We start from the raw sequence: 72089 nt of genomic DNA, 5'->3' as shown, positions 1-72089 counted from the left end.
ATGTCTGGTGGAACCATGGGCCCAGGGTCACCTCCTTGATTTGTGGGGCTACTGGTGCGCAACTCATGGGCTGTGCGTAAATGCCATGGGGTGTGGCCACTCAGAGTTTCGGGAGTCTAAACCCTCAGCCAATTCTTTCAGAACATGAGTCATGGAGTCAAATAAGTTTATTCTCAAGCCTTAATATTTAATGTTCGCCCAACAGGGTTTTGGACTTATTTGGGACTATTAATAGTTAACCCTTTCTTCCTTCCTGTGTATACCTTTTAGAATGGGAATCTCCATCCTATGCCTGTTTCACTGTTGTGTTTTGGAAGCACATAACTTGTTTGATTTCATAAGCTCACAACTTGAGACAAAATTGCCTCAGGATGAATCATTTCTTCAGTCTTATCTGTATCTGATTTAGATGACATTTAGATGAGACTCTGGACTTCTTTAGACTTTTGAGCTGATATTGGCTATTGTGATGGAATGAATACATTTTTCATGTGAGAAGGACACAAATTTTGGAAAGCTAGGAGTGGAATGGTATGGTCTGAACATTGGTTTCACCCCCAAAACTCATATATTGAAACTTAATTTCCAATACAGTGGTATTAAGGGGTGTGTCCTTTAAGAGGTGATTAAATCATGAGGGGTCCTCTCTTGTGACTGGAATTAGTGTCCTTATATACGAGACCTAGGGGAACTTATTCACTCCTTCTGCCATGTTGGGACACATAGAAGGTGCCTCTGTGACAAACTAGGCCCTCACCAGGCCCTGAATCTGCCAGCACCTTGATCTTGGACTTCCAAGACTCCAGAACTATTAACAAAAAACGCTGCTGTTTGTAAATTATCCAGTCTCAAATATATTGTCGTAGCAACCCAAATGGACTTAGACACATGTATTTAGCTAATACAAAAATAACAGTGTGTGGGGAAAACAGCTTAATAAGTAATAAATTGAAAGAGAAAATATTTGGTTAATTCTTTTCCTAAGTATATTGGGTATGAAAAACAAATGCACTGGCTCCCATTGTTCAGGTCCAATTTCCTCTCCATGGGTTTTGTAAACTCTCTGTAAAACATTGACAATTGATGGAAGTTAAGAAAGCAAAAAACACATTTTTTTATTTAGAAACAAAAATCTCATACTATTTGAACAATATTATTCATGAGATTTCCTAATTGCATCCTTAGATCGCATCCTGCATGCCATGACCATTGAGTACTGAAGCTATGTCATGGTTTGTTGTTATTTTTCTCAGTCTTGGATTCCACTTTTGCAATGAACCCCTAGCTTAGGTAACATCAATCTGATATCACTGGGTTTTGTGGTAAAACTATACTATATAATGTTTCCTTTTAAATGCTGACATCTTTTCACAAAGAAACCAAAAGTTCAATTTCATCCTTAAGACCTTAGGCAAAAACCTGGACCAATGACATAAGATAAATGTTCAGAATCTCAAAGGAAAATGTTTGCTTTGATTTTTAGCAGTTTAATTAGGCTGCATTGACAGGGAGGCAATGGGTATAGTACAAAGGGTTTGGAGTCTGAAGATCCATTTCTGAGTCTGGAATCTGTAGGCCTGGACACATTTTATGACCTTGTAAAACTGGAGTTTCGTCAACTGGAAAATGAAAGTTATGAAGTTGTGACGGGAAGATTTAAGAAAGATAATAAAAACAAAAACATGCTATACAAACGTTTAAATTATTAATTAAAATATTAAAAAATGCCCAATTCCCCAGTGCAAAAAGAGCTAATTTGGTGAAACACTGTCCTTTATGTACCACAGAAAATCCTGAGCTGAGGGGCTTCCCTGTTGGATGGGACCAGGATGTGGAGCTTCATTCAGAGGAGGGAAAGTTCACAACGTAGTTGACAGTGTCTGCGCACTATGAAGTATTTAGAAACCATCTATCACCAAAGAGGGATTGTAATTTTAGAACTTTTCAGAAACTTAATTTCTTAGTACAAATTTGCAAGAAAATAAGTTTAAACAACAAAAGAATGTAAAATACTTGATCCAGCACAGCAAAGGCAACCCTGTGACTTGCTGACTCAGAAGTACTCATGCAACTTTATGAGACATGCGTGAGTTCCATAGATTTATTAAATACTAATACTTTGAATAAATAGGCACATAAACATCCCTGCAGAACTGTGGAATATGACATATTTTAAAACACAGCTTTCGCTTGCGACTGTAAAACATGCATAAATTAGGTTGGAAACCAGGGCCGTGTGGGGTGGCTCATGTCTGTAATCCCACACTTTGGGAGGCTGAGGCAGGCAGATCACGAGGTCAGGAGATAGAGACCATCCTGGCTAACACAGTGAAACCCCGTCTCTACGAAAAATACAAAAAAAAATTAGTGGAGCATGGTGGCGGGCACCTGTAGTCCCAGCTACTAGGGAGGCTGCGGCAGAAGAATGGTGTGAACCCAGGAGGCAGAGCTTGCAGTGAGCTGAGATTGCGCCACTGTACTCCAGCCTGGGTGACAGAGTGAACCTCCATCTCAAAAAAAAAAAAAAGAAAAAAAAATTAGATTGGAAACCTTGAGGCGGTGGTGAGTGTTTTGAAACATTAGAGATCACACATTTACAAATCCACCATCTATAAATGTGATTTTGAGCGTATATGAAGTTTAAATATATAATTATACTTATTTCCTTGCACATGCAACACCCAGTTCAACAAATACTTATTTTCTAGGACCTGGAGAGTTAAGATGAAAACTACCTTGATCATGACATGTAAGAGTTTCATGTCCCAGTGGGATGTGAACATCTGAATAGATAGTTCTAATTACTGTGATGGGAAATTGGGATCCTGTCCGATCAGCTCAGCCTACAGAGAAGAGGAGCACCTTTCCTGAATGGCCTAGAGAGAACAGTCTGTAGAAGTGAAGGCGTAACAATATGCATCTCTGGTGAAAGGATTCCGGAGTTTGAGATATAAAAAGAGGTTTGGCCTGGCAAGGGGGTACAGAGAGAAGTTTTGAGCTGCACAACTGCAGTTTATTAGAAATAGAAGGATAAAAGATAATCATACACAGGTAGAAACCAAAACACAAATGTTTATGTCTAAACATACACTGTTTAGAAACGTGTGCATGAAAGCTGATATGTGCTTTATTCATAATAGCTGAAAACTGGAAATAACCCAAATGTCCATTATCAGGTGAATGAATAAACACCCTGTGTTATGTCTGTGTAGTGGACTACTATTCAGCCTGAAAAGGAATTATGTGTTGAAATGTTCAATGACTTCAATGAGACTAAAAATACTTTTGTTGAGTTAAATGAGCTAAACACAAAAGATAGCATACTACATGGCTCCACATACATGAGGTTGTAGACAAACAAATCTATAGGTTCAGAAAGTAGACCTGTGGTTGTCTCTGAACAGGCAAGCGAGGGGTGTGAAGTAGGGGAAAGGGAAGGACCCTACAGGGCTCAAGGAAACCTTTGGTGTTGATGGTTATATTCATTATCTTCACTGCAGTGATAGCTTCTTGGGTGTACCCTTATAGCAAAATTCATCAAACTGCAAGACTTAAATATGTATGGTTTATTGTATATAAATTTTACTTCAAGGCTGAAAAAAGTTTTAAGCAATAGAGATTATTAAAATCATTTAAGCAGTAAAGTGGTATGGGAAGTTTTAGATTTCAGAAGTTAATGACGTTTTTCTGATTTCTGGCTTGGGCAATGAAGACTGGGCAAATGGTAATGGTTATAAACCTATTCTCTTCTTGTCTATAGTTTATCCAGAAATGAAGCTAATTCAATGCAGGGCTACCTGTTTTCATTAGAGGTTAATTTTCCAATTTAGCTATAAATAGGGCAACTGCAGACTAGTGTTAGGATAGGCTTAATGTTTCACCAAAATGAGATCTATTGGTTTATGTCTCTATATGTTGCCTTGTTCTTGTCTGCCACTGTGAACATCATAACCTTCAGTGGCTCTAACAACTTACAACACTGTGTCAGGACTGTGGAGGAATGAGGGACTCCATCTAAGGCACCATCCAAGTCATTAGAGGTCATTGTCCAGTTAGCTCATAAATATTCCTTCCTGTCTTAAAAGGAGTGAAAAATAGTGACATTCATTGACTATTTACTGATGGCATTATATCCCTTCATCTTCACCACCCTATGAAGCATGTACTTTTATTATCCCTATTTTATACACGAGGAAACAGACTTAAAGATTTTTAGTCACTGGTTCTAGTTCATGTCTAGATGATGTTGACCCGATTTGAGCCTGGCAATGTGATTCTCAAGCACATATGATTTCCCTGACTTTTCCTGCCCAGTATTTCTATATCCCAACAATTTTCTTCAAGAAATGGTCATTTGTGGGTATTGTAGTAAAAGAACTTAATGCCTTTATATATTTAGCTTCTATAAACAAAGCAAGCGGCACCCAGGAAGGAAAAGTGCCCAAATCATAAGTGAGTTAGAGTAGAACTGGGCCTAGGATTTCAAAATCCTACCGTGTTTTATCCAAGTCATTTCTCTGTGCTTTGAAGCAAGAAGAGTGATGATGTCATGACCTGGTGTCTGCACAGAATCCTAGAATGTTCAGAATCCCTTAAGTGATGCTGCCAAGTATGTCTGCTTATTCACTTCATTTACAAACAAAAAGCTGTCAGGTCAGATACTATATGCAGGGCTTAAAATGAAAAAGGGAAAGAAAATAAGAGCGCTCAGGTATTTTTGATGATGCTCTTCGGTTTTCACAGGGAACAAATAGAATCTTACAGTACTTTAAAAATCAGGTACATAGATTTGTACAGATATCATCTGTTTGAATGTCTTTCTGTACATTTTTATGCACACATGCAGTTCAAAATCAAAACCAATTTACATTCTCCCTATGTTTTTCATTATAAAGTATATGCTCGCTTACACAGTGTTCAATTGTAACAATGGGTGAAGTGCTTTGCCTTTGAGTATCTGCAAAGATGGAAGTCTGAATACCTGGGTATTATTTGCTATTCTTTCTTGAATGGTGTCTTTGTTACTGGCCAGCATGGGACCTATTTGTCTTTTTTTTTTTTTAACTAAGCTGGAAGGAGGTTTGGACTTTTCTTGGATTCTAAATGGCATTCTCACGTCTAATAATATCACAATGATTTAGAGTAAGAATAATTCTAGTCTCACATAAATTTTAAAAAATTGTTTTCTGATAATCCTCCATGTTGAGAAAACCATTTTGTTTATGAACTTTTACACATAAAATTGAAGATTTTACATAAAACAAAATTTATAGATTTATATATGTTATATATTTATATTTAATATAAATTATAAATTTTATATATAATATAAATTTTGTTATACATACAACAAAATTTTAAACTTTTAAAATGTGATGTTTCCTATGGAATGGAGATTATTTTAATGTTTTCTTTCTGATTTTCTGAGTTTTTCTCCTTCGTATTATGTGGTACACACGCATCTTTTTAGGCTGGGAGAGCTGTCTCCATGCCGGCTGTGAGGGGCCAGGGCTGCCATGCGCTCTCTTCTTCCCTGGGACCTGCTGCTGCCTTTAGTGAAGCTTCCCACTCTCAGCTTGTTCTCTCCTCATTCTTGCAGAAATGGTGGTATAAGAAAATCCTCTGTTTTTTTTTGTTTGTTTTTTTTTTCCTGGAGAAGGAGAAAAGAACATATTCTTAGTAGTTGCTTGTGGAAAACGTTGCAGTAGCTGATTTTAAAAATACTGACTTGTGTGAAAGGAATCCTCACGCTAACATGAGAAGATTTCATAAGGTTAAACACCTCTTCTGAAATGCCATGGATGTGGTGGAAACATGGGACTGACTTTTTTCCAATTATCTCATCAGATCCTTATTTTACTATTATTAATACCCCAAAGGGGCCAGGCACAGTAGCTCACGCCTGTAATCCCAGCACTTTGGGAGGCCGAGGCGGGTGGATCACCAGAGGTCGGGAGTATGAGACCAGCCTGGCCAACATGATGAAACCCCGTGTCTACTAAAAATACAACAAATTAGCCAGGTGTAGTGGTGCGCACCTGTAATCCCAGCTACTCTGCAGGCTGAGGCAGGAGAATCGCTTGGACCAGGGAGGCACAGGTTGCAGTGAACCGAGATCGCCCCACTGCACTCCAGCCTGGGCAACAAGAGTGAAATTCTGTTTAAAAAGAAAATACTATCAAGGTTTCATAAATTATTATTATTATTGTTACTATTTAGCTTTGAAAGTAGATGCCATGCTTGTTCACTCTTACAGGCAGCCCTGAGTCTGAAGGTTCTGGCTGATGAGATTTGCACAACTAATCTTGTGTTTTAGCCCAAAGTGCTGATTGTTTCTGTGTAAATTGGTGGTGGACATATTGAACTAACTTCTCCATAGCATGAATTTGCAAATTTGTTCTTCGGGGAATGATTGGATACAATTCAGTGTGATTTTCTCTCCTCTCTCTTTTTTCTAATTTTTGCTCAGAATAAAATGGCAAATGAATAATGCATTATTTTTTGGAACCACCGCCATGATTCATTTGACTCACCCAATAACCGTATAAGAAGCATTGGAATAGTACTGATTTCCTTATTCCCAGGGGTTTCCGTGAAGCCAAAGGATGCCGAATTAATTTCCTAAAGTCACAAATAAAACTAGGGAAGAGCCAAGGACTCCCAGCTCACACATTTCTAACATTTATTTCTCTACATTTTTTCACCTATAGATATTGGGCTAGAATCTGATCTGGATTGGCTGAAAAACGTAATTTCCGTGCAACTCTATGATTGCAGCAGCGGCATCTTGAGATGTTTCTGGTCAGAGGAAGACACCAGGGGGCTAATATTTGTTGAACCCTCTAAATGCTGGCAGTTATTTTATATAATTCTTACAATAGCATGTGAGATTACTGTTATGAGGTTCCTTTCATAGGTGAGAAAACCATGAGCGGTTGACTTGCCAGAGATCATGTAGCCTTTGAATAGCAAGGATGGGATCAAACCCACACCATGCACTGTGTCATTTGCCTATGACATTTGGGAGGCAATACCAGCAACTTTGTTGAGCATGTTGGGATTGTAGGTGGGCTTAGACCAAGTTATCTGCCACACCCTTTTATGCCATGTCAGGTCTCCAGTGCTGCAGACTCAGCTTTGCATAATCTAATCTAAGCACTAGTGGAATTCAGGAAATTCATAAAGTGTTGGAGAGGTGCTCCTGCCGATCATCATTCCATTTATGGGCCTTTCCAAACTGGACCTATTAAAATTCCGAAGAAATTTTATTGCCAGATCGTTTCACTCAAAATATCTGAATATCAAAGCCACAAGACACATTTTCTTTCTAGAATGTATGCCTCATTATGGTCTGTCTGTGTCTTCTACATAGTAAGTGCTCAGTAAATGTTGATGACTTAATGAACTTAATTTCCCTAAATTAGAAAGGAGGAAAATTAATGTAGTACACAGTTAATCTATGGTAACCGTAATTGCTAAAGTCAGGAACCTTGTCTATCACTACACAAAAAGCCATTGTCAGACCTGAGCACGCACTTCTGATTTTCAGTTCCCTGGCTATGACCACTAATCCACAGTTCTTCCTTTTCTATTATTTCACAAAATAACTCATGTAATAAATGGCCAATGTGCAACATGAATTAAGTAATGTCAGCTGTAAGCCTCGCACGGTTCTCTTTGGAGAAAGGCAGGTTCATATGCGAGATCATTCTGGGTCAGATCTCACTAACACTCTGGCCATTCATGCCTGTGTCACTGCCCCACAACCTGTACAGTTTCATTGCTGCATTGAGGGCATAATGAACAGGCTTCTGTTTCACAGGTAAGTTCCCAGGAGAAAATCACATATTGTTCATAATGCTATGTTTGTTCCAATAAAATTTATAAAAATATTTCTTTCTCCCATCCCATAGCTTTCTTGGATGCCTGTGAGTTACAGTAAGAATGTTTTATATGTCGGGTCAGCATGTAAATCCATCTGCAATCACTTCTTGGATGAAAACCAAGATTTAAGTGCTATTAAAATAAATATTTAAGTTTATTCATGAATTATGTAGTTTAATCTCTTTAGGATACAAAAACCATTAAAATTATATTTTAATGCATGGCTAAAGATATATGAAACAAGTTTATAACAGCTATAGATCAATAATTCTTTCTGATTACGCAAAATTATCTTTCAAACTTTTATAAGTTAGTAGCAAATTTATTTATATATACACTGGTTAAATTTATACTTATTTTTAATTGAGAAGTTAAAAATTTATACTTATTTTTAATTGAGAAAAACAACAATATTTAGCACTTCGAATAACTAATAATTTTGTTCTAATTTATTATATTATCTTAGCAGACTCACATTTTATTAATTCACTTAGAAACCAATTTATTTATGGCCCACTATATACAAAACTGAATACTGGGCACGTAGGCACAAAGTTGATGCTGATCAACTCTGAAGGCAAAATATATCTCTCATTATTTACTTAATATCTTTATTTCATAATTTGAAATCTAAGAATATAAAAAAATTCCTGTTATTTTTTAAAATTATATGTATCTTTGTTGTGAGTGAATATTTATGGATGTCAGAATCGTTTCATATAACCTCTTGATATGTATATATTAGTTATAAACAATGACAACAAAAACACAAGAGAGAAACAAAATAAAGTTCTTATGACCTTTCTTATAATTTGGGGTAGAATTTTCACTTTGTTACTCTGAAATCTTAGAGAATATTCAAGTATCCAGATTTATAATACAATATTTTTAGGCAGGAACACAGCAAACTCTCAGATATATGAGACTATCTGATTACAGAATTCTTCTCTTTTTGAGTTTGTATACCTAAGGCTAAAGCCAAGGTATACTCTGCATTGTTAAAAATATGTTTCTCTAGCTGGATGTGCTCGTGCATGCCTGTACTCCCAACTGCTCAGGAGATGGAAGCAAGGGGATCACTTGAGCTCAGCCAGAGCAACATAGCAAGACTCAGTCTCAAAAATAAATATACACATTTCTCTATGGAGAGTAACACACTTAGGTATGTATTTTAGAAAGACTGATTGTTTCAGAACATAGAATGAAGCTGACTCGGATGGAAAGCAAAGATAATGATGAAAAGATTCATGTGGTAATCTAGGCCAGAAAGGACATTGGCTTGGACAAAAGAAGTGACCATTTGGTTGGCAATGAGAAGACAAATTTTAAAAGTATTTGGGACTCATACTATGCACAAAAATTAACTCAAAGTGGATCATAGGCCCCAGTGTAAGAGCTAAAACATATACAGCTCCAAAAAAAAAAAAATGTAGTGAATCTTCATAACCTTGGGTTAGGCAAAGTCATCTTTGATAGGATAATAAAAACACAGGAAACAAAAGAAAAAATAAATACAGGCCAGGCGCGGTGGCTCACGCCTGTAATCCCAGCACTTTGGGAGGCCGAGGCGGGTGGGTCACGAGGTCAGGAGATCGAGACCACGATGAAACCCCGTCTCTACTAAAAATACAAAAAAATTAGCCAGGTGTGGTGGCGGGCGCCTGCAGTCCCAGCTGCTCTAGAGGCTGAGGCAGGAGAATGGCGTGAACCCGGGAGGCGGAGCTTGCAGTGAGCCGAAATCGTGCCACTGCACTCCAGCCTGGGCGACAGAGCGAGACACTGTCTCAAAAAAAAAAAAAAAAAAGAAAAGAAAAGAAAAGAAAAAATAAATATGTTAGATCATCATTTGTTAAAAATTTGTGTTTCAAAGGCTACCATCAAGAAAGTAAAAAGAAAACCCACAGAACGAGAGACAATATTTTCTAAACATATATATGAGACTTGGAGGTAGAATATATAAAGAACTCTTACCAATTAAGAATAAAAATTCAAAGGACACAATTTAAAAATGGTCAAAGGATCTGAATAGACATTTCTCCAAAAAAAAATACAACAACCAACATGTACCTGAAAACGTGCAGGACATAGTTAACCATCAGAAAAATACAAACCAAAACTGCAATGAGATACTATTTCATACTTACTAGGATGGCCATAATACAATCAGACAACCACAAGTGTTTGTGAAGATACGGGGAAATTGGAACACTCATAGAATGCTAGCAAATGTGTAAAATGGTGCAATTACTTTGGAAAACAGTCTGGCAAACTCTCAAAAGGTTAAAAATAGAGTGATAATGGTAATATGACCCAGCATTTCCACTTTTAGGTATGTACCCAAGATGAATGTAAACATATGTCCACACCCAAACTTGTGCAGGAATGTTTACAATGGCATTTTTCATAATAGCCAAAATGTGAAAACAGTTCAAATTTCTACCAGCTGATGAATGGACAAATATCCGAACAATAGAATTCCTTTTTTTTCTTTTTTGATATGGAGTTTCGCTCTTGTCTCCCAGGCTAGAGTGCAATGGCGCCATCTCAGCTCACTGCAACCTCTGCCTCCCAGGTTCAAGTGATTCTTCTGCCTCAGCCTCCTGAGTAGCTGGGATTACAGGTGTCTGCCACCATGATTAGCTAATTTTTGGGTTTTTTTGTTTATTTTTGAGACAAAGCCTCCCACTGTCACCCAGGCTGGAGTGCTGTGGCACGATCTCGGCTCACTGCAAGCTCTGCCTCCTGGGTTCACGCCGTTCTCCTGCCTCAGCTTCCCAAGTAGCTGGGACTACAGGTGCCCACCACCATGCCTGGCTCATTTTTTGTATTTTTAGTAGAGACGGGGTTTCACCATGTTAGCCAGGATGGTCTCGATCTCCTGACCTTGTGATCTGCCCATCTCAGCCTCCCAAAGCGCTGGGATTACAGGTGCGAGCCACCGTACCTGGCCAATTTTTGTATTTTTAGTAGAGATGGGGTTTCACCATGTTGGCCAGACTGGTCTCGAACTCCTGACCTCAAGTGATCCTCCTAACTCGGCCTCCTAAAATGCTGGGATTACAGGCTTGAGCCATCACGTCCAGCCCATACAATAGAATATTATTCAATAATAAAAAGCATTGAAGTACTGATACTCGCTAAAATGTGAATGAACTTTAAAACTATTATGCTAAGTGAAAGAAATCAGTTACAAAAGACCACATATTGTATTATTCCATTTATATAAAATTTTTGGAAAAGAAACACTTAGAGACAGAAAGTAGAATAGTGGTTGCCTGGTGCTGGAGACTTTGGGGAGAAATGGAAAGGGATTGCTATCATGTACAGTGGTTTTTTTTTTTTTTTTTTTGGAGTGATGAAAGTGTTCTAAAGTTGATTGTGGTGATAGTTGCTCAACTTAGTGAATATATTTTAAGAAATGACTTACATAGTTTAACTGGGTGAATCATATAGTGTGTGAATTATATCTCAATAAAGCTATTATGTTACAAAAAATTTAGGAAGTAAATGGATGAATCTTGATTATCATTTAGAAGTGAAATAAGAATATCAGGTGGGAAGAAAACAAGGCTTTTTGATTAGTCTGTGGGGTAATGGGTGATAAGGAATACAGAAAAACAAGAAGGTTCACAGAAGGTGATGAGCTCAGTTTGGGACATAGCAAATTTGAAGAGTTGGAAATGAATCCATATTGCTATAACTCAAGAGCAATGCCTAGGTTGGAGATGATACATTCTGGAAGCAGGACAATAAAAGTGGTCATTGAAGTCATTGATGTGGGTGAGAAAAGGCCCTGGGCAGAAGTCTGTGGAGCCCCAGTGCTGAGGGGCCTTCTTGGGAGAAGAACCAGCTAAGGAGACACAAGATTTCTTGAAATAGAACATTTGTATAAGCTAACACATGTCACATTCATCTATAAGAAGCAGGACTTCAAGGAAGTTTTGTGCCATTAATATGCTTGGATAAACCAAAGTCTAATAATGGAAACAGAAGACTTGGAATAGCAAACAATACCTTTTTATCCTTTCTTCAAGTGAGTCAATTTTTTAGAATGTTGTTTTGAAATAAAGAGTTTTACGCCGGGTGTGGTGGCTCGTGCCTGTAATCCCAGCACTTTGGGAGGCCAAGGTGGGTGGATCACCTGAGGTCAGGAGTTTGAGACCAGCCTGGCCAACATGGTGAAACCCTGTCTCTATGGAAAATACAAAAAATTAGCTGGGCGTGGTGGCAGGGACTTGTAATCCCAGCTACTCGAGAGGCTGGGGCAGGAGAATTGCTTGAATCTGGATGGGAGGTGGAGGTTACAGTGAGCCAAGATCGTGCCATTGCACTCCAGCCTGGGCAACAAGAGCCAGACTCCATCTCAAAAAAAAAAAAGAAAGAAAAAGAAAAAGAGAGAGAGTTTTAACAAGTAAAATTAACATAATTTCATCATCTAGTTTTCTTAATGTTTAAAATTGACTCTTAACCAAACTTGTCATCACATACAAGTATATACATATTATATATGCCACTAAATTACATATTCTGTCACTTTGCCATAAGCTGTTTGAAAGACATTTTAGTTTTCTCCCCACAGCCTTAGCATGCTGTAGACTTAAAAAGTAATCTATGAATATAATTTTAATGTTATTAAAGCTGTGATTTTCTACAAACATGTTAATTTTCAAAGGGAGCTCAGTTATTGTAACATCTACTGGATAATTTAGATTGTTTCTATTATTACAGCTTCTTGTTCAGAGTAACTTCACTAATGTTTATAATATGCTGTTTGGAATGCCCTGTTTTTCAAGATGAACTCACTGGAACTATTGACTTGGCAGCCAGCTGCTTTTTAAAAGCAGTGCACCAATCAGATAAGAATAATCAACTCAAATATTTACTTAAAACCTTTCCAAAATAATTACTTACAAGTCTCAAACCAGAATAACAAAATTTGAAGCGTAATTACAGAAACACTTTTCTCTCACATGCTTGTTGAAGACAAAGAACAGAAAACACTAATATACTGATGTTGATTACTGAAAGGGTATCGTTTAGAATGTTTTAGAATCTATGTCTTAGGCATTGGTGTGTATTTCTATTAACTTGTTTTCCAGAAGTCTTATTTTTGTTTCCAGATATTTTCTGATTTCCTCAGAGCTCCAAATGGTATCAACAAGTGCTTTTCTACAATGAGAATGAGGCATGCCGGTGTGATGGTCCCTAATCAATATTTGCCAGCATATCATTACGTCAAAAATATTATCAAGAGTTTACCTATAAGAGTATCTACGAACGGGGCTTGTTAGTTAGACATCGTAATTCAAATATCCCTGTCCCCCTTTTCTAAAGAATGCTTGGCTGGGCGTGGTGGCTAACGCCTGTAATCCTAGCACTTTGGGAGGCTGAGGTGGGTGGATCACCTGAGTTCAGGAGTTCCAGACCAGCCTGGCCAGCATGGGAACACCCCGTCTATACTAAGAGTACAAAAATTAGCCCAGCGTGGTGGCAGGCGCCTGTAATCCCAGCTACTCCGGAGGTTGAGGTAGGAGAATTGCTTGAACCTGGGAGGCGGAGCTTGCAGTGAGCCAAGATCGCACCACTGCACTATCCTCTTTTTCAACATTAAAGAAGGTCTTGGAAAGTATCAAAGACATGCAATGGAGAGGAGTTATGAAGAGTGACTGTTAACATGAAAACATTGGCAAGAGATGGAACAATAGCTATTTCTTTTTGAGACGGGGTCTTGCTGTGTTGCCCAGGCTACAGTGCAGTGGCCTGATCAAGACTCACTGCAGCCATGACTTCCCCGGCTCAAGCCATCCTCCCACCTCAGCCTCCAGAGTAGCTGGACCTACAGGCATGTGCCACCATGCCCAGGTAATCTTTTTTGTTTTTAGTCATGAAAAGGTCTCGCTATGTTGCCCGAGCTGGTCTTTAATTCCTGTCCTCAAGCGATCCTGCCTCCTTAGCCTCTCAAAGTGTTGGGTTTACAGAAACAAGCCACCATGCCTGGCCTCCCATTTTCTAACTAAAGTAATAGCATGTTTTCATGGCACCTGAACCCCTTATTTCCAGGGGAAACATCATCAAGATCTGGTAAGAGGGAGTTCATTGAGAGAAGTAAAAGAATGCAAATAGTCCTTGTCTTCCTATTTACGGCAGAGTGCCCATGAGGGTGCCCAGAAGAGGTAGATGCGGGGCTACCGTATACCTGGAGTATTCAGGGCTCCAGAAAGCTATTGGATGAAAGCAGATTTCAGGGAAAGGAATGAAGAGCAGTGGTTTTGATTTGACCATTGGCTTCAGGAGGCAGGGATTAAAGGGATATTTGACGCTTTCTTGTTGTGTAGTCATAATCAGCAGACAAGAAGCAGACAGATTACAGGTCAGAGGCTCCTGTGCATCTGGCAGGGGAACCTCAGTCAGGAGGCTACATCGGCCATAGCAGTTGCAGTCCAGCTTCGAACAAATGCTGTCCTGCTTTAGCAATGATTTGGGAAGAAGTTCCGTTTAGTAAAATGAATCTGCACTTTAAATTCTACTGGATGTGGAAGGTAAAAAAGAGGGAAGATTCGACCTAGCACGGTGGCTCATGCCTGTAATCCCAGCACTTTGGGAGGCCAAGGGGCAGATCACGTGAGGTCAGGAGTTCGAGACCAGCCTGGCCACATGGTGAAAACCTTGTCTCTACTAAAAATACAAAAATTAGCCGGGCGTGGTGGCATGTGCCTGTAATCCCAGCCACTTGGGAGGCTGAGGTAAGAAATCACTTGAACCCGGGGGCTGGAGGTTGCAGTAAGCCAAGCTTGTGCCATTGCACTCTAGCCTGGGCAAAAATAGCAAAACTCCGTCTCAAAAAACGAGGGAAGATTCTAGGAATTTTTCTTAAACATCACAAATCTTTTCCCATGAGGCAGATTTCTCCATCAGCAGCTGTAACATACACCACCTGCATTTCCTGGGTTGGTATACCTCTATTTTCATATTTAAGATGATCATTTAATTTAGTATTTAAAAGTTTTGCATGCAGCATCAAGGAAATTTTTGATCTGAAAATTAACTGTTACAATTTACATAATGGATTATTTTCGTTTTCAAATATCCTGGAAAGAAAAAAGGGAAATAAATATATTTGTTAAGTATATTTAAATTCTATATTATATGAATGGATTTGAACAATTATGTTTACCTAGAGTTTTGTAATATACTCAATTCTGTTCATAGTCACTTTTAACATCTTTTTATGATTTAAATGATTCAATTTTGTTGAGAAGCCAGGGCAATAATAGATCATCTAGATCTTTCCCTGTTCAGTGTTCCGTTCACCACGTCAGGCTAAGGGTGGAAGGTGCAAGCTGCTTTTGACCTTTCAGAGCACGTGGAACTAAACAGAAAATGGCTTTGTCAGAATGCTCCTAGCACACAGGTATCCTACTTTTCAGCGTATTGGAGATGATCTTTTTTTCCTGGCAGTTGGGGTGCCTGCCCCAGTTACATTTGGCCAGGTAAACTGCTCTCTTCATAAGACACCAGGAGAGTGACTTATTAGAAGGCAATGATTTGCAGTTGCCTAAGATCTCTCAGTGAAACTGATTCTTCTGCTTCTATTCTGCTGTTACTGTTTTGCTTTGAGAATTAGTATTTTGACTACTATGTCATCCCTGTCATTTTCTCTGTCTTCAAGGTGAGCCTTCACAGACTAAGGTAAAAAGTTCTCAGCCTGTTTTCATGACTATGTTGGCTATTTGTTCTAAATTTAAATAATTTTTATGACTGACTCTGAGAAAATAGGTAGCCAAATAAATTCTAGTCAAATGATCCTAGAATCTACGGAAACTGATTTCATGCACATAATGGCAAGAGATCACGCCACTGCACTCCAGTCTGAGTGACAGAGTGAAACTCTGTCTCAAAGATTATTGAATTTGAATTTGACTTCTCTGAACTCCATAGCAGTTTAGAAACATTCTCCAACAATATAAATTCTTGGACATTTGTATAGCTAAAATATGAGAGAAACAGGGAAGTTATTCTCACCACAATTTTAGTCATTTTTTCAAATTCAGAAAACAACAAAATTTTCTAAACTAATTAACATGCTCCTGACTCAGGACAGAAAGCTGCTTAGAGATGTGATGACATTTCCGTGGATTCAGAAATCAAGTGCGTACTATGCGCTGGGCTGTGAAAACACCACAGGGTATCTGTCCTTAGGAAGTTTACAGAAGTACAAAAGAATCGGAGTGATTTATTGTTGAAGGTTTTTTTTGTTTGTTTAATTATTTATTTTTGTTTTTTAGACAGAATCTCGCTGTGTCACCCAGGGTGGAGTGCAGTGGTGCTATCTCGGCTCACTGCAACCTCTGCCTCCCAAATTCAAGCAATTCTCCTGCCTCAGCCTCCCTAGTAGCTGGAATTACAGGCATGCCACCACACCCAGCTAATTTTTGTACTTTTAGTAGAGATGAGTTTTTGCCATGTTGGCCAGGCTGGTCTCAAACTCCTCACCTCAGGTGATCCACCTGCTTCGGTCTCCCAAAGTGCTGGGATTACAGGCATGAGCCACTATGCCCGGCCTATTGTTGAGGTTTTATAATTGAAATACCTTTCAGAGCCAGAGCAGAAAAGAGTCTAACTGGACATAAAATTGGAATCAGGATACATTTCATAAGGGAGGCCATGGATGAACTCTGAAGAGAGGAATGGGATTTGCTGATTGGACAGTAAAGTCAGTAGTATGACTTGAGTACAGATTGTGCATAGGGAGGTCTGGGTTAACAAAGGAATTAATGACGAGTTTAAGAAAAAGAGGCAGGGTCTGCACATCATTAAAATAGCCTTGGGATTTATCTGTAACCATCAGGAAACTGATGGAGGGTGTTAAATAGGAGAGAGTAGCATGAGCATTGTGGCTGTGGTCTATTGCGTAGATTTGTGGATGTTTGAGAGACTTATGACAGGGAGACTAGTTACCAGATCTGGACCAAAGTGGAAGGATCTAAACTAAAACAGTATCATTGAGAGTGAGTGAAACAGGGAGGGAGGGAAATTATTAGGGTGGTCCTATGGCACACTCTTAGACCAGGATTGTCCACAGCAGGTACAGGAATGGAGCAGTCAAGCAAGAGTCCTGTTCTCTTGGGTTACAGTCCTAGCAATTAACCACACACTATAGAGATCAACCTAGTTGCCATGGTTAAGCTAAGAACTGAACACTATAGCTACACAATAAAATATATTTATGGTTTTTGTTTGTCTTTTAAAAATACAATCCGCTGTCTATGGAATTAATGCTACTTTTCTGTGAAGGTCATTAATTATCATCATTATTATTTTAGATGATGATTGGATGCACCAGGACTTTACCTTAAAGTTTCCTAAAGAGACCTTGCCAGGGCGTTGACTATAGATTTATCATGCCATTGAAGTTGCATATATTATTCTCACTGAGAAAGAGTATATCCAACATTACTTGTAAAAGCCTATGATTATTTATTTTTTAAAAAGCATAATTTCAAATTAAGGCTATAATTCAAAGTCATGTTTCTCCTTGAGGAGAAAAATGTATTTGCCTTAAGTGATATTCTCATATATAAGGAGATTTATATAGGAGTCAGTGAATGGCTTTTGGCAATGCCCTGCTGTGGTGGGCTGCCCTTGAGATGGCTCCAAATAATCTTCGCTTCCTAGTACTCATGCCCTTGTGTAATTCCTCTTCTTAAATGTGTAATGGACCTAGTGAATATGGCAGGAGTGTTAGGATGTCACTTTGGAGATTAGGTTACGAACACATTGTGATATCTGTCTTACTTTCCCTCTCTTGCTTTCTCACTGGCTTATGAGAAAAGCCAGTTTCCATGTTTTGAGTCTCCTTGTGGAGAGTAGAGTGACAAGGACCCCATGTGACAAGGACCAGAGCCCTCCAGCCAACAGTCAGTGAAGACTCGAGGCCATCAACAGTCGTCACATGAGGAAGCTAGAAGTAGAGCATCCCCCAGTCCAGCCTTAAGATGATGAGAGATCTAGTTGACAATGTTGATTGCAGGCTCGTGAGATCCAGAGGCACCTGGCTAACCTACACCTGGGCACCTGACCCAAGAAACTGTAATAGGAAGAATATTGTTTTGGGATAATTTGTTAGGGAACAGTAGATAATCCAATAAACTTGTTATTATATTTCATTATTTAAGTTACAGCAAATAAAGGGGTATATAAATAGTGGATGCTGTAATATTTTAAGTAACAAAATATTATACCTTCATAATTATATTATTTTCTAACAACCATTCTTTTCCAAGGAATGATAGAATGTTCTAATATCTATCAATTACATCCATTGCTTACCTTAAATGCCAAACCAACCAACCAACCAACCAATCAACCAAACAAACAACAAACCAGTAATTCCTATCTTTGGGCAACATGTAAAATATTATTACATAAAAAACTTTTAATCATACAATATTTAAAAAATCAATTTCCTGTTTTGATACAATGTTCGACTATCCTTCCCATTTTACCACTTGCCATTTTACAATTTTATTGTTAAAAAAAAGGAAATTATCAGCAAGTACTGTACTACACATTTGAATGGTATCTCTTCATTAGCAAATCAACACCCCAAATATGGATATCTTTTTATTTTCAGGGATTGGTTGGGCCCCATAACTTTTTTTTTTTGAGACGGAGTCTCGCTCTGTTGCCCAGGCTGGAGTGCAGTGGCGCTATCTCTGCTCACTGCAAGCTCCGCCTCCCGGGTTCACGCCATTCTCCTGCCTCAGCCTCCCGATTAGCTGGGACTACTGGTGCCCGCCACCACACCCGGCTAATTTTTTTGTATTTTTAGTAGAGACGGGGTTTCGCTGTGTTAGCCAGGCTGGTCTCCATCTCCTGACCTCAAGTGATCCACCTGCCTCAGCCTCCCAAAGTGCTGGGATTACAGGCATGAGCCACCGCGCCCAGCCAGAGCTTTTGTAATGTATTTTTACTGTACCTTTCCTATGTTTAGATACAGAAACACTTACCATTGTGTTCCAATTGTGTATTCAGTACAGTAACATGCTGTACAGTAACATGCTGTACCCTAGGAGCTATAGGCTATACCATACAGCTTAGGTGTGTAGGAGGCTATACCATCTAGGTTTGTGTAAGTGCATTCTGGGATATTTGCACAAGAACAAAAGCTCCTAACCGCATTTTTCAGAAGGTATCTGTTGTTAAGTGATGCATGGACTGTAGTTAAATTGACTAGTATTAAACATGCAGTGCTGTGCTCACAAACCGAGGTGATGGCATGGCTGGAGGCCTGTTCACGTGCGGCATTCACAGCAGTCATATTTGCTGGCAGGATTAGAGAATGGCAAGTATATTAACAAACTCAGTGGAGTCATTAACTTGGGAATGGTCGCAAAAGGCAGCAAAATCAGAGAAATAGTATAAATTGCCTTTTAAAATTTAGCATTCTGAAAAAGGCATTTTTGAAAACCATGAATAACATATTTAGTATTGGGAAGAAATCCTTGGATAGTAGCCTTAACAAAATAAATAAAGGAAAATAAGCTGAAAGTAGAAAAAACACACACTGTAATCAGTAATACAAGAGAATCAGTAATATAAGAGAATTTCTAGGTCTTACAGAATATGCTAAAACTGTGAACATGGTGATCCAAGTAATTTAATTAATTGCAATGTGATTCTTTTAGCTGAATGGAATTACTGACCCATTAATGGTGAGAAATCAGATTTATTGTGTTTTCAGTGTTTGTTATGGAATTATTTTGAGCTATAAATATTGTATTTCTAGTTCCTGTGCCATAAAACGCACATACATCTTAGATCAATCACTTGGGGCAGGTACATTTCTTAAGGAACCATATTCTATATTACATCAAATTTTCTATCAGAGAAAAAAACAGTTTATAAACTAGTTTATGAACATTAAGGTCAATGAAGTGTACTAAGTATTGTGTTGACAGAAACCTAATAGTTCATTACTTCCAATCCTCACTTAAACTTTTACCTATGAAGAGTCTATCATCAACTTTTACCCCCCTTAGCACCATATCCTACTTACCTGAGATAAATGGATAGAAGTAGATAATTAGTACCTTCTTTCTGTGTGTGTGTGTGTGTGTGTGTGTTAGGTTGAATTTCTTGAAAACACAAAGATGCCTTTAGAGGTTTTCCAGGAAAGGCTCTTTGGAGATAAATAAATATAGAGAAGTGAAGAGGGCAGGATGGGGCAGAGGGAGAAAGTGACCAACAACTTGGTTAGAACTGAGGCCTCAGCTCACCCCACAGGAAACTTCAGTGGGTCTTAGAAATGAGTCCACACTGAAGCAGAGGGAACTTCACTAGTGCTTCTCAACTCTCCCCACCCCACCTTATGTGGGACAGCGTGGTTAGAGTTGACTAAAAGTTAGGTATTTCCTCTCAGAGATACTGGAAATGGGTATTTCTCTTCTCCTGTGTGGAAGGCTAAAGGGGTGGAAGTTAAGTATTTCCTTTCCATCATGTGGAAGCTTGAACAGGCGGGAATTGGGTATTTACCTTCCCCAAGTTGATTAGGCTCTGATAAAATCCCAATAATTTAGACTCTGGTAAAGTAGTTTACCTTAAGGGCAGGTCTTGATAATAACAAAATAAACCATGATTTATTTTGTACTGATTTTTTTCTCCTTTCCCTGGCAAGGAAATTTTTCATTGATATTCACCGTGAGGCCCTAATGGTGCTCCCGGAAATAAAACTCGCAAAAGTGTGAGGGTTCTTCTTAGACTGGACCTTTTTGGGAATTTTAACTCTCAAGCTTATCTGCTCTGAGCCTCAGGCAATATGCCAATTACAGCTTAGGGTTTCCTGTCCCAGTACGAATTCCTGCAGTGTCTCCTGCTCATGGATTTCTGTCCCAGTAGATTATGATTCTCTGTGCTCACCTATCTGTTTCTTCAATTTGAGAGGCAGAGGTCCTGTGACCTCACTTCTCTGAAAAATCTAAAAAAGAGTTGCTGATTTTTCATTGTGTTCCGTTGTTTTTTTTTTTTTTCTTTCTTTCTTTTTTTTTTTGAGACAGAGTCTCGCTCTGTTGCCCAGGCTGGAGTGCAGTGGTGCCATCTCGGCTCACTGCAAGCTCCGCCTGCCCAGTTCACGCCTTTCTCCTGCCTCAGCCTCCCGAGTAGCTGGGACTACAGGTGCCTGCCACCACGCCAGGCTAATTTTTTGTATTTTTAGTAGAGACAGGGTTTCACCATGTTAGCCAGGATGGTCTTGATCTCCTGACCTCGTGATCCACCCACCTCAGCCTCCCAAAGTGCTAGGATTACAGGCATGAGCCACCGTGCCTGGCCTCAGTTTTTCACTTGTTGTTAGGATGGGATGTCAACTTCCAAGCTTATATACCAGAGGAGAACAATAATATCTTTTCTGAATGCCCATTATCTTGCCCCTAAGGACTGTGAGTCCGCTTAGTTATCTCCATAGTTTTCTTAGGCCTGGGCTTCTCTGGCTGCAGCCCCAACCTTGCCATCTGCTATAGTCTGGATGTGCTGCCCAACGTTTCTGTGTTGGAAACTTAATCCCCAATGCAGCAGTGTTGGAAGGTAGGGCCTAATGGGAGGTGATTGGGTCACGGGTGCACTGCCCTCATAAATGGATTGATTCTACTATCATCAGAGTGGGCTTATTTTGGGAGTGGTTTCCCTACAAGAAGTTGAGTTTGATCCCCTCTTGTTCCCTATCTCTCAGGCTGTCTTTTGGACTTTCACCTTCTGCCATGGGAAGATGCAGCAGGAAGGCCCTCCACAAATGCCAGCTCCTCCATCTTTGACTTCCCACACTCTGGAACCATAAGCCAATAAACCATAAACCAATAAATTTATGTTTATTATAAATTACTTAGTCTGTTGTATTCTGTTATAGCAGGACAAAACAGACTAAGATACCATCCGTCACCATTAATTTTGCCAAACTTTTTTCTGACAGTTAAGTACCAACTCCTGGCATCTGTTATTTCATCCTCTTTGCTCTCAAGGCACACAACTCTTGACAATATTGCCTCCCAGCAGCCCTGACCTTCAGTAGACAACCACGACTGAGCATCTAAGTGACACTTGTATTTCTTTCACTGTCGTATTTCTTGTTGTTTTGGAGAATGGAGTTTCCTCTGGCCTTTCCCACGAAAATAGTTAACTGGTGGAATTTCCTGATTTGTTCTATTCTGACATACCCAATTTTTTCTACCTTTTGATTGTTTTCTTCATCATGTGCTACGGCACTTCTGATATTTCTATTTCACCTTGTGTGGGCTGTCACTCTTTCCAATATTCCACAGTCCATCTCACCAATGTGTTGATAATATCTCCTAGGTTCTTCCTGGGGCAATAAATCCTGTAAAATTGGAGAGTGCTCTATATACATGAACTCTACCTTCTCCAATTTTATATTCTGTAGCACATAATCCATCTTTATCAGAATTCAAGGCTCTAAGGGTAGATCTTGAGATGGGGACAGGAATTGTCATAAAGGCACCTGCCTCATTTGAGACTTCTGCGTAATCTACATGTAAGGCGTGCTGTGTTTGGTTTCGTTTTTGTTTTCTTTCCAGGGGGCCTATGCTTTGGCAAGGGAGGTAGACCACTTTGTCAGATCCAGTAGGTTTAAGGGAATGTGTGAGTTCAAGATTTTGAGCTGTATATACCCAGGTATTTCAGTCTCAAGTCTCAATATCTCAGCATTTCCCTATTTGTGCACTCACGTTGGCATATGAGACTTGGTCAGGCTAAACACTTTCTCTGAAGCTTTATTACTTTTAAAATTAAATCCTGAGCCTGCTTTTCTGCCCTGTTTGCCTTTTAGCTATACAAAACTCACATCAAGAACATCCTCTGACTTTCATATTTTGTCTAAATTAGTAATTAACCTTCCCAATCTGACATTATCTCATCTAGCAAATCATTGGTACTTAGTAACAGCTACCAATCTCCCAGATCTTTATGTGTATCATTTCCTTTACTGTGGATATATTTCAACAGACAGCACATCTCCGTTCACTAGGATTCTCACTCAGAGAAGGTTTACATTAGTGAAAGTCTAAAGAGTTTGACTTCTGGCCGGGCGCGGTGGCTCGCACCTGTAATCCCAGCACTTTGGGAGGCCGAGGCAGGTGGATCATGAAGTCAGGAGATGGAGACCATCTTGGCTAACATTGTGAAACCCCGTCTCTACTAAAAATACAAAAAATTAGCCTGGCGTGGTTGCAGGCTCGTGTAGTCCCAGCAGTTACTAGGGAGGCTGAGGCAGGAGAATGGTGTGACCCCGGGAGGCGGAGCTTGCAGTGAGCCGAGATTGTGCCACTGCACTCCAGCCTGGGCAACAGAGCGAGACTCCATCTCAAAAAAAAAAAAAAAAAAAAGCGTTTGACTTCTGCACAATGGTTGTTATCCATGCACCATCTGTTTAAAGTAAGAGTCTTTATTGTCCAGCAGCCAGGTCCAAAATTACATTCTAGAGTTTGCTTCTTAGGACCACTTCTCGAATCAGGAATCTGAATCTGAGACAGAGAATTAAGTGTTATAACCAACACTGTATGTGTTACCTGGATCCTTCCTTCCAGACCAAGGCACTCTTTGCCCTAGTTGCCAAAAGTTGCCTGCTGATGGCTCAAAGGGAAGTCTTTTCCCAAGATATTCCCTCTGCTGAAAAGAGCTGCCTCACCCAAACCTATGGGCCTTTGTCAGGGGCAGCCTACATTCCATGAGTGCTCTAGGTGAAGGTACAAGGGCCTAGATCCCTTGCTTTGATTCAGCAAGACTATAAAAGGCCATCCCAGCCCTGAACTCCCTGGAATTAGATAAAGCTTTAATTGCAATTGCATCACAGTTCAACTTTTTCCTCCACTCGTATTTCCCTGAAGGTATTGTTACTGAGAACACTCACCAATAAAGACTTTTGCATACAAATCTGTGCTTCCCAGGATTACATGCCTAAAACAAGTGCAATACATTTGTTAGAAAGTGCTCTGGAGAAGTATAAGGAGTTGAGTAAGGCAGGATTGGGCAAAGGAAAAGGTCGACCTCTGGGGCAGCTTCAAATCTAACGTTAGGGATTCCTGTGGGGAACTTTGCAGCTGTAGCTGGAACTATCCCTCAGAATTTTGTTAAACTGTAGTAAGGAGGCCATTGACAGTGATTGGCCATTGTTGTCACTTAGGAAAGATCATGCTTGAGTGAAGCAGTTCTGAAGCTGAGAACACTTTCCAATGACAGACACAACTATGAGCATCAGGAACAAATATTTCTTTCTTTCTTTTCTTTTTTTTTTTTTTTTTTGAGACAGTCTTGCTCTATTGCCCAGGATAGAGTGCAGTGGTGCAATCTCGGCTCACTGCAACCTCTGCCTCCTGGATTCAAGCGATTTTCCTGCCTTAGCTTCCTGAGTAGCTGGGACTACAGGTGTGTGCCACCATGCCCAGCTAATTTTTGTATTTTTAGTAGAGATGGGGTTTCACTATGTTGGCCAGGCTGGTCTCGATCTCCTCACCTCAAGTGATCCACCAGCCTTGGCTGCCCAAAGTGCTGGGATTACAGGCATAAGCCACCATGCCTACAAACTGAGGAATGAGTTCACTGGCCTCAAAAGTAATTTTGGAAGAGTACCAGATATTCACTATAGTGTATTATTGTATACATTTTAATATTTCCATATTAGCTAACTCAATGTTAAAATGTATATAGATTATAAATAATCATAAGCAAAACTCAGTGTGAGTCTTTCTGCCCTTAAGATCTATATGCATTATTATTCTAGCTAGCAGTCTATTACTCTTATTTATTCTTCAAAATACAAATCTCTGGTTTTGTCTATCTTTTGTATGGTTTCTTGTGTCTCAATTTTATTCCATTCAGCTCTAATTTGGTTATTTCTTTTCTTCCGCTAGCTTTGGAGTTAGTTTATTTTGTTTTTCTAGCTCCTTTAAATGTGGTGTTAGGGGGACATGTGGCCAGGCACTACTGTGAGTGCTCCCTGTCCCCCTGAAAAATAAAAATTAAAAATTAAATGTGATGTTAGCTTGTTAACTTGAGATCTTTCTAACTTTTTGATGTGCATGTATAGTACTATCAACTTTCCTTTTAAGATGACTTTAACTGTGTCCCATGTATTCTGGTATGTTGTATCTTTGTTTTCATTAGTTTCAAGGAATTTCTTGGTTTCTGCCTTAATTTCTTTCATTGTTTACACAGAAGTCATTCAGAAGCAGGTTGTTTAATTTCCACATAACTTTATGGTTTTGAGCAATCTACTTAGTATGGATTTTTATTTTTATTGTGCTATGGTCTCAGAGTGTCGTTGGTATGATTTGGCGTTCTTCAATTTGCTGAGAATTGTTTTATGGCCAATTGTGTAGTCAATTCTAGAGTATGTGCCATATGCAGAAGAGAAGAATGTGTATTTTGTTGTTTTGGGGTGAAGAGTTTGGTAGATGTCTGTTAGGTCTATTTGGCCAAGTGCTGACTCTAGGTCCCAAATATCTTTGTTAGTTTTCTGCGATGATGATCTGTCTAATACTTGGCACTTTTGTCTAACACAGTTACATGTTGAAGTCTCTCACTATTATTGTGTGCTTATCTAAGTCTCTTCATAGGTCTCTAAGAACTTGTTTTATGAATCTCGGTGCTCCTGTGTTGGGTGCATGTATATTTATTTTCTTATATATATGTTTTATTTTAAAATCTTGTGAGTACATAGTAGGCATATACATTTATGGGGTACATGAGTTATTTTGGTACAGGCATGCAACGCGTAATAATCACATCATGGAAAATTGGGTATCCAACCCCTCAAACATCTATCCTTTGTATTACAAACAATGCAATTGTACCTCTTACTTATTTTTAAATGTATGATTAAATTATTATTGACTATAGTCTCCCTGTTATACTATTAAGTATTAGGTCTTATTCATTCTTTCTAGTTTTTGTACCCATTAGCCATCCCCACCTTTCTGTCATCCTGTTCCCCACCCTTCCCAGCCTCTGGTAACCATCTTTCTACTCTCTATCTCCATGAATTCAATTGTTTTAATTTTTAGCTCCCCATGAATAAGTGATAACATGTACAGTTTGTCTTTCTGTGTCTGGCTTATTTCACTTAACACAATTACCTCCAGTTTCATCCATCCATGTTGTTGCAAATGACAGAATCTCATTTTTTATGGCTAAATAGTACTCCACTGTATATACATACCACATTTTCTTTATCCATTCATCTGTTCATGGACACTTGGGTTGCTTCCAAATCTGGACTATTGTGAGTAGTGTCACAATAAACACGGGAGTGCAGATATCATTTTGATATACTGATTTCCTTTGCTTTGGGTATATACCTAGGAGTGCAATGGCTGAATCATAAAGAACCTCTTTTTAGATTTTTTGATGAACCTCCAAATTGTTCTACATAGTGTTTGTACTAATTTACATTCTCCTCAACAATGTACAAGAGTTCCCTTTTCTCCACATCCTTGCCAGCATTTACTATTTCCAGACTTTTGGATAAAAGCCATTTTAACTGTGATGAGGTGATTTCTCAATGTAGTTTTCGTTTGCATTTCTCTGATGATCTTCTTCTTCTTTTAGATTTTCTCTTTCATGAAAGAGAGGAAAAGGAACACAGAAAAGGTAGTCAATAGAAAACCATAGTAAAGAGTTCATTTAAATCCATTGCAGAAAACAAAATGAAGGCAAAAGATGTATCAGGCAAAAGCTAACTTAAAAGAAAGCTGGTGTGGCTATACTAATATGGTACAAAGTACACCTGAAAGAATAAACATTAGTATTGACAAAAAGGACTTTTATGAGGCTAAAATAACAAACTAAAAGAAGACGTATAATTCTATATTTGCATGCTCCTAATAATATAGTCTCAAAATATGTAAACACACAACTTTCAGAAATAAAATCAGAGGCAAATATGCATTCACAGTTGGAGATTTTCACACGCTTCACTCAGTAATTGATAAAATATTTTGATGTGCATAGAACTTGCATATGCTCTTGGCTGGAGACTAGATTGGACCACTCACTGTAAAAGACTCTGACGTTGTTCCTTGAAGTTGAATATGGCCAGAGAATTTCACTCCCAAGGTATAGTCAATAGAATATCAAGAAATATGTACAAATGTTTATAGAAGCTATAGTTGTAAAAGGCAGACTGTAAATAACTGAAATGATCGTCTATAGTGGAACTAGGAAATGGATTTAGATTTCATAATGATGATGATGGATTATCATCAGCAGGAAGAATGAATGAACTAATATTATGTGCAATAATCTAAATGAATCTTGTAAACATGAGAGGTGAAATAAGTCAATTACAAATAATTCAAACCACATCATTCTATGAATTGAAAATTTTTAAAAAATCAACAATAGTCTTTTATTTATTTATTTTTTTTTTTGAGATGGAGTCTCACTCTGTCCCCGAGGCTGGATTGCAATGGTGTGATCACAGCTCACTGCTGCAACCTCCACCTCCTCGGTTCAAGCAATTCCCATCTGAGCCTCCCGAGTAGCTGGGACTACAGGCACGCACCACCATGCCTGGCTAATTTTTTGTATTTTAGTAGAGACGGGGTTTCACCATGTTAGTCAGGCTGGTCTCGAACTCCTGACCTCGTGATCCGCCTGCCTCGGCTTTCCAAAGTGCTGGGATTACAGGCGTGAGCCACCACGCCCAGCCAACAATAGTCTTATAAGTCAAAGTGTCAGCTGTATTTGGAAAGAGGCCATAGTCACTGGAAGAGAACACAGGTGAAGTTCTTGAGATTTAAATAAAGTTCTATTTTCATGAGACATGGATAGTGGCTTCATGGGTAATTTATCTTTGTGATAATTCATTAAACTGGACACTTAAGAGTTGCACACTTAATTTTATCCAAAATCTATTTTCAAGTTAAAGTATGTAATAGCATTATGCAAAAAACAACTTTCCTTCTGAATTTAATCCTGTTCTATTAAATCATCACTTTCAAGTTCTACTCCTGAAGACAGGCTTGGTGTACCCTCTCAGGGCGTTCAGCAATATTCTCTAGTGAAGTCAAACTGAAGACACACTGATAAAGCATCTTAGAAATTACATGGATTCCTTCCTGAACTGCCATAACATCAGTTTTTCTTACACTTCTATTTTATACAGCATGTGTTAGCACTTATGATGTTGTCTGAGTATGTATTTGGATGTCCAAAAAGGATTATTTGGTACCTTTGCAGGATTTCAACCTTTTGTCTATATGTCATGACCTAAAGTCAACAGTGAGGAAATATTACTTTCCTGCTTTTATAAATAAAATCTTATTGTAAATCCTCTTAAAAAAAAAAAAAACAATGTGAGCATTGTTCGGTTTCTCCTGCCACTCACTACCAGTAGCTAAGAAATCTGTTCTTCTTCCCTTCTGGATGTTTTTCTCTTATTAGCTTTTTCCTGTGGTTCCGTCTTATTAGATGCCTAGACATGCATGCTTCTTTTCCTCTCCTGCACCCATAATGCAGGATGTGCACGTGCACGGAGGAACACAGGAGCATGTGCTGTGGGGAGGGCAGAATCTCTCCTACAGTGGAGATTCAAGCATCCGGGAGTTTCTTTTTGGCTCTTGCCAAAAAGTTCTTTTTTTTTTTTGAGACAGAGTCTTGGTCTATCGCACAGGCTGGAGTCCAGTGGCATGATCTTGGCTCACTGCAACCTCTGCCTCCCAGGTTCAGGCAATTCTCCTGCCTCAGCCTCCCAAGTAGCTGGGATTACGGGCACGTGCCACCACACCTAGCTAATTTTTGTATTTTTAGGAGAGACGGGGTTTCACCATGTTGACCAGGCTGGTCTTGAACTCCTGACCTCAGGTGATCCACCTGCCTCAGCCTACCAAAGTGCTAGGATTATAGGCGTGAGCCACCATGCCTGTCACCTATTTTCTTACTGTTACAGAAATAACTGGTTTCTGCTTTTTTTTTTTTTTGACGGAGTCTCATTTTGTCGCCCAGGCTGGAGTGCAGTGGCACAATCTCAGCTCACTGGAAGCTCCGCCTCCCAGGTTGATGCCATTCTCCTGCCTCAGCCTCCCAAGTAGCTGGGACTACAGGCACCCGCCACCACGCCTGGCTAATTTTTTGTGTTTTTAGTGGAGACGGGGTTTCACCGTGTTAGCCGGGATGGTCTCAATCTCCTGACCTCGTGATCCACCTACCTCAGCCTCCCAAAGTGCTGGGATTACAGGTGTGAGCCACCATGCCCAGCCCAGTTTCTGCTTTTATGGAAGGAACCACTCTTATTTAAAACTGCAATTTTTGTATTTGTGTTAGGTTTTTGTTTGCTTTGTGTTGGACAAAAAGATTATCCCACGTGTATGTTTTATGGTTTCACAGACTTTATTCATCCTCGTGGACAAAGGCAGGTAAAACACATGTTTTTCATTTTATTTTTTCTCTGTAAAACTGTACTTTCAATAAACGACTGATTCTTAAATAGATGGTGATACTTTTTCTAGTGCAGAAATAAAGTCCATGCAATTTTTATAAAACTTGGACCATACTTTTCAAAGTTCTCCTCGAGTTATGCATAGAAATGAGTATATGATCCAAAATATAGTTGCTTTCTAGAGCAAAGTGAAGGGAAGAGGGAAAGAACGAGAGAGAGTTCTGGGAATAACCATGTTTTCAGTCCCTTCCCAGGGAGGTGAATATATTTAAGACATATATTTTAAGAAATTGCTTATATAATCTGTCCTTATAATTTGATGTATTCCTTTGAGTTAATATTTTTATTTGAGAAATGCAATGCATGCACACTTTAGGTAAATGAAGAAAAGGCTTTTAATGAGGTCATACAGATTGTGATGTCCCTACTTAGACATGCAAATCAACATAAGGAGATTCACTCACAGGCACAAGTTTCCCAGCAGGGGAGCCAAGGGTATTTTGGAAACAATGCATGACACAGAAGAAGAGGAGCCAAAGCTGTCTTATTCATAGGGAGTAGCCCTTTTGTTTTGGACTCCATTTCTGTTAGTCCTTAAAATCCCTCCCAGGTTAAAGATGGCTTTTCCAAGTATGTCTCAACACGAACTTAGGAGGTTGAAGTCCCACTTATAAACAGCAAACTCTTCAACATAGAAAGAAAACAAAAAGAGGTAACAACAGACTATCATCCTCAGTGAATTCCTGGGCATTTTGTTCCCAAAGCAATCAAATCTGCATTTATATTTAAAGAGAGCTCATAAGAGTGCCCCATCTTGAATACCTGAATTGAGCTCCTGACCCTGTTCCCAGGATTTGATCTGTGAGACCTGCATCTTTAGAACATGTATCAGGTATACTCTTGGTGTAATAAAATGTGCCCCGGGGTCCTTTTTCTGACCTTTCTCCCCCCTTTTTCTTCTCACTTTTACTTTCCCTTCAGTGCCTTAGCGAGGGCTACACAAAATTCAAAGCGTGTGCTTGCCCTGCTTGAGAATTTATAGACAAAGCTGAGCTATGGAAAAAGCGTCAGAAGCAGGACTTACAATTAAGAAAGATAACAAAGTCCTTGTTCTCTGCCTCCTCTTCCTTGCTGAAAACAAAAGACCAAGTCTACTGGAAAACATCATTGCAATTCAAAAGCAGGTGTATTTCCACATGCAGAGCAGCTTGTGGTCTAGAAGCAGATGCCAGTGGTTACATAGTAGCAAGGGTTTTAGACTACACCCTCAGGGAAATGTTCCAACCCATCCAAGGTGAACTCTTGCGCGTGCGCGCACGCGCGCACACACACACACACACACACACACACACACACATACACACACACACGGTAGAAGCTAACATTTGGCACTCTATCTTTTTCTTTGTTTACGGCCTAACATACCCCAAGGTGTTCCAGATACTCGTGCTGCTACCAGGTAACCAGGTCACCCCACTGCCATCTCTCTTTTAGCTCCACCCTAACTTAACAGTGCTTTTGTGTTCCAGAATTTCCCCTGCCTCCTTCCACTCCTGCATCTCCAGATTCATTTCTTTCTGTTCCTTTACTTTCTGATAAAACTTATAGAACCGAGATTATGTTACTTAATGTAGTTTACATAGCTGGAAAATAGAGAATCTGAGATTAAAATTCAGGCCTTCTTTTAACCCATCAGGCTTCTTTTTGATCATTTCAATATGATGCTTCACTATAGCCCAATTTTTTGTCATGCTCTTTGCTTGAATATAGTAATGGGCTCATTCATGTATTTGATGTGTGCACTGTATCAGACCATAATTTACTTAGGCAATAAGAAAAGTATGATTTGGCTCTATAAATGTTCTACTTCATCTTTTATGGGGTCAACCATTTTCTGTTTTAGCTGGAGAAAAATTGTCAAAATTTGTTTATCTACATCTCATATAATACAGTCTAGACAATTGTTACCTTTACCAAAAACATCAACAACAGGAGCAGAGGACTTGGATTTGAAAAACTGACATAGGTGTTCAGAAAAGCTTGGAAGAAGAAAATTGAGAACAAAAAACTTTTCTTGAACTCAACTCTAGAATTAGTTCACCATTTTTCTTATATAACTTATAGTGTCTTGGGTACACCAGGTTATCATGGCCAGGCCAGCAGGAGAGTTTGTTGAATGAGCTCATGTATAAATAACAGCTCCGTAAGGCTGTGAACATTTATGAGGCTCATTATGTTTCAGTTCTTGTTTAACAGCAAGTCCCTCCCTACTTGGGCAGTGGAATCCCACTGATTTACTACTTATGAGGAATAAATTACAGTTTAGAACTTGGATTTTTTTTCATGGTTTTCTTTGTGTCAGCATAAATAAACTTAGCTAATAGGGCTATTTCCCATTGCCCATTAAACGGGCTATGAGTAAAAGACTTCCTGGCTTCTGAGAGAAGGAAGATGAGAGGACTGAGTCATTTTACCTGAAAGTGTTTACAGTGTTAAGGGCTTTGGGAAATAGATGTCAAATACTGCAAGTTACAGCATTTCCTAACACTTATTTGAGCTTTTACGTTTTCTTTCCATCAGCTACATAATCTTATTATAGTAGAAGCCATTAGCACTGGAGACTGAGAAGTCATTCTTGGTGAATTCTGTGGGCAAAGATGACAACATCCCAACACACTGCCAGGGTCATCATCATCTCTACATACCCTTCTCTTAATGACATCTAGAGTGATGGCTTCAACCACTTTGATGAAAAGTTCAGAATTCTGTAATTACTAAAAGAGAGAGTGGAATGTCATTTTTAGGTCTTCATCCAGAGTAATTTCTTGGCTCCAATGCCCCCATTTCATTTGCAGAAACAGCTTTTTGGTATTAGTTAACATTCAAGGAATAGTTTCAAGTTTTACAACGGCAAAAGGGTCATTATTTTTATCAGTGTGCTGGAGGTTATTTTGAGTCTATATACGGAGGGCCCAATTCAATAAAATCTCAGCCTGATTTTCCCAGCAGGATGCTCAAACCATGGAAATTCAACAGGGGAGCACACATGGGCTTCTACGATACTGAACCAGGGCTGAATTTCCATTTAATCATTCTCGAGAAATCAAAAGACACTTCGGGATTAAATGGCAAACCTTTTAAGTAGGAATTCCTCAGCCAAAATGGCCAATTAGCATTTAAACTGCAGAACTGCATTATGTAAGAGGAAATGAGTAACTGAAAAAAGAAATTATCTTCCTTATTAGTTAAAAAGGTAAACCAGAAACATGGAGTTATCACAAAACAAGCATTCTCTTCAAGAACAGGAGAGATACACAGGACTTTTGTTACAAAAAGAATTAAAAGGATCCATGTTATTGACCTGTTCTCATGCTTTTAGCTTTAATTGGCAAAATTAGCTCAAGTGAATAATATTGGAAGACACCTCTAATTATATATTTTGTTGCATCACACAAGTGACCCAAAAGCTCCATGTTTATGACTTTAAATTGATGTTTTAAATAAATTACTTTGTGTATTGGAAGTAATAAGTTATATTTAGAAATAGCCTAGATTCAATTTTTTATATTCATAAAATCTTGGCTTATTTAAAGCTCCTTCCCCATCTTCAAGTGTGCACCTCAGGGACTTAGAGACCAAACAGAATAAGAGTTGGCTTTGGAAAAAAACCACATTTCTGGTATGACTGCTCATAAAGGAAAATTTAAAACCTTCCAGAAATATAGTTGAAAATGGCTCTTAAGCAATTGTTTATTATCTTTCTTCATGTATCATCAATTTTTAGACTCAGCTTTCACCAAGCTCAATAATTATGTAAATTTCAAATGTTGGTTCTCACCAATATTTAGTAATGTTATTGTTGTGCATGTTTGTATACATACTTTAAAAAATGAAAAGGCAAGCAAATTCAATGGTTATTATTGCTGCCGTTGCACTTGGCAATGTTTTTCTTCTTTGTCAGTTCCTCATTGTGGTATCCCAGAGGGTTTCGTGACATGGACTTTTGTAATATGTCACATATGGTGAAGACCAGCAGTTGAACACCAGAAGCAATCTGACCAGTGCTCACTGCAGCAGCTCCAGAAGGGCTAGGGATTTGCTTAGGGAATAAAGAACATGCACTGCACTCTCCATAGGACATGCGTTTTTTGCATCAATAGTCTGGATGATTACCTAAAAGCATGACAGTAAACAGCCGATGCTTTTTCTCACCCACCTCACTCATTGCCAAACCGGCCAAGATCTTTCATCTGTTGAGTGACTTGAGATTTTGCTGTAAGAGTAATCATTTTTGTTTACCAGGATGGTAATACTGAAACTGACCCAATTGTCCCATAGAATGTTCTTTTTGATAAGCATAGAAATTGACCCTTCTGATCTTAAAAAGCTTAAAACTTATATTTGTTTTATCTGAGTTCCTTCCTCAGAAGACCACCTTCAGGCCTCACAAAAAGTACTGAAGAACTGAAACCAGATCATGGCACCGATGCTGGACCCCTCATTCACCATGATGGCTTCTTTACCCCTCCCAAGTTCCTGTTTTCTTACGCATTGTTACATTTCTTGCCTGCAATATAAACCCCTGATTTTAGTCAGTCAGGGAGATGGATGTGGGACTGAGCTTCCGTCTCCTTGGCTGTGGCACCTGATTAAAGCCTTCTTCCTTGACAATACTTGGCGTCTCAGTCATTGGCTTTCTGTGCAGTAAGCAGCAGGACCTAGACCGAACCCCTGGTGTTTTAGTAACAGTGCTACTAAAAAAGACAAGATTGTTTTCTGTAAAAAACAACAAAAGCAGAGATATATAGATGTATACCCATTCAAACATTATTTTCTGTTGAAAAGTTAATTCAGACTTTTCATTGACTAATTGAATGATGACAATCATTTAAAATATGGCCTATCATATAATCGTTCATGGAAAAACATTATTAACAGGTTGGCCTATCTTTTTCAAAACTTTTATAAATACTTGTGTATCTGTTGGTGGGACTGTAAACTAGTTCAACCATTGTGGAAGTCAGTGTGGCGATTCCTCAGGGATCTAGAACTAGAAATACCATTTGACCCAGCCATCCCATTACTGGGTATATACCCAAAGGACTATAAATCATGCTGCTATAAAGACACATGCACACGTATGTTTATTGCGGCACTATTCACAATAGCAAAGAGTTGGAACCAACCCAAATGTCCAACAACAATAGACTAGATTAAGAAAATGTGGCACATATACACCATGGAATACTATGCAGCCATAAAAAAGGATGAGTTCATGTCCTTTGTAGGGACATGGATGAAACTGGAAAACATCATTCTCGGTAAACTATCGCAAGGACAAAAAACCAAACACCGCATGTTCTCACTCATAGATGGGAATTGAACAATGAGAACTCATGGACACAGGAAGGGGAACATCACACTCCGGGGACTGTTGTGGGGTTGGGGGAGGGGGGAGGGACAGCATTAGGAGATATACCTAATGCTAAATGACGAGTTAATGGGTGCAGGAAATCAACATGGCACATGGATACATATGTAACAAGCCTGCACATTGTGCACATGAACCCTAAAACCTAAAGTATAATAAAAAAAAACTAAAAATAAATAAATAAATAAATAAAAATAAAAAAACTTGTGTATGCATATACTATATATACATATTTAATAAATCGAATTATTCTGTATATGCCATTTTGTAATTTGTACTTATCTATGCATTATCTTTAAACATTTTCTCAGATTGTTCTTATGGGTTTTAGTGTCCAATCATGTTATATTTTCATCATATATTTGAACAACTTCTATTATTGAACATTTTGGAGTATTTTACATTTTCTCTTGTTTTAAATAATCCTGTAGCAATTACATTTGTGTAAAAATCTTTGTATACTATTTGATTATTTCTGTACTAGAACAATTGTATGTCATAGAATGAGTATATTTTAAAGTTCAATTATTATTATCATTTTTATTACAGCAGTAATGTAGAGACCCTCTAAAATAACAATTATTAAGATTACACACAACTCTTACACAGCTCATTGTGTTTCTAGGCACTGTGCTGTTATATCAGACTTAATCTTCAATAAAACACTGTCAAATAGTTCTTTATATTATCTCAATTTTATTGATGAGGACATTTGGGACTTAGGTTGAACAGCTTGCCCAAAACCAAACAATTGATAAATGAATGGCAGGGCTGCCTTACTCTAGAATTGTGTTTTCAAAAAAGATGATGCAGTTAGAAAATTATAGGACAGTTTTGATTTTCACACAGATTGGGAGAGGATGCATTTTGAGAATAGACGCCAAGGATGTTAAATTTTCTGCAATGAGTGAGAGAGCCCCACACAACTTTAGGGTGTTTCTGGATATTCATGTAACCAATTATCTAATTTTCTGAGCCTAAAACCTAAATCTGTTTTATACATAAATACAAATAACATTTGCAGGGTTTTAATTTGCAATAAATTTACTAATGATGCAAAGCTTGTTTGAGTGAAGATAGACCTGAATACAAATTTGTTTTGATTAGAACTTTACCAAGAGTTGTTCAACATTTTGGAAAATCAGGTCGCTGCTGACATCACAACTGTAGTATGTGAGCCTCCAATACAACACCCTTACAGTCATCTGAATTTGGAGTGGTCAATTTCATGGTGACTGTATGCACAGGTGCGAATGGGATCACTTTATAACATCTTCTAGTCTGGCTCGGTGCAGTAGCTCACACCTGTAATCCCAGCACTTAGGGAGGCAGAGTTGGGGGGATCACTTGAGCCCAGGAGTTCCGGATCTGCCTGGGCAACATAGCAAGACCCTGTTCGCCACAAAAAGAAAAAAAAAAAACAGAAAAAATTGGTACATCTTTTAGTGTGATTGTGCCTGGACATGAAATCCATATTTTTATCATAAAATATTTCGCTTTATTCATCTTTGATTATATATTAGTATAATAATTGCTTAAAACTATGTGAGTACTGTGCGTTACATTAGCACTTGATTTTTTCCAGGAGAGTAAAGGAGTGATTCAACCTATTAGTTATAAAAAGGGTACTACATATGACAGGACTGAGGATAGCAAAATGTACATGTCTGGGGTACAGAGTAAGGGGTACATTTACATGTTAAATATAGACCCACATAGAGGAACTCACACCTGCACACACAGCCTGAACTCTGACACAACATGTCTGTGCTTTTCAAATTGTCATTCTAAATCTTTTAGTGAGCCATGACATCAATGCATAGGTTGAGACCAGAATTTTTTAATGAAATAAAGTAGAATACATTAGAATGGAATGAAATGGAGTAGAGTGGAGTAGAGTGCAGTGGAATGGATGGAATAAGAGGAGATGGGATGAAATAGAATAGAATTGAATAGAATTCAGTATCAGTTTTGTCTGTTTTATATACCTGTGCTTACAAGGACGTATTGTAAAACGCATCTCTTACTTTGGGCCAAAGAGGTGAAAGCCATTGAGCTACACTACTATACTTTAGACGGAAAGCAAGTAACATTTTCAGGGGTTAATCATTTTTCTGCACCTGAGTGTCAAAGTTGGTTTTGATGGTGATTGACGGGAGAGGAAGAAGCCTGAAGATACCAGTGATTACTACACATCTTGAGTCCTCTCTTTCACAGCTTGCCTGAATGGAAGTGATGGTGCTGGCACAAAGCCAATTCCTCGTCTGAACGTTTGTGTTCCCCAAAAATGTGTATGTTAAAATCTAATCACCAAGGTGATGATATTAGAAGGTGGGGCCTTTGGGATTGATTAGGCCATGAGGATGCCATCCCATGAATGGGATTTATGCCCTTGTGAAGGAGGCCCCAGAGAGCTGCCTTGCCTCTTCCACCATGTGAGGACACATGGAAGGCACCATCTATGAGGGAAGGGTCTTCACCAGACACCAAATCCGCTGATGCCTTGATCTTGGACTTCCCAGCCTCCAGAACCATTCTAATGTTTATAAATTACCCAGTCTAAGGTATTTTGTTACCACAGCCTGAATAAAGACAATTCCTCATCCTTTTTCATTATGACTGACACTGAATGTGCTTGCCTGTGCTACAGCTACTGGAGATTTTGCTGTTTGCTTTGTGTCACTATTTGGTCTTACAGTTATGAAATGGATAGAAATTATTCTCCCACATCTTTGCCTCCCTCTGCTTTTTTCTTCTCCCTTCCCTTAGTAGCAATTGGTCCAGAGAGGAAGTGTCCTCATGACACCATTTCATCCTGGCTTCCCAGACTCCTCACTTCAGGGATCTATAAGGTGATGCTTTCCCCCCACCATCCCACTGTTTCTTTGAAACTTACCTGATCTCCATCTCATTACTCTGTGGCCTGACAGATGACCATGAAGTTATTTTTCAAGACACGGATTCAGACTAAAATAGCAATGGATGTGTATGTGACACCTTCTAGGAGGTATTTTTATTTCTAATGGAAGCAGAGTATTAATGAAAAGGAATGAAAGTAGCATAGGAGGGATATTTGGCTGGGGTGGAAGTGGGTTGTGGAAATTTCGACAGTTTCTTTCTTATAACGAAACCAGGAGAACCTCTGCCGAAACATACAACTAGTCTTCATTAAACTCCAGACACTCTTTCAGTCTGTTTCAAGCATGACACAAATTAAACCATTACTATATTTTTTTAAAATATGATTTAAACAATTTGTTACTGAAGGCAAATTCAGAAATAGACCCAAGAAATTTTATTTATGTTGTCAACACTCTACTGGGCAATTATAACTTGAAAACTTACATCATTATTTAGCCCTACTCTTTCTTTGCTATTTTGGTCCAACATGTGCTGATTTTTCTGATTTACACCCAGAATGTTTTGTTCCTTGATTTGATCCCTCCTTTCTTTTCCTATGGCAACTGTATTCATTTTATCTAGATGGAATATTTCAAGAGCCTCACAATTTCTTCTCTTTCTCTTATTCATTCACTTTGTCATTTGTATTATACTTTCAAAACCATAGTTCTGATCATTTCACTCACTTGTGCAAAATCATTTGTGTCCCTCAATTACCTATAGAATAAAATCCAATCTTCTTCCCTTTGAATTCCTCAACCATCTGACTTCGTCATTCCTTTTACTCATTAGCTAAATGAAATTAATTGTTGCTCATTGAATATTCCACATACTTCTGTAATTATACCTTTGCTTACTCTTATGCATAAACCTTACTGGAATTTCCTTCCCACAATGTCTGTGGTCCAGAATCCCTTATAATTTTTAAGGGCCAGAAGAAATATCACCTTTTCTAAGATATCCACAATGCTTGCTTCACAGAATGAACACAGTCTTTTTTTCCCCTCATAACTATCCTAACACATTGTGTGTTAAATTCTTGACTACGTTTTTTCCTTTTTTAATGTTTTTACTTAAGAACAACTTTATATATAGTAAATGCACAATTCTCAATAGTATACTTTAATGTGTGCTAAGAAATGCATACCCCTGAAATAGAGGTACAGAGTATGTGCATTATCCCAGAAAATTCCCTATGGCCCTTGGACAGTCAATCCCCACTACCGCTCCTTGCTGAATGCAACTACTGTTGTGATGTCTTTGACTACAGATTATTTTCACTATTTCTACGACTTCATATAAAAGGAATCATTCAGTATAATAGTGTCTTCTTTAATATTGTAGTTTTTTTCACTTAAACTATATTTGAGAGTAAACCATGTTTCATCACTTATCAATTGTTTATTATTTTTAATGCTTAGTTGTATTCCATTGGATGAGTACAACATAATTTGTTCATTTGTGGATGAAAATTTATTACTGTCAGTTTTTTGGCAATTAGAAGAAAGCTACTATGAACAATCTTTTTATGAACATACATTTTCATTTCTCATGGATAAATACTGCCATATTTGCCAAAGTGTTTAAAACCTTTTATACTCTAATGAATAATGTATGAGAGATCCAGCTGTCTACCTCTTCAATAGTTGGTGTCAGTCCTTTTTTTTTTTTTTTCCAAGATGGAGTTTCATTCTTGTTGCCCAGGCTGGAGTGCAATGGCGCAATCTCGGCTCACTGCAACCTCTGCCGCCCAGGTTCAAGTGATTCTCCTGCCTCAGCCTCCCGAGTAGCTGGGATTACAGGCATGTGCCACCATGCCTGGCTAATTTTGTATTTTTAAAAGAGATGGGGTTTCTCCATGTTGGTCAGGCTGGTCTCAAACTCGTGATCTCAGGTGATCTGCCCACCTTGGTCCCCCAACGTGCTGGGATTACAGGCATGAGCCACCACACCTAGCCTGGTGTCAGTCCTTTTAACTTTAGCTGTCTGGTGGGAAGGTAAGTTACCATAGTTATAATTTTCATTTCCCTGATGACAAAAGAAGTTGAACTCTTTTCATGCACAAATTGATGATTCATATTCTTTAGTAAAGTGTCTGTTTAAACTTTGATCTAATTTTTAAATTTTGTTATTTGCCCTTGTATTATTGAATTATGGGAGTTCTTTACATATTCCAGGTACAAATTCTTTGTCATATGTATTTATTGTATATGTTTTCTTCCAATTTGAGGGCTGGCTATACCTGTTTAAGTAGTGTTTTTTAATAAGTACAAGTTTCAGTCTTCATTATGACCAATTTATCAAGCCCACATTTGTGAATCTCATTATCTAAAATAATGTGCAGGTGCAGATAAGGCCTTGGAGGTGAGTTTCCACAAATACAGTTTCTCCAATCCGAAGATCTATGAGCTAAAGATATTACCTGTTTCTTAGGCACCCAGTGTACAAGGGTAAGATCAGCAAAGCATAACCACTGTAGATGTCCTATTTGAAGAGTATGGAAATGAGGCACTTCAAACTCATTGGGCCATAGCAATTCTGAAATGCATGCAGGCACATGCTACCAGTTCCTTGGCTGGAGCTTATTTAGAAAAAGTCACTATTGCTCTTGGAGCCACCCTCTGGATTCTTGGTTCCTCCCTCTGCGTTATCCAGCTGGTGTTTATAGCTAAATAGTTTCTTCAGGATTCCACAAACATCTTTTTTTTTTTTTTTTTTTTTTTTTTGAGACAGAGTCTCACTCTGTCGCACAGGCTAAAGTGCACTGGTGCAATCTCGGCTCACGACAACCTCCGGCTCCCAGGTTCAAGCAATTATCCTACCTCAGCCTCCTGAGTCCCAGCTAGGGACTATAGATGTGTGCCACCATGCCCAGCTAATTTTTGTATTTTTAGTAGAGATGGGGTTTCATCATATTGGTCAGGCTGATCTTGAAGTCCTGACCTCATGATCTGCCCTCCTCGGCCTCCCAAACTGCAAGGATTACTGGTATGAGCCACCATGCCCAGCCATCTTTTTAATTTTATCCTGTCTTTTTCTCCTAAAAGTGGTGGCAGCTTTGCCGGTACTACTCTTTTAAAAATCTTGTGGGATTCCTGTGAATCTCTTTGTACTTGATTTCTTTATATAAAAGCCCTACCCATCTATTTCAATACTAACCAGTTTTTATACAGGGCTTCCTATAAAACAGCTATGGGACAATGTCCTTGATATTATTAGATGTCCTAATGTGTAATGAAGAATATATTTGAGACATATGCATCAGAACCTTACAGGAAATTTCTTTTCTCTTTGAGGTAACTCCTTGATTCTTTCTGAAGTCTTGACAAAATATTTTACAATAATGCCCTTGGCTTTATCTTTAGATGATGTTTTCCTAACAGCATGCTGGATTGGATTATTGCTGTGATGGCATTTCTTAATTTGACAATCTTCGAGAGTGTGAGAATGAATCTCTCACATTTTGATAGGCTGTGTTTTCATTTTCATTTGATTTAAATAAATTTCTAGGCCAGGCGTGGTGGCTCACGCCTGTAATCCCAACACTTTGGGAGGCTGAGGCAGGCAGATCACAAGGTCAGGAGATCAAGACCATCCTGGCTAACATGGTGAAACCCCATCCCTACTAAAAATACAAAAAATTAGCTGGTGTAGTGGCGGATGCCTGTAGTCCCTGCTACTTGGGAGGCTGAGGCAGGAGAATGGCACAAACCCGGGAGGCTGAGCTTGCAGTGAGCCGAGGTTGTGCCACTGCACTCCAGGCTGGGTGACAGAGAGAGACTCCATCTCAAAAAATAAATTAATTAATAAAATAAAATAAATAAATAAATAAATTTCTCATTTCCCCTGTGATTTCCTCTTTGCCCTCTGGGTTGCTTAAAAATGTGATTTTTGGGCTGGGTGTGGTGGCTTATGCCTGTAATCCCAGGCTGAGACAGGTGGATCACAAAGTCAGGAGATTGAAACCCCGTCTCTACTAAAAAAATACAAAAAATTAGCCAGGAGTGGTGGCGGGTGCCTGTAGTCCCAGCTACTGGGGAGGTTGAGGCAGAAGAATGGTGTGAACCTGGGAGGCGGAGCTTGCAGTGAGTGGAGATCTCACCACTGCACTCCAGCCTGGGCAACAGAATGAGACTCCATCTAAAAAAAAAAAAAATGTGATTTTTGATTTTCAAAAATCAAAAATATTTGGAGGATTCTACCAATACCTTTCTGCTTTTAATTTCTACTTTACTTCTGTTATGTTTGGAAAATACACTCTGTGTCATGTTAGTAGTCTTAAATTAATGAGACTTATATCTCAGCATATGGTGCATCTTTTAAAATATTCCATGTGTACCTGAAGAGCATGTGTATTCTGCTGCTCATTGATGAACTGTTGTATTAGGTCAAGTGTACTGAGGGTGTTGATCAAATCTTCTATATCCTTACTATATTTTGTTTTGCTTTTGGTTACTCTTTCTATTAATAATTGAAACAGAAGAGTTAATATCTCCAATTATAATTACAGATTTGTCTATTTCTCCTTTAATTATCTTAGTTTTTGTTTTATGTATCTGGAGTTTCTTTTATAAGGTGGGCATATACGTCTCCTTGAAAAGTTGAACTTTTTTTTCTTTTTTTTTTTTTTGAGACAGAGGCTCGCTCTGTCACCCAGGCTGGAGTACAGTGGCACAAGCTCGGCTCACTGCAAGCTCCACCTCCCGGGTTCACGCCATTCTCCTGCCTCAGCCTCCTGAATAGCTGCTACTACAGGTGCCCACCACCACACCTGGCTAATTTTTTTGTATTTTTAGTAGAGATGGGGTTTCAGCGTGTTAGCCAGGATGGTCTCGATCTCCTGACCTCATGATCTGCCCACCTTGGTCTCCCAAAGTGCTGGGATTACAGGCGTGAGCCACCACTCCTGGCCAAAGAATTGAACTTTTTATCATTATGAAATGTCCTTCATTATCTCAGTTAATACTCCATGCCTTGAAGCACACATTTTCTACCCACTCCAGCTGTTTTATGATTAACATTTGCATGGTTTATCTTTTCCCATCATTGTACTTTTAACCTAGTCGTTTTCCTATATGTAAAATAAATCTTCTGTTAAAAGCATATAGTGAATCTTCTATGTATGTTTTCTAGACAGACAATTTGTACTTTAAATTGGAGAGTTTCATCCATTTGCATTTAAAGTAATTATTGATGTAATTGGGTTTACACCCTGTCATTTCTCCCACTATTTGGCCCATCTATTCTTTGTTTCCCTTTGCTTCTTTTCCTTGCCTCTTTTGGATTAATAAGTGGGGTGTGTGTGTGTGTATTATGTTTTATCTTGATTATTGTCTCATTAACAATACACTTTTGTTTTAGTTTTAGACGTGGGTCTATGGTTTGCAGCATGCAAACAGAGACCATATCACCGTCTCTGTCGAAAAGAGCAATATTACGTACCACCTCACATAATAGATGACAGATCTATAACAACATACTTTCACTGCTCCCTCCTCCTTTATTCGACTGTTGTTGTATATTTTATTTCATTTTGTATATACCTTACGGTGGGTTGTACGGTGAATTGTGATTGGGTAAAATCCTAGTATATTAGAGAAGTTGAATATTTGTAATGAGTATTTTATTTTAAAAGTATTAGTTATAAAACTAAGTTCTATTGACAGTAAGAGTCCTAGGATGGCTACACTTAGGGCTATAAGTTTTAGATCAAGTGATATTGTTGTTTGGGGAGATGAAGTAGGGATAATGCTATTGGTGATGAGAAATCCAGCGAATGTACTGCCAATAATAAGGCATTTAATTGGATTTATTAGGGAAGGGTTATTTTCATTAATGTTGATTAGGGTTGGGAAGCAGGGTTGTCCTATTACGGTGAAGGAAATCATTTAGATACTATAGAAACTTATTAGAGAAGTGGCAATGAGAGTAATAGAGAGGGTTCAGGCATTGGTATATGAAGTGTTTGTGCTTTCGATGATGAGATCTTTAGAGTAAAAGCCTGTGAGGAAGGGCATACCTGTAAGTGCTAGGCTGTCAATAATAAGGGAGGAGGAAGTAAGGGGTAAAGTCTTGAATAGTCCTCCTGTTTTTCGGATGTCTTGTTCATTGTTGAGGTTGTAGATGACGGATCCTGAATATGTAAATAATACAGCTTTGAAAAAGGTGTGGGTGCAGATGTGTAGGAATGCTAGGTGTGGCTGATTAATGCCAGTTGTGACTATTATAAGGCCTAGTTGACTTGAGGTGGAGAATACTGTAATTTTTTTATGTCATTTTGTGTTAAAGCACAGATTGCTGTAAATAAGGTGGTGCTAGTTCCTAAACATAGTGTAAGGTTTTGGATTAACATGTTATTCTCTGTTAATGGGCGGAAGCTGATAAGCAGGAAACCTTCTGCCACAACTATAGTGCTAGAGTGGAGCAGGGCTGAGAATGGGGTTGGGCCTTCCATGGCGGAAGGAAGTCAGGAGTGGAGACTAAGTTGAGCTGATTTTCCTGTTGCTGTTAAGAAAAGGCCAATTAATGGAAGAAAATCGGGGATAGGATTTAGGATAAATACTTTTTGAGGTTCTCATGTATTAGAGGATGAGAGGAATCATGCTATGGCTAAAATGAAGCCAATATCACCAATGCGATTATGTAGGATTGCTTGGAGGGCTGCTGTATTAGCATCTGCTCAGCCATGTCATCAGCCAATTAGTAAAAAAGACAAAATTTAGACATGAAGTCCTTGCCCACGCCTATGGCCTGAATGGTATTGCCTAGGTTTTCTTGTAGGATTTTAATGGTTTTAGGTCTAACATTTAAGTCTTTAATCCATCTTGAATTAATTTTTGTATAAGGTGTAAGGAAGGGATCCAGTTGCAGCTTTCTACATATGGCTAGCCAGTTTTCCCAGCACCATTTATTAAATAGGGAATCCTTTCCCCATTTCTTGTTTTTGTCAGGTTTGTCAAAGATCAAATAGTTGTAGATATGCGGCATCATTTCTGAGGGCTCTGTTCTGTTCCATTGATCTATATCTCTGTTGTGGTACCAGTACCATGCTGTTTTGGTTACTGTAGCCTTGTAGTATAGTTTGAAGTCAGGTAGCGTGATGCCTCCAGCTTTGTTCTTTTGGCTTAGGATTGACTTGGCGATGCGGGCTCTTTTTTGGTTCCATATGAACTTTAAAGTAGTTTTTTCCAATTCTGTGAAGAAAGTCATTGGTAGCTTGATGGGGATGGCATTGAATCTATAAATTACTTTGGGCAGTATGGCCATTTTCACGATATTGATTCTTCCAACCCATGAGCATGGAATGTTCTTCCATTTGTTTGTATCCTCTTTTATTTCATTGAGCAGTGGTTTGTAGTTCTCCTTGAAGAGGTCCTTCACATCCCTTGTAAGTTGGATTCCTAGGTATTTTATTCTCTTTGAAGCAATTGTGAATGGGAGTTCACTCATGATTTGGCTCTCTGTTTGTCTGTGATTGGTGTACAAGAATGCTTGTGATTTTTGTACATTGATTTTGTATCCTGAGACTTTGCTGAAGTTGCTAATCAGCTTAAGGAGATTTTGGGCTGAGACAATGGGATTTTCTAGATATAAAATCATGTCATCTGCAAACAGGGACAGTTTGACTTCCTCTTTTCCTAATTGAATACCCTTTATTTCCTTCTCCTGCCTGATTGCTCTGGCCAGAACTTCCAGCACTATGTTGAATAGGAGCGGTGAGAGAGGGCATCCCTGTCTTGTGCCAGTTTTCAGAGGGAATGCTTCCAGTTTTTGCCCATTCAGTATGATATTGGCTGTGGGTTTGTCGTATATAGCTCTTATTATTTTGAGATACGTCCCATCAATACCTAATTTATTGAGAGTTTTTAGCATGAAGGGTTGTTGAATTTTGTCAAAAGCCTTTTCTGCATCTATTGAGATAATCATGTGGTTTTTGTCTTTGGTCAGGCCATAGGCATGGGCAAGGACTTCATGTCTAAAACACCAAAAGCAATGGCAACAAAAGCCAAAATTGACAAATGGGATCTCATTAAACTAAAGAGCTTCTGCACAGCAAAAGAAACTACCATCAGAGTGAACAGGCAACCTACAGAATGGGAGAAAACTTTTGCAACCTACTCATCTGACAAAGGGCTAATATCCAGAATCTACAATGAACTCAAACAAATTTACAAGAAAAAAACAAACAACCCCATCAAAAAGTGGGCAAAGGACATGAACAAACACTTCTCAAAAGAAGACATTTATGCAGCCAGAAAACACATGAAGAAATGCTCATCATCACTGGCCATCAGAGAAATGCAAATCAAAACCACAGTGAGATACCATCTCACACCAGTTAGAATGGCCATCATTAAAAAATCAGGAAACAACAGGTGCTGGAGAGGATGTGGAGAAATAGGAACACTTTTACACTGTTGGTGGGACTGTAAACTAGTTCAACCATTGTGGAAGTCAGTGTGGCGATTCCTCAGGGATCTAGAACTAGAAATACCATTTGACCCAGCCATCCCATTACTGGGTATATACCCAAAGGACTGTAAATCATGCTGCTATAAAGACACATGCACACGTATGTTTATTGCGGCACTATTCACAATAGCAAAGACTTGGAAGCAACCCAAATGTCCAACAACAATAGACTGGATTAAGAAAATGTGGCACATATACACCATGGAATACTATGCAGCCATAAAAAATGATGAGTTCGTGTCCTTTGTAGGGACATGGATGAAACTGGAAAACATCATTCTCAGTAAACTATCGCAAGGACAAAAAACCAAACACCGCATGTTCTCACTCATAGGTGGGAATTGAACAATGAGAACTCATGGACACAGGAAGGGGAACCTAGCCATCCGGGTTCTTGTTGTGGGGTGGGGGGTGGGGGGGGCGGGGACAGCATTAGGAAATATACCTAATGCTAAATGACGAGCTAATGGGTGCAGGAAATCAACATGGCACATGGATACATATGTAACAAACCTGCACATTGTGCACATGTACCCTAAAACCTGAAGTATAATTTAAAAAAAAAAAAAGACAAAATTCCTACACCTTCTCATCCGATAAAAAGTTGAAAAAGGTTGTTGGCAGTAACTAGGATTAATATTGTGGTGAGGAAGATAAGTAAATATTTGAAAAACTGGCTAATGTTAGGATCTGACTTTATATATAACATTGATAATTCTATAATAGATCAGGTGAGGAATAGTGCTACTGGAATAAATATCATGGAGAAGCAGTCTAGTTTGAAGCTTAATGAGAGTTTAAGGGTTTGAATTGTTATTCAATGTCAGTTTGAGGTGATGGCTTCTTGGTTGGTATACATAAACATTGCTGTGGGAATGAGGCTAATGGTGAACGTGCTCGCGATAGCTATTTTTACATAATATGGGTACGAGTTTTCTTGCGAGGGTTGATGAAGGTAATAATGATTGGTAAGGCTAAGGAGATTAAGGTTATTATAGTAATGGAAAAATGCATAATTATTACTTTTATTTGGAGTTGCACCAATATTTTTGGTTCCTAAGACCAACAGGTTGCTCTTATACTTTAAAAGTTGAGAAAGCCATGTTGTTAGGCATGGGGGCATGAGTTAGCAGTTCTTGCATAGTTTCTTGGTAAATAAGAAGTTACAGACTCCTATTATCAGATCCACAATCTAATATTTTGACTAAACTGTATTTACAGGGTATAAAGCCTCTAATTATTTTAGGGTTTAGAGATAATAGAAAAATAGGTTGACAGATGTATAAATATTAATATATTTTCTCTTGTAAAGGAGGGTTTAATACTGTTAATACAGCATGCACATGTTCCTCGTTGTGCTGTGACAAGTATATAAAGGGAATAAAGGGCTGTGGTTAATATATTAAGTCCTATAAGCATAATGGTAATGTTTGATCAGAAGAATGAAGCTATTATTACAAGGAGTCCTCCTATTAGATTAATGGTGGGGGGTAAGGCAAGGTTGGTAAGATTCGCTGTAAGTCATCAAAAGGCTATTAGTGGAAGTAATGGTTGAAGGCATTAAGAGAGTAGTATAATTTGGCTGTGGACTCACTTGTAATTTGAATTCGCTAGGCAGAATAGTAAGGACGGAGTAAGTCCATGGGCAATTATGAGGGTAATTGCACAGGTAAAGCTTCAGGGGGTTTGAATAAGGATAGCCATGATAACAAGGTTCAATTTTTTTTTTTTTTTTTTTGAACGGAGTCTCACTCTGTTGCCCAGGCTGGAGTGCAACAGCACTATCTTGGCTCACTGCAACCTCCATCTCCCGAGTTCAAATGATTCTCCTGCCTCAACCTCCCAAGTAGCTGGGATTACAGGCGTGCGCCACCATGCCCGGCTAATCTTTTGTATTTTTAGTAGAGATGGGGTCTCACCATGCTGTCCAGGCTCATCTCAAACTCCTGATCTTGTGATCTGCCCACCTCTCTGCCTCCTAAAGTGCTGGGATTACAGGCATGAGCCACCACACCTGTCCTTAAGGTTCAATTTTTAAAAACAACTTTTAAAAAAAGAAAATGTCTTTATTTTTACCAATGTAGTTCCTACTTCCATGGCTTTTATTTTGAAGTATAATCCAAATTTCCATCTGACGTTTTTCTCCTTTAGTCTGAAGAACCTTATTTGACATTTCTTTTAATTCAAGTTTGTGGTGCTGAATTCTTCTAGCTTTTGTTTATTTTAAAATGTCTTTATTTCAACATCATTTAAAAAAAAAATGTTCCCTGGTTATAGAATTCTAGATTGACATGTTATCTTTTCTTTCAGTATTTTTAAGATAGAATTTCAGTGTCTTCTGGCTTGCATTGCTGTCTTTTTTGTAAGAAATACAATACTTTTTATTTATGTTTTCCTTCTATTTGTGGTATATTATACTTAGTGTTTTGTTGCTTTTTAAGGTTTTCTCAGACCTGGAGCAGTGGTTCACAATCTGTAATCCCAGCACTTTGGGAGGCCAAGGCAGACAGATCACTTGAGGCCAGGAGTTTGAGACCAGCCTGGCCAACATGGTGAAACCCCATCTCTACTAAACACACACACACACACGCACACACACACATACACACACACACATACAAAATTAACTGGGCATGGTGGCTCATGCCTGTAATCCTATCTACTTGAAAGGCTGAGGCACAAAAATTGCTTGAACTCAGGAGGTGGAGGTTGCAGTGACCCGAGATTGTCCCACTGCACTCAACCTAGGTGACAGAGTGAGACTGTCTTGAACAACAAAAAAAAAAGTTTGCTTTTTATCATCGTTTTTTTCAGAGATATGTCTATGATAGTTATACAAGTTTTTATTGTTGTGTATATGTTCAATCTGCTTGTAATTTATTGAATGCTTAGGATCTAAGAGTTGATATTTTCAGCAAATTTGGAAAATTTGGGGCTATTTCTTCAAATACATTTTCTATCCCAATTTCTTTCTCCTTTCTTCCTAGGAGTCCAATTACATGTATGTGAGAACATTGGATATTGCCCCCACTGTCTTTAAGACTGTCATTATTTAATATTTCAGCATTTTTATTCTATGTGCTTCATTTTTGTTATTTCTTAATGCAATTTCCTCAGCTTTTCTGATATTGTTTCCACAGATTTACTGATTAGTTAAGTGATTAACTAATTTTAGATATTTTAGGTTTTAAGGTCTGGAATTTCCATGTAAACATTTTCTACAATTACCATTTCTCTACTGAGATTCCCCATCTGTTCACTCATTAAGCTCATTAGTTCCTTTATATTTGTCGGCTAATTCCAACCCCTTTGTCATTTCTGGGTCTATAATTACTGACTTTCAAAAAATTCATTACTTACTGATCACTTTTTAATATCTAGTAATTAAAGTGAAAATTATGGTGGATATTGTGAAATATCACTTTATCAAAAGCCAAGATTTTTTTTACGAGTGGTTGTTTGGTTTTGGCAGACAATTTACTAACAGTTTTTGCTTCATTTTCCAATGGTCTGTAAAAGCTTTGTAAAGGTGGATATAAAGTCATTCTTGGCCAGGCGTGGTGGCTCATTCCTGTAATCCCAGCACTTTGGGAGGCTGAGGCGGGTGGATCACAAGGTCAAGAGATCGGATACAAAAATTAGCTGGGCGTGGTGGCACATGCCTGTAGTCCCAGCTACTTGGGAGGCTGGGGCAGGAGAATCACTTGAACCCGGGAGGCAGAGGTTGCAGTGAGCAAGATCATGCCATTGTACTTCAGTCTGGGCAAAAACAGTGAGATTCCGTCTAAAAAAAAAAGAAAGAAAGAAAAAGTCAGTCTTACAGGTCTAGAGTAGATAGAGGCACTTCTACTGCACTCTGAGGTCTCAGATAAATGCCTGGTTTTTCAGTGTGGTCTCTGTGTGTTGCTTGGTATTCCTCCAAGAACTTAAGGAGAAAGTTATGTACATTTCCATGGCTGCGTCTCAGCACCACTTCTTCCTGTACTTTTCCCTTTCCTGTACATGCAGCCTGCCTGTCAGCCTTGAAATCTGATTTCTGACTACCCATTTCGTTGAGATCTCTCTTCTCTGCTTGGACAGCACATCTCCACATTATTTCTAGAAATTGCCTCCAGGCAAAAGGCTGAAGCATTCAGGAAGCTCACTTTATGGGTTTTCATTCTTTCAAGTATCACAGCCCTATAGTACCTGTGTTTAATTTTTATAGTTGTTTATGGTGGAAAGGTCATTCTGGTTATAACAGATACTCTGTAAGAGAAATGCAAGTTGCTCTAGACAATATTTTACTTTGCACTGTAGTTATTCTTATATATGCCTTATCTTTCTTATAAGACCAGAAGCACCCTGAGGGCAGAGTCTATGCATTCTTTACCTTTGTTTTTTTCTCCAGAGCATTCTACACAGCCTATATGCTATTTATTATATTTAATTTGATTAAATATTTAATGTAAAATCTTTAGAATAAATAAATAAAATGAATGAAACAAAACACTTTATGAACTTTTGGAATAATTTCAAAGGCCACAAAATCCATTACACAGACTAGTTTTCTTCGACTCATCAGTTATTTTGTTTTCTGCAGCAATCACAAGAATATCTAAGTTCCTCATACTACATTCTTCCCCTGCCGATTCACAAATTTATTATAATCAGAAAGCACGTGAAAAACTGAGAAATGGGAGAAAACAATCACTGACTGCCATTTGGTAATAGGAGTAATAAATTATTAGGAGTCAATTCGAGCATTGCTTTTAATCTTTTGAGTTGCTTTGCTGGTTGTCATTCTCTATAACTACTAAAATGTCCAGCTAGAATTTGTTTTCTTGGTCACACAAAGATGATGTTTGGAGTTCAGTGGTCAAGAAAACCCTGATGATTGCACTTATGTATGTTTTTGTTTAACTTGTGGACAAAGACTTATGGATAGGTGCAAAAAATAAGTCCTCTTTTGCAACCTGGAACTCATTGTTCAGTATGAGTTTTGATACATATAAGAAGGGATATTATGATACCTGAGACAGTTAACTGATGGGAGTACTGATAACCATAGAGGTTGGTTCCAGGCCAGGCTCAGTGGCTCATGCTTGCCATCCCCATACTTCGAGAGACTGAAGTTGGAGGACTGCTTGAAACCAGGAGTTCAAGACCAGCTTGGGCAAGAAAGTAACACCTCATCTCCACAAAGAATTAAAAATCAGCTGGGTTTAGGGGCATGTGCCTGTAGTTGCAGCTACTCAGGAAGGGGAAGCTGAGGCAGGAGGATTGACCCCAGGAGTTGCAGGCTGCACTGAGCTTTGATGGCACCACTGTACTCTAGCCTGGGCAACAAAGACAGACCCTGACTCTTAATTTTAAAAAGGCTGATTCTAGGACTGTAGAGTAGATAGTTAAAAAGCATGGGATATGAGGGAAATCCTCAGCTGTATTAAATTTGTGTTCCAATTTCATGTTGACTTGATACAGAAGATGGCATTTGGTTTTAAAAGTTTTTATCTTGAGAATATGATGTTTGGAGTTAAAGGTATTGACATATTCCATACATCTGTATTATTCTTGAGTATGATCGCTTAAGGCGTCAAATTGAGAACGAGGCAGATCCACCTATACTAAAATTGACCCTAAAGTAAGTTGATTAAAGAAATTAGACCCCAAAGATTCTTGGTTTTTCCATAGGTGAATTTTGAAGTCTTCATCAGTATATCCATGTAAAAGGGAGACGACAGAAACCAAAATAAAATAATTACGGGCTGACAGGACAACCGGATTAAAATAAGCATCAGTTTCATTAAAAAGGGCTAACTTGAAGATAAATCTTTTGAAGATAAATTTTGACACCAGTTCTTTGGAGGATCTAAAGTGACCTTGATGGAGAGTGAAAGAAATCACAACATGGAATTCCTCGAATAAAAATTTATTGACTTTAAATAATTTTGCCTAATGTTACATACACACAATTAAAAAAAAAACACCTCTTTACGCTGTTAAAAAAGAAAGAAAGAAAGAAAACCCTGATAAAGCCGCACCTGTTTGGGGTACAAGAGGACACACGTGTTCCATGTCATAAGGGTTGAAGCAAGAGTCTGCCTCACATGAACACAGATATTTTCCTTTAAGCTAGAAAATGAACTTTATTTTCATTTTTTAAGATTCTCAAGGTAATTTATAGATGAGAAGCTAGAAATAAAGGTTGTAGCATCATGTGACACCATTTCTAGAAAATGACTGAGCTTGCCAGCAAGGAATTGCCTTAGTGATTTTTAAATGATTCCAGTTAATTGAGTTATTGAGACATTTTTTCTCTGTGATTTTCTCCCTCATCTACTTGAGCATTTTGCTAATTCTCACACTTGAGTAATTCCTAAAGTCTCTCATCTTTTCTCCTGTTCCTAGAAGTGTCATGTAAACTTGGAGATCACGCAAACTCCACATGTTCCCCAGCTTCCCCGGATCCTCCATTCGGCTTCTTAGTCAACCCTTGTCGACTTCCCTGTAAATCCCACACAGACATTGTCCTTTATACCTGATGACCTCCTGAATCCAAAAGCTACATTTTCCACTGTCTGCCAAAATCTCTCACCGGATATCTGGAGAACATTTTCCTTTATGTGTCCATTGTGAACCAAATGAGAACAAACACTACATTGTCTTCTCTTTTGCCCTTTTTACCCATTCTGCAACCTACCCTATGTGACAGCTTTGTAGAATTGAAACTCAAAAATTGTTCTGACCCTTTTTCATCCTCTTTGCCCTCACAGCCTAGTCACTTTTCTAAAGATTCTCTGCCACATGTCCTGGATATCCATCCTGGACATCTGATGGACCCTGGTGTCTCTTCCTGTCAGTCATCTTGCATGTGACTTCCATTTTGTAGGACTGATATTTTCTAACTTGGATAACAATGATGTCATTTTCTGTTTTTAAAATTCCAATAAAAACTTCAGTGCATTTCTGTCATTAAATACATGCACCTTAGTCCAACATTTAATGGTTTTCAGTGTTCTCCCTTAAAACAGGGCTATCCCTTTTGCCTTTTTCTCCACTTTCTCCTATGTTTCTTGTGCTATAACCGAAGTGAACTCTAAGCAGGTTCCTAAATATCTGTTCAACTTTCCCAGCCCTGTGCCATGGTTAATGCTGTTCTGTGTACCAGACGTGCTGTCTCTTTCCTCCTTCCTTTTATATCAACCTGCTAACATCTTACCCAGCCTTTAAAACTGTCTAATTTTTCTAAAGTCTTTAGTGACAAGAACAGCCAGATACACTTTTTCACCCTTCTTTGAAATTCTATGTTCCATTACTGGTACTTCTACAGGGAGGCTTGTTCATTTAGACAAGTATTTACTGATACTTTATATCGATTGCTGTGCTTTTATTATTTGTATACTTGTATTGTGATTTTCTGAGCGTAGTTGATGGTAACTTTATGAAGAAATGTATTAGGTTTTACTCATGTTTTAATGTCTTACTTATAGCTATTATCAGAGTAGATGTGGCACTGTAGTTATTGCAAGTCTTGTCTCTCAAGGATAAAGCCTTATCTTGGGATCCTTCAAAATGGCAAGATGTTCATTCTCACCACATACAATTGCATAGTCCACTGTGCCCTGCCATGATTTTCACATTTCACTCAATACCCATGGTCTGCATCAGTCTGGAATCATGCATTCTGCCATCTGTCCCTTTCCTTGAAAGTCCTGCTGGCTGCAAAACAGCTGAGATTTACTAATGGATTAATATGTTACTTCTCCCCCAATTAAAACTATTGGTGTTTAACAGGAACTTGGCCTAGATAATGGGTGACTCAACTCTAGAGAATTTCTGACTGGCTGGTGGACTGATGGGATGATATTTTGGGTCTGGAACAGTTTGCAATGCCCGGTAAGTGGTGGAGAGGTTTATCTGTGTCTGAGAGATAACATAGGAGATTCCTGTAAACATGCGCCCATGCACTCACTCACAAATGTACCAGGGCCCTGCAATCCTGTGAACGCCAGGTTCCTAAGAACAGTAGTGAGGCCCACCTACCTTTGTTCCTCAGGGAGCCAATGAGGGCCCAGCCATAGCGCGAGTCTGGATTCCTAGGAGATCACTCTTTATTCCAAATCACATCGTAGTTTTTGTCTTGGTCTGAATGGAAACATTAGGTGAAACACAGAGCAAAATCAGAAAGGAATCTCCAGCAACTAGTGGGAATATTAATATTTTAAGATCCCATCTCTACCTTTAATGGTAAGTTTACCTCTGTCTCTAGATTTTACCTCCCCTTTCCCTGGACCCATAATAACAATGGAATATTTTTATAATAATAGAATATTTATCCATGAGTTGAGGGAATAATCAGACCCTCAATATTATGCTATGAAAGAATGAGTGCATTCCTGCTCTAAAACCTGATGAAATCTAGTCTTCCAAGGAAAACCAAAGGCAGGTTCTAATAAAACATCTTTTGATTAGTGCTTCTGTTTTTATAGATGTGGCGTGGTACTGATGGTGGTGTCTCATCCATTCTTTCAGACACGTATTTCACATAAATGCACTAAATAAAACAATGCAGTTTTCTTTATTTCTCTACACATACAAATACACATGCAGACATGCATGCTTTTGGCAATTAAAAATACATTATTTTAGATAATTTGGTGACAGAGGTCAGCAAATTAACTGAGAAAATATAGAAAACTTTTCTTTTAGACCTGTTAAACAGCATTTTCCATGAAAATAACATTGCAGTAAATTGATATGCTAGGCAGGAAATGACAAGCATTCCTTTATAATAGGTCCCCGCATATCTGATAGATATATCTGATGGGCTCACCTGGTTTTGCCATAGTCCTCTATCTTGGGTCAGTTTTATTGAAGCTAAAAATTGTAAGGTTAATGAGTGATAGATAAAAAATTATATGTCAATAATCACTTAGATGAATGATTTTTTTAAAAAATATTTTTTATGAGTATTTCAGAAAGTTACTACAGAGTCTACAGTTATATAACTAAATGTCTCACTGAGAACCAAGTACACAAAAATATACCACATGAAAAGGAATTAAGCTAACATTTTAATTGAATAATATAAATACCAAGATTTACAAAGAATACAGACATCCACACACATGTATAGTTTTCATGTTAGAATAGCTTTGAAAATATTAGGAAAAGGTCTAGCAAAGTTACCAGTCTTATCAATATAAAGACAGTTTGGATTTTTGTTGAAAGCAAAATCAAATGAAACAGAACTTAAATTATAAAAGAATGCAAACACACACCCACATGAGTAATTCCATGAGTATTTAGATTTCAGTAGTTTTGTACATCTTGTGAACACAGGTTCTTCATTTCTTCTCTTTCCACAAAAGATAATGTATAAACTAAAATGGGGGTAAAATATGAAAAATAAGAAGGAGATAAAGTAGAATCAAACAGATTTTTTTTCATTCATTCATTCATTCAACAGATATTTATTAAGTATCCGCTATTTACCTGGAATTTCATGTTTTAGTATTATAGTAACTATCATAAATTCCAATAATAAAGCCTTCTCAATTATTATTTTTTTTAATTGAAGAAATGGTGATATGGTTTAGATCTGTGTCCCCACCAAATCTCATATTAAATCGTAATCTTCAATATTGGAGGTATGGCCTGATGAGAAGTGATTGGATCATAAGTGTGGATTTCTCACGAATGGTTTAGCACCATGTCCTTGGTGCTGTCTTTGCAATAGTGAGTTCTCGAGACATCTGGCATTGAAAGTGTATGGCACCTCCCCTCTTGCTCTTACTCCTGCTCTCACCATGTAAGATGCTTGCTCCTCCTTTATCTTCTGCCATGATTGGAATCTTCCTGAGGATTCCCCACAAGCAGGTGCTGTCATGCTTCCTGTACAGCCTGCAGAACTATGTGCCAAGGAAAGCTCCTTTCTTTTAAATTACCCAGTCTCAGGTGTTTCCTTATAGCAGTGCAAGAATGGTCTAACACAGAAAATTGGTACTGAGAAGTGGGGTATTGCTATAAAGATACCTGAAAATGGCCGGGCGTGGTGGCTAACGCCTGTAATTCCAGCACTTTGGGAGGCCGAGGCGGGCGGATCACGAGGTCAGGAGATCGAGACCATCCTGGCTAACATGGTGAAACTCCGTCTCTACCAAAAATACAAAAAAAAGAAAAATTAGCCAGGCATGGTGGTGGGCTCCTGTAGTCCCAGCTACTCAAGAGACTGAGGCAGGAGAATGGCGTGAACCCGGGAGGCGGAGCTTGCAGTGAGCCACGATCGCGCCACTGCACTCCAGCCCGGGCGACAGAGCGAGACTCCTCAAAAAAAAAAAAAAAAAAAAAAAGGCAGGGCTCAGTGTCTCACGCCTGTAATCCCAGCACTTTGGGAGGCCGAGTCGGGCAGATCACGAGGTCAGGAGATCAAGACCATCCTGGCTAACACCATGAAACCCCATCTCTACTAAAAATACAAAAAATTAGCCGGGCGAGGTGGAGGGCGCCTGTAGTCCCAGCTACTCGGGAGGCTGAGGCAGGAGAATGGCGTGAACCCCGGGGGGGCGGAGCCTGCAGTGAGCCGAGATCGTGCCACTGCACTCAGTCCATCCTGGGTGACAGCGAGACTCTGTCTCAAAAAAAAAAAAAAAAAAAAAAGAAAGAAAGAAAAAAGAAAAGAAAGAAAATAATGTCGGGCTGGGCACGGTGGCTCAAGCCTGTAATCCCAGCACTTTGGGAGGCCGAGATGGGTGGATCACCTGAGGTCAGAAGTTCAAGACCAGTCTGGTCAACATGGTGAAACTCTGTCTCTACTAAACACAGAAAAATTAGCCGGGCATGGTGGCGGGCGCCTGTAATCCCAACTACTCAGGAGGCTGAGGCAAGAGCATCGCTTGAGCCCAGGAGGCAGAGGTTGCAGTGAGCCGAGATCTCACCTTTGCACTCCAGCACACTCCAACCTGGGCAACAAGAGTGAAACTTCGTCTCAGAAAAATAAATAAATAAATAAATAAATAAATAAATAAAACATACAAAATCGAATTCATTTAATTTAGACTTCAGTTAAATAATTCTTATCAAAATGGTCCTGAGTAATAAGCTTTGGCCAAATTAATGAGTAGTAGCTATGAACCCCGAAAATTTGACAGGTCTCAGTTAATTTAGAAAGTTTATTTTGCCAAGGTTGAGGACGCATCCGTGACACAGCCTCAGGAAGTCCTGAAGACATGTGCCCAAGGTGGTCAGGGCACAGCTGGGTTTTATACATTTAGGGAGACATGAAACATCAATCAATATATGTAAGAAGTACATTTGTTGGGTCTGGAAGGGCGGGACAACTTGAAGCAAAGGCAGGAAGACTCCAAATGAAGCTGGGAGGCAGCTTCCAGGTCACAGATAGATGAAACACAAATGGTTACATTCTTTTGAGTTTTTATTAGCCTTTCCAAAGGAGGCAATCAGATACACATCTGTCTCAGTGAGCAGAAGAGTGACTTTGAATAGAATGGGAGGCAGGTTTGCCCTAAGCAGTTCCAGGCTTGAGTTTTCCTTACTGATTTTGGGGACAAGATATTTTCCTTTCACATAGCCTACTGGTCCAAACATATGGAGTGAACAGAATTTCTCAGACTCTACCATAAAAATGAAGTGGGAACTTCTCGTTTGCATTTGTATCATTACATATGTAGACACAGCCAGCAAGTTTCTTTCTAATGACTGCCGAAAAATTGAGCAACTGCAATTCCCAGAGTTAAGGGGTCATGAAGGATACTCTGATTTAGCAATAATTTTATCCCTAAAATAGACTGTCACATGGCATCCAGCTGTCTTGTGGGCAAAATAGGTCATGGAGCAACGACTCCTTTAGCTGTTTTTGAGGTGGACTGTGGGATGCCGGGTGTCACTTGCTACAGGGCTCTGCCTTTGTATTCACATTTCTGGCCCCACAGGACTTTCATAGATAACCTGATTTCACCTCTTTTTTCTCAGAGAGGTAGAATTATTACCCACTCTATGCACCTGAAGTTTCATTTCTGTTTAAGAATAAGTCTTTGACACATAGAACATAGACAAACTGTGATGGAATTAGGCAATATCAGAAAGAGAATAATATGTAGCTACAGAAAAATAAACATTAACTAAATAAACTATGGTACTTTTTGATAACAGTATTTGCAATTATCATTGCATAATTTTCATTGAGATCACAGTTACCATCTAAAATCCAGATAAGTGTTTTGTCATGTGGTGAGCACAGTTTGTAAAAAGATTTATTTTGCAACCAAGGGGGTATATATACATATAGAGAGAGTGACAAATCCATAGATTTCATTTTAATAATAACAGAGTGAAGATAAAACAAAGGATATCTGGCAATTGCTTATCTTGAAATAGTCACCTAAGTAAAATTATTTAACAGCAATTTTTTGTTTGTGATATTTACATAATTCATGTTACATAATTTTATATATTATACATTGTTATACTATATATACTAAATATACTGTAATATATTGATGGAGATAAAACATCGTTTTATTTCTATAGGGATGAGAGAAATCTAAAATAGAGTCAATGTATTTGTGTGAATGCATTAAATACTAGAGCAAATTTAAAGGGTAAAATGATAAAACATTCAATCCTCTAAAAAAGTTATTGAAAGTTGGCAAATGCAGGAATGCACTATTAATGATTTTGTTTCCTGGGATCTGAGCTATGTTCATTTATTATCAAATACTACTGCTTTTCTGAAAAAATAGAAACTTTTTATAGTCAGCATAAAAGCAGAAATAAGTCAATTACTATAATGATGGAAATAGTTGGAAATGCAATGTACAATTTCATATCAAATCAAAATCAGTGTGTTTCTTGGCCTGGTTTGCTAATGCTTTCTGCCACCATAAAATTTGGCTGCAACAGGGCAATAGAATACTGGTGAGAAAATACTGGGTACCACTTTTTTAAAAGGAGAAAGGAAGAAGTCAAAGGAGTAAAAGCAATGTGAGCAAAGCAGCACATGTTTACTCCCCTAACAACTGAAGAAGCGTAGCAATTTTGGATTAGAACCACAGTGCGTGGAAAGGAGTTTGTCATTTGTGTTCACATCCTCAGGCACTGAAAGGTATCACCTAGCAAGTGTCCCGCCCAGACGGACAGAGGCGACGCTGCCTCTTTCCTGGCCGTGTGCCCACATCCACAGCCTGTTCCTACTTCCCGTCCATGTTAGAGGGGATGGTTCCAGGAGGCCACATGGCACATGTTAAAGCAAAACAAAACCAGTGCCCTGCTCTTCTTCTTCATACAGCTCCCATATTCACTATGACAGCCCAGAATTCCTCATCCTAATGATGCTGCAGGAGACTCGGGTTCTGGCCAGATCTCTGTCCCCAGCAGCTCCTCCCTTCTCTGGCCTTGCTCTTGGCTGAGGGAGTGACGGTTTCTTTCCATGAGAGACTCTGAGAAGAACTTGACTTTAAAATATTAGGTTTGTTTTTCCTCCTGTTCTCCTTGGACTTTTCTTTCCTTTTTTTCTTTTTCTTTCTTTTTTTCTTTTTCTTTCTTTTTTTTTTTTTGAGACAGAGTCTCCCTCTGTAGCCCTGCCTGGAGTGCAATAGTGTGACCTTGACTCACTGCAACCTCCAGCTCTCGGGTCCCGGTTCAAGCAATTCTCCTGTCTCAGCCTCCTGAGTAGCTGGGATTACAGGCACGTGCCACCATGCCCAGCTAATTTTTGTATTTTTAGTAGAGACAGCATTTGAACTCCTGACATTGTGATCTGCATGCCTTGGCCTCCCAAAGTGGTGGGATTATACGCGTGAGCCACCGTGCCTGGCCAAGATTTCTAAGAAAATAGAGAAAAAAAAAAATAGAATGTGTGTGTGTGTATACACACACAATATATATGTATACACAGACACACACACTTTTATGCTGACTATAAAAATTTCCGACCAGGTGAAGTGGCTCACACCTGTAATCCCACCAGTTTGGGAGGCCGAGGGGGGCGGATCACCTGAGGTCAGGAGTTCGAGACTAGCCTAGCCAACATGGCTAAACACAATCTCTACTAAGAATACAAAAATTAGCCAAGTGCGGTGGTGTGCACCTGTAATCCCAGCTACTTGGGAGGCTGAGACAGGAGAATTGCTTGAACCCAGGAGGCAGAGGTTGCAGTGAGCAGAGATCGCATCATTGCACTCCAACCTGGGTGACAGAGCAAAAAAAAAATTCAATTTTTTTTTCAAAAAAGCAGTAGTATTTGGTAATCAATTAACATAGCTCACATCCAAATAAACAAATTCATTAATAGTGCATTCCTTCATTGGCACTCTTCTAGTAACTTTTTTAAATGATTCAATGTTATATTATTTTACTATTTAAGTTTGCTCTAGAATTTATTGTATTCACACAAATAAATGTTCTCTTTTCAGATTTCTCTCCTCCCTATAGAAATAAAACCATGTTTTTTTCTCCACCAATATGTTAGATATATTTATTCCAAACAGTGTAATATGTATAGTATATATAGTTACACACATAGATAAATATATATTTTTTTCTTGGTGCAAAGTCATTGTTTCTTTGAACCCAAAAGCTATAAAAGTTGGCCGGGCGCAGTGGCTCACGCCTGTAATTCCAGCACTTTGGGAGGCCGAGGTGGGCGGATTACGAGGTCAGGAGATCGAGACCATCCTGGCTAACATGGTGAGACCCCATCTCTACTAAAAATATAAAACATTAGCCAGGCGTGGTGGCGGGCACCTGTAGTCCCAGCTACTCGGGAGACTGAGGCAGGAGAATGGCGTGAACCCGGGAGGCAGAGCTTGCAGTGAGTGGAGATCGTGCCACCGCACTCTAGCCTGGGCGACAGAGTGAAACACCGTCTCAAAAAAAAAAAAGTCATGAAAGTACACATGGCACAAACACACACAGTGACAGTCTGGAGGTTTGGGGATGAGCTACCAGCTCGATTTTTTAAAATATTTTCTTATATTGAGGTGTACTTTCTTTTGAATACCATTCATCTTCCCACAATCTCCTCCTTCAATCATTTGGGGAAAATATGAGCCTTTGAGAATTTAAAACCCCTATTTCGCGGGCAATTTTCTTTGTGTGCTTTGTCTTCTGACCATATTCTCTGTTTGTAACTCTGTCAGGTGATAGCAATCAGTATTTAGGATACATTAAGAGCATGGCAGAACCAATAATTTTTTTTCTTTTGCAGTTGAATTGGAAATTCATGCTTTTAATTGTGTTTTCAGAGATAACTTGAGGTTTTGTGTTTTGGGGGTTTTGGTTGTTCCTTAAAAGAAGGGGGTGGATATTTTAGAGCAAGAGTTACTTTTGTTTTCACAAAAGACACAAATCTTATTTCATTGCTTTGTTTTTCCCCCAGGAGTTAGGTTAAAGGTTATCTCCCTAAAAACTTCAGACTGGTCATTTGGCTCGGTGCTAAGTAAATAACTTTGTTCTGAGGTCTTAACTTAGTTTAGGTAAACCCAGCAGCAGTTAGGGCTCTGGTGTTTTCATGTGCACAAACTGCACCTCAGAGGAAGTTAATGCGTAGTATTGCTGGAATCTGTGGAAAATTTGACTTTTTAATTCTCTATATGTATAACGTGCTTGTTAGGCCATTTAGCTGAAAACACATCAGCAGAGCTCAAAATGGAAATACGTATATCTAATTATGTGCATAAACAATAAGCCAAGATTGCAGCATCTGGTACTTCTGTGCAATCATGAATACCTGGCTTTAGGCTTCCCAGCATGGGGGATCGTTTTGGTCAAGGGCACAATGACACTCCCTGGGTTCGGATAACAGGGGTGTGAAAGGAGGTGCAAATAGGCCTGTTCATTCCAGTCATCCGGACTCCAGAGGCTGATTTTCTAGTTCATGGTTTTATCCTCGTTTTTTTTTTCTTCCTAACTTTAGTACAATGAACTTTTGTATTTTTTCATTGCTTGTCTTTCCAAACCAACTTGGTATTGAGGGGGTGGTGTAGTGACCATTTCATATTATAATTCTTTGTTTTTTGGAGTTATTTATGTTTCTCGTCAATGTTTACCTTCTCCCTCTAATTATTCCTTTGCAGGATCATGCATTTATAAGGCTGGACAGGAATTTAAGGGGCCACCTTGGGAAAAAGAACTGAACATGTGCTGAGCAGCTGCCATGAGCTGGGCTCTTTCACCTACTCTCTGGGTGAACTCCCAGCCCTCAAATCTCTGGACTTGGACAATCTGTAGCTGAGAAGAAACACAACCACAGTCCAACCCATTCTTCAGTTATATTCAAGAGGCCAAGCGAGGTGAAATCATTTACCCACGTTTCTATACCTTCTTTGCTAGTACTAAGTGGGGGTGGGGAGTGAAACCAAAAACTAAAACCATCGTAAGAACAATAAAGACAAACTGTTCCTCTGAAAGAACAAATGTTTTTATAATCGCAGACACATTTCTTTAGCTGCTGTATAAGCCAAATACTGTTTTTCCTCTCAATAGACATTTGACAGTTGTTCTTACATAGATGTCCATGCATGATGTTTCGTCAAATATCCACATAGAATCTGCCACAGCGCTGTGTTCCCACACCCCAACACACACAGCCCAGTGTGTTTGGTATTAGAATTCTTCGAACTGTGGGCTAAAGACATTGTTTGGAATGATTTGGATTCCAATCGGTGTTCTGCCCACTGGAAGAGGCTGCTCTGAGACAGTGTGGGAGGTGAGCCGAATATCAGACAGTGTGAAAGCCACTCACGTCTGGCCTCTGCTTGGTGAGCTAGAGGAAGCTGCATAAGTGAGTGGGAAGAAATAATGAATTGCTTGCAGGAAAGTATGTGAGAATCAACTGAACAAGAGTCAGTGCTAATCAACACAGGGACTCTGACACTGTTTTATAACAGATGCTTCCAGACTCCTAGAGGAAGGAGGGAGGACAGAATGTCTTAAATTTCTGTCGAGCCCTTCTGTTTTCTAAACAGTGAAATAAAAAAAAAAAGAATGTGTATAAAATAGCTTCCACCCACATGATACCACAGACATAGCAATGCTATATTTCCTAGTGTTATTTTGGATTAATAAACTCTCTTCTACTGTAAATTGTTTACAATTTTGTCCTCATTTTTTTCTAAACTACCCATAAAATTTCCATTTCTCTTAATTCAAGATTAAACTAACTGGTCTAGAAGAGTTTCTCCAACATTTCAAGTTGTTTTTGACCACAATTTCCTTTTGACACTTAAACATATATACTCTCTTTTAATGCCTTTTTTTCTTGTATCTGTCTATCCCCTCTAAATCCTCCTAAATAAATAATTTGGGGGTACGTTGTAGTTATTTTTTTTTCTTTTAGCTACACCTGCTGAAATGGGATAAATTTTACTTCTCCTATTGCACTTTTTTTTTTTTTTTTTTTTGAGACGGAGTCTTGTCTTGCTGTGTCGCCTAGGCTGGAGTGCAGTGGTGCCATCTTGGCTCACTGAAAGCTCCGCCTCCCGGGTTAACGCCATTTTCCTGCCTCAGCCTCCCGAGTAGCTGGGACTACAGGCGCTTGCCATCATGCCCGGTTAATTTTTTGTATTTTTTTTTAGTACAGACGGGGTTTCACCGTGTTAGCCAGGATGGTCTCGACCTCCTGACCTTGTGATCCACCCGTGTCGGCCTCCCAAAGTGCTGGGATTACAGGCGTGAGCCACTGCGCCCGGCCTGCACTTTCATTTTGAAATATGTTAGTGATTTGAGATCTGTGTTCATATTTATCTCTACATCTAGGTTGTAATAACCTTGAGGACAGATGCCTTGACAGACCTTAATCCCCTGCATTTCTGTACCCAAGACTGCATGCAGTGCCTCTGTGTAATATCATGGCAGCGTATGTTGCAGACGAGATGAGGTCTTGGTTAATTAAATATTTTCATGTGCGTAACTCATCTTTTCAGTGAGATCATAAACTCTGTAAGAGCTGTGCACTTGACTCCCTCTGGTACTTGACAAATGGTAGGTATTTAAAATAAACATGGATCATTTGAAATAAGACAGTGGGTAAGAATCTGCATGGAACATATGCCAGCATCCTGCTATTCCTACACATTAGTACCATATGTACTACTTGCTAGATGCTGCCTTAAGTAGTTTTCAGGCATTACCTGATTTGTTTCTCTACCCTAAGATATAGGTATAATTGAGAAGCAACAAAATTAAGGCACAGTAAGGTAAGTAAATTGCCCAAGTTCATATTACTGAGAACTAGTATAACTGGTATCTCACCTAAGTTTTCTTTCTCCAAGATCAAGCCATTATTCAGTAATACTCTGAGTAAGGGGTCCCCAACCCTGGACGGGTAAGGGCCTGTTAGGAAGCAGGCTGCATAGCAGGAGGTGAGTGGCAGTCAAGGGATCAAAACTTCATCTGTATTTACAGTTGGTCCCCATTGCTCGAATTACTGCCTGAGCTCTGCCTCCTGTCAGACTAGTGGCAGCATTAGATTCTCATAAGAACGTGAGCCCTATAACTGCACATGCAAGGGATCTAGGCTGCATGCTCCTTATGAGAATCTAATGCCTGATGATCTGTCACTGTCTCCCATCACCTCCAGATGGGACCATCTAGTTGCAGGAAAACAAGCTCAGGGCTCCCACCTATTCTACATTATGGTGAGTTGTGAAATTATTTAATTATTTATTACAATGTAATAATAATAGAAATAAAGTGCAAAATAAATGTAATACACTCAAATCATCCCAAAACCATCCCCTGCCCATGGATGGAAAAATTGTCTTCCACAAAACCAGTCCCTGGTGCCAAAAAGTTTGGGGACTGCTGCTCTAAATAATTTATACCCTATATTACTAGGTAATAAATATTTATTTTTTCATTAAGTTAAAATCTGCAGACAAATATTCTTCCTCTTTAGGACGTAGTTGTGTGAGTTTGGACAAATGCATGCACTCATGTGATCATTAAAAAATGAAGATAAACAATAGTTTATCAACAAAAAATCCCCCACGTTGCTTTAAAGTCAACTCTTCCCTGGCAACCACTGATCTTTTCTCTATACTTATGGTTTTGCATATTTCAAAACTGAATTATATAATATGTGGTCTTTTGAATCTGACATACTTCACTTACAGTAATCACTTCAGGATTCATCCATGTTGTGGCTTGTATCAGTAGTTTATTCCTTTTGTTGCTGAATTCCATTGTATGGATATATCACAGCTTATCCAGTCACTGGCTGATGCGTGACTGAGTGGTTTCCAGTTTTTGTTGATTCTGAATAAAGCCACTTTAAAGATTCGCATACTGGTATTTGTGTTAACATAAGTTTTTATTTTAGTTGAAATGATACCTAGGAGGAAGGTTGCTGGGTCATATGATAATTGTATGTTTAGCTTTCTGAGAACTTCCCAATTCTTTTGTGAAGTTAATGTACCATTTTGCATTTTTGCCAGAAATATATGTCTCCAATGTCTCCAAATCCTAACTGGTATTTGGTACTGTCATTTTTTTTTTAGTTTATCCTTTTGAATAATTTCATAATTTTAGATTTTCCATTTAAATTTATAATTCACTTTGAATTTTATTAATTTTAAAAATGCAATGCATCAATCAAAGTATTTGCTTGTTTTGCATATGAATTTTCAATTGTTCTAGCATTGTTTGTTAAAAAGATTATACTTTCTCCATTTTACCTTTGTCAAAAATCAATTGACCATAGATGTGTGAGTGTTTTTCTGTACATTCTATTCCAGGGGCAGCAAGCTATTTTTTTTTTCCTTTTGTAAAAGGTCCAGAAAATATTTTAGGCTTTGTGGACCACACAATGTTTGTTATAACTACTTAATTCTCTTTACCACAAAAGCAGCTATAGAAAATATACAATTGAATAAGTGCAGCTGTGTTGCTAGGCTGAATTTGGCCCCAGGAGCTATGGTTTGCTGATCCCGGCTCTATCATATTCCATTTATTTATGTGTCCACTCTTAGGCTAATACCATGCCTTTTTGATTGGTGTAGTTTTGTAATAAGTCTTGAGATTAGGTAGAACAAATCCTCCAACTTTCTTACAATTTTTTTTGACTATTTGCCTTTCTACATAAATTTTACACACAGCCTGTTGATTTCTACAACAAATCTTGCTGGGATTTTAATAGGAATTGTGTTGAATCTGTAAATCAATTTAGAGACAATTGATATCTCAGTAAATTTGAGTTTGAATTCTTCCAACTATAAGCATGGTATATCTCTCTTTTTAGATTTTTTTCATCTTTATTGATTTCTTTCATTAGTGTTTTATAGTTTTCAGTGCATATACTTTGAACATATTTTGTTAGATTTATACCTAATTTTTTTGTGTGTAATTTTAAACTTTTCATTTTCAATTGTTCATTGCTAGCAGATATAAATGTGATTTAGATTTGCATATTTACCCTATTTCACATGACCTGGTAAGTTTGCACAATAGTTCTCATAGCTTGTTTATAGATTTTTTAGAATGTTCTACATAATTATGTCATATGAAAATTGTTTTAATTTTACTTATTTGTTCTATATTCATTTTATTATTTTTGTTTGTTTTGAGACGGAGTCTTGCTCTGTCACCCGGGCTGGAGTGCAGTGGCGCAATCTCTGCTTACTGCAAGCTCTGCCTCCAGGGTTCACGCCATTCTCCTGCCTCAGCCTCCTGAGTAGCTGGAACTATAGGCGCCCACCACCATGCCTGGCTAATTTTTTGTATTTTTAGTAGAGACAGGGTTTCACCATGGTAGCCAGGATGGTCTTGATCTCGTAAGTGATCCGCCTGCCTCGGTCTCCCAAAGTGCTGGGATTACAAACGTGAGCCACCACGCCCAGCTTATTTTATTAGTTTTTTATTGCACTGGCTAAGACCTTCAACATGATGTTAATGGGAGTAGTAAGAGTGGACAGCTTTATCTTCTTAATCTTAGGGAGAAAGAATTCAGTCTTCCACTATTAAGCATGATGTTAGCTATAATTTTTTTTGTAGACTCTTTTTTTCTTAAGGAAGTATTCTTCTATTTCCAGATTGTTGAAGAATTTTTATCATGGATAGATGCTGAACTCTGTCAAGTAATTTTTCTATATGTATGTGGATGCTCACATGTTTTTCCTTCTTCATTAGGTTGATAAGATGAATTACACTAATTTTTAAATGTTGAACTAGTCTTTTATTCCCTGGATAAGCGCTGCTTGGAATAATGTATTATCCTTTTTCATGTTGCTAGGTTTGACAAACTACGATGTTGTTGAGGATTTTTGTTGATTGTCTGAATCTCATTTCCTTGTCCTAGTCAGATAGAAAGGTTTTCTTTCCCACCCTCCCTTCCAGTTATTTTGGGACCATGTGATTAATTCTGGCCAATTAAACAGAAGGAGGAATGCTCTTTCAAAGTTGAGACATGAGTTTTCTTTCCCTCTTTCATCTTCTGCCAGAGTGATTATGTTGATAATGTGAAGCCTGAAGATGGAAACAGACTCAATTCTTGAGTTACTACTCAGAAGAGAGCTTCCCTGGAGAATCCTTGGACCTGCAACACAGTTGGGGGTGAATGGATAAGATATCTTGTTTATTAAGTCACTGGAATTAATTTGTTAACATGGATTAGTTAAATTAATTAAATTATACTATCCCATTAAGTGAAAATATAAGATTTCAATAGGTTATATAAAACAAAAATAAAATAGCTTAAAGATGATTGTTACTTGAAGTTAAGTAACTCAGCTCAAGGCTACACATGTTTTATTCAGAATTGGGGCCAAATTCAAACTAAAACTAAATGTTTGAAGGAAAAAAAAAAATCCTAATGAATCACTACCTTCCAAGACTTAGTCAAGAATAAAAGTGAGTATTCAGTCATTTTAAAAGGAATTTTTTTCTACAATAAGAAATCCTAGAGCAGCTGGTTCCTTTCCAAGTCATAGGAATACAGAATTAAGATTTCCAGCGTGAGTATTCAGTACAGAGGTTTGACTAGCTAACTCTTGCCAGATCTAAAAACAACCAGTGAGCACCTCTGATATCAGGCAAGGCCAGATAAGCAAAATGAAATCTCTCAAAACGATTTACCTATGAGTCAGTTACTGATCACACTTTAACAGCCAGAAGGAACAATAGGCAGTTATACTGTAATGGCTTTATCTCTCTGCCCTAAGTGATTTTTTTGTTTGTTTGTTTACACTTAAACCAATCACATTTAGCCACTGAATGCTTTATAAAAAAGCACATAGATGAGTAAGTTGAACAGTGCCAATAGTCTTAAATCATAGATTATTTTACATTAAGAAAATGAGAACTGGCCAAGTGCAGTGGCTCACACCTCTAATCCCAGGACTTTCAGAGACCGAGGCGGGTGGATCACTTGAAGTCTGGAGTTTGAGACAGCCTGGCCAACATGGTGAAACCCTGTCTCTACTAAATACACAAAAATTATCCAGGCATAGTGGTGCGTGCCTGCCTGTAAACCCAGCTACTTGGGAGGCTGAGGCAGGAGCATCGCTTGAACCTGGGAGGAGGCAGAGGTTGCAGTGAGCAGAGATCATGTCACTGCACTCCACCCTGGGCAACAGAGCAAGACTCTTGTCTTAAAAAAAAAAAAGAAAGAAAAAAAAAGAAAAGGAGGGCTAATGATAGCCTTTTAAAAAGAGTTATATGTGCTAAATTACAGAAAATAAGTGAACAGGGAAATGTCCCAGTTGACTAGCGAATGTTTTTCTTAGTGTACTTTTTAAAATGTGGGTATAACATGGAAATCATAAAAATCCTAAAATGTATCATTTCATATAACATATGAAATTTACCTTGCCATACAATATTTATCAACGTATCGTACTAAATTCCTAAAGAATAAATTCAGTTGTTATCCTTCTATCTGAAGTTTTTTTAAATAACCACTAAAGCATTAATACAATGAAAATTTTTGACAATGCTATTCATTTTATTTCATCTTTCAATAGATGGGGCTTCTACATGTAATCAGATTGGCCCTTGGGGCCTAAAAATAATGGAAATTTTCAAATAGACTTGGAGGTTGCCATGTAGGACTTACTCCAACAGCAGTTCCATTTGGGCATGGAGAATATGTAAGTATTTGCAGGAATGGGCTAGGCACGGTGGCTCATGCCTGTAATCCCAGCACTTTGGGAGGCTGAGGCAGGCAGATCACCTGAGGTTGGGAGTTTGAGACTAGCCTGACAAACATGGAGAAATCCTGTCTCTACTAAAAATACAAAAACAAAATTAGCTGGACATGGTGGCACATGCCTGTAATCCCAGCTATTCAGGAAGCTGAGGCAGGAGAATCTCTTGAACCCGGGAGGCGGAGGTTGCGGTGAGCCGAGATCGCACCATGTTGGGAATAGGCCCCCAAAATCTGGCCATAAACTGGCCCCAAAACTGGGCTTAAACAAAATCTCTGCAGCACTGTGACATGTTTTTGATGGCCATGATGCCCACGCTGGAAGATTGTGGGTTTACTGGAATGAGGGCAAGGAACACCTGGCCTACCCAGGGCGGAAAACCGCTTAAAGGTGTTATTAAACCACAAACAATAGCATGAGTGATCTGTGCCTTAAGGACATGCTCCTGCTGCAGATAACTAGCCAGAGCCCATTCCTTTATTTTGGCCAATCACTTTGTTTCCCGTAAGGAATACTTTTAGTTAATGTATAATCTATAGAAACAAGGCTTATCACTAGCTTGCTGTCAATAAATATGTGGGTAAATCTCTGTTCAAGGCTTTCAGCTCTGAAGGCTGTGAGACCCCTGATTTCCCACTCCACACCTCTATATTTCTGTGTGTGTGTCTTTAATTCCTTAGCGCCGCTGGTTTAGGGTCTCCCTGACCTAGCTGGTCTCAGCAGAACAATTGCATTCCAGCCTGGGCAAATAAGAGGCAAACACTGTCTCAAAAAAAAAAAAAAGTATTTGCAGGAATGGACCGTGCAGTTTCTAAGGTAATCAGTGTCATAAGCACTGTTCTTAGCTGCATGCACCATTTGGGAATACATAAGCAGATGTTGAACTCGTATTTCTTCAAGGCTGTAAATCTCAGTAGCAGGAGTCAAGCTCAGTCCCCAGAAAGAGTGGGCCTGTGATTACCCCCCGTACATTTTCCAGATGTTCCCTCTTGCCTGCCATTATCACCTGATCCTGCCAGATTATATTTCTCTTTACTACTTTTTTTTGGTTTCTTTTAATTAGAAAAACTGTCTCCTCAAGTTTAGGCATTTATAAATTCTCTTCAAGCTATTCTTTTTATAAAACAGAGTCTAAAATGCAAAGTTATGCAAAGTCTAAAGGGCTAGTGAGAATTAGATTGCAGAGGAGTATGTCTGCTCTCCCCTTCCCTCCCTTTGCACCTAAGAGGAAAATTTCACAAAATCCTGTGTATTTGAGATTGTTATGGATATCAAAAAGGAGCATGGATTTAAGCCCATTGTAAAATGCTTCTAGACGTTCCTAAGATTAAAAGGGAGAGATCAGGGTTCTGTCAGGCTTTTGTTAGTGTTTATCTCCTAGTCTTTGCATTTTTTCCTTCTCCTCCCCCTCTCTTCTTTCTTCTACTTTTCCCAACTAATCCAAATTTGGATTCAATGAATTTATCAATCTCATATAATATTGAGGTGTGATTGTATTAGTTCATTTTCACACTGCTATAAAGACATACCTGAGACTGGGTAATTTATAAAGAAAAGAGGTTTAATTGGCTCACAGTTCGACAGGGCTGGGGAGGCCCCAGGAAACTTACAATCATGGCAGAAGTGGAAGCAAACATGTCCTTCTTCACAAGCCAGCAGGAGAGAGAAGTGCAGAGAGAAGGGGGAAAGCCCCTTATAAAACCATCAGATCTTGTGAATATTCACTCACTATCACAAGAAGAGCATGGAGGAATTGCCCCCATGATCCAATCTCCTCCCCCAAGGTCCTTCCCCCAATACATGGCGATTACAATTCAGACTATAATTCAAGATGAGAGCCAGACCATATCAGTGATTAAAAGCAAGTTAATCCTATGGGATTCTGCAATCTTCAAAAAAGAGTTTGTTAATCCAAATAAATAATGGCCTTTCAAGAAATATATTATTTTTTATTTTGTTTTGTTTTATTTTATTTTTGAGATGGAGTCTTGCACTGTCACCCAGTCTGGAGTGCAGTGGTGCAATCTCGGCTCACTGCAAGCTCCACCTCCTGGGTTCACGCCATTCTCCTGCCTCAGCCTCCCGAGTAGCTGGAACTACAGTTGCCTGTCACCATGCCTGGCTAAGTTTTTGTACTTTTAGTAAAGACTGGGTTTCACTGTGTTAGCCAGGATGGTCTTGATCTCCTGACCTCGTGATCCACCCACCTTGACCTCCCAAAGTGCTGGGATTACAGGTGTGAGCCACCGCACTGGGCCAAGAAAGATATTTTTAAAGGAACAGACTTTCTGATGCTTGCATTCACTATGACATCCCAGCCTCCACTACCATTAGGAAGAGTATATATATATATATGTGTGTGTGTGTGTGTGTGTGTGAACATTACTCAGTAGTAGGCAGAACAAAATTCAGCCACTATTTTTATAAAAGTAAATACAATCTATAAAACTTAGTAAAAAAAAAAAAAAGTAGTCACCACCATGTTAGGGAATTCTATGGCTGTAGTGGGCACAAAGAAAGTTTCAAACCACAAGGGAGAGTTGGTAATAATGACATCACTTGTACCTCCCATATACCACCCTACCCTAATGCTATACTACCTAACTAATGCTGCTGCTATAACTGTGGCTACTACTACCACTGCTACTTTATTGTCATTAGTTGTGCCTTAATATTGTACAATTCTCTATAATTTATTTTTTTAATGCTTGAATACTTTTATTTAATATCGAGTTATTTTTAAGCAACAGGGAACTAAAGCAGACAAGAGAAGGGGCTTAGTCCTAAGCACAAGAAGAGTTTGTTTTTAGTTTTCCAA

The 72089-nt window shown here is 38.7% G+C and overlaps 1 non-coding gene and 1 pseudogene across 1 annotated transcript; one reads left to right on the top strand and one right to left on the bottom strand.

Moving 5' to 3' along the window:
- Positions 1-33233: 33233 nt before the first annotated feature.
- Positions 33234-47144, bottom strand: LOC116810351 (NADH-ubiquinone oxidoreductase chain 5-like; annotated as a pseudogene).
- Positions 47145-51007: 3863 nt separating this feature from the next.
- Positions 51008-51135, top strand: LOC116466200 (small nucleolar RNA SNORA40). Its single transcript, XR_004247439.1, has one exon. It is a non-coding gene; the product is annotated as a small nucleolar RNA SNORA40 (small nucleolar RNA).
- Positions 51136-72089: the final 20954 nt, after the last annotated feature.

Source organism: Hylobates moloch, unplaced genomic scaffold, assembly GCF_009828535.3.
Source record: "Hylobates moloch isolate HMO894 unplaced genomic scaffold, HMol_V3 SCAFFOLD_3, whole genome shotgun sequence".
NCBI lineage: Eukaryota > Metazoa > Chordata > Mammalia > Primates > Hylobatidae > Hylobates > Hylobates moloch.
This window is presented reverse-complemented; position numbering and strand designations above follow the sequence as displayed.